Source organism: Theropithecus gelada, chromosome 5, assembly GCF_003255815.1.
Source record: "Theropithecus gelada isolate Dixy chromosome 5, Tgel_1.0, whole genome shotgun sequence".
In the NCBI taxonomy this organism is placed as follows: Eukaryota; Metazoa; Chordata; class Mammalia; order Primates; family Cercopithecidae; genus Theropithecus; species Theropithecus gelada.
In genome coordinates, this window is record NC_037672.1 from 72,022,307 (window position 1) to 72,094,395 (window position 72,089).

A 72,089-nucleotide genomic window follows, 5' to 3' on the forward strand; every position below is an offset into this window, starting at 1 on the left:
TAGCTCAGGCCATAATGGGAAGCGGAGGGTTAAACATGCCTCATTATACCCTCCTCCCTTTTGGAATTACTGATAGAACAGACTCTTTAAGTCTGATATGAAACATTTACAATCTATTTTCTCCAAAGCCTGCTACATGGAAGCTTCACCTGCATGATAGAACCTTGGTCTCCACATCCCCTTATCTTAACCCAGTCTTTCCTAAGTCTTTAGACAATAACCTAACTCTTTGACTCAACTGGCAATCAGACAATTGTTGAATCTATCTATGACTTGGAAGCCCCTGCTTCCAGTTGTCCCAACTTTCTGGACAAAACAAATGTGTAACATATCTTCCATGTATTTGATTAATGTCTCATGTCTCTCTAGAAGGTATAAAACTAAGCTGTACCCTGACCCCCTTGGGTACACGTTCTCGGGGTCTCCTATGGTCTGTATCAAAGGCCATTGGTCACTCATTTTTGACTCAGAATAAATCTCTTCAAATATTTTACAGAGTTTGATTCTTTTTGTAAACAATAATTTATTGCCTGAACATGTGGGGCCTCAGAGAAGACTCAGGACCCTGAAGGAGTGGCCCAAACTTAGAGCCAGGGTACAAGTAGGGGTCCACTGAAAGCCTCCCTGACTCTGAGCTTCTCCTCTAGTGAAACTGGCAAGTCCTCCTGAGCCCTGAAAGTCCCTTTGGTTGAGGGTCCTTGATTTATTCTGAGCTTCATTTTTTTTTTCCTCCTAGGAAGTTGTTTCGGATCCTAATTCTATCTGAAAGGTGCATTTCTTTTTCTTTTCGTTTCTTTCCTTTTTTTTTTTTTTTTTTTTTTGAGGCAGAGTTTCACTCTTTTTGCCCAGGCTGGAATGCAATGGCGCCATCTTGGCTCACGGCAACCTCCGCCTCCTGGTTCAAGAGATTCTCTTAGAGAGGTGCATGCTAAAGGATCTTTTCCATTGCCTATTTTTAAAGACAAGGAGAATGACCCCCTTTTGGGCAGCCTGTTTGGTTTCTAGTTCAGAGAGGTACATTCTAAAGGGTCTTCTCCATTGCTTTTTCTCCCAAATGAGCACAGTTGTCTTGTCTGCAAATTCGTGTGGGGAACTGAACGGTTGTTTTCCTGGATGAGAGGCTGAGTTTTCTCAATTCCGAAGAGAAAGGGCATTTTGCTCCTCCCAGCCAAAAGGTGCACCTGGGTGACCAGAAGCCAAGTGAGAGTGTCTGGGGAGTTGACCTCCTGTGATGTGCAGCAGCCCTACAGGGAACCCCCAACAACTTTAGTTTAAAAAGACTAATTAAGGAAATGTATATGGGAGCTGGTCACTCCATGTTTTGAGCCTTCTTGTTGGTAGGAGACCTCTGAGGAGAGAAACCAAGGCATGTAAGAAGGCGGAAATGACTCAGTGGTGAAACACTATGGAGCCCCACCCACTATCAGGACAGGTCAATCCACTATACTAAACTTGTCATATAATTTAGAATCTAAGGTTATATTACATAATATATATTAGTTAAATGTCTGGGTAATTTCCAATTTTAAAAATACACAAAAACATTTTAAAAGCTGTTTTTTAGTTAAGAGGTAAACACTTTTTGTCTAATTCAAAGGTTATTTAGAGGTATATAAAATGAAGTAAAAGGAACCAGAAAATAAGAGAAATGTAAGGAAAGTTATAGATATAAAAAGGCACTTTTGGTAAGAAGGAAAAGGTTAATAGAAATTTAATTTTATATGAGAAATGATCTTATATTGTGAATTTTTTCTTCTAAAATAATATGACTGGTTGTTCAAGAAACGTTTCTTTTTGCCATTCTTGAGATGGATATCCCAGAAGTTTGGTGCTTTCTCTCTTTTGAAAAGGCCTGAGATGGTGGACAACTCTCTTTCACCTTTTGTTGGCTCCTGTAACGTTTCTTTATTAATAATCTAAAGTAAGAGAATTTTTTCAAAACAGCCACATGAAGAATCTTTTGGACTGGCCTTTATATGTCTATTACATTTATATATTTCTATGTGTCACATGGAAGTGATATTTCACTACCAAATTATTTGAAAAAGCTCTAATCTACTGGCTTAAAGAAAAGTCAGTGCTTATCAGGCTAATAGAGGCTAACTCAGATACCTTTTATTTCACATGACTTTGGTAATCTTTGGGAAGATTACTTTGGTAAATTTAATATCAAAATTCTCTCCAGAAATTTAAAATCTTAAAGTCATGGTTTGTTAAATTAAGCAACCTCAGTTTTTTCACTGGGAATTGGGTTACTAAGACCTAAAATAGTAGGAGAGTAAAAGGTGTTTCTGGTGAAGTTTATAAAAACACAAAGATGTATTTTTTTTTTTTTTAGCTAAAGAAAAGTGTTTTTTTTTTTTTTTCTTGTTTAAAGACTATTTAAGATTCATTTTTAAATGAAGAAAAAATTATACAGAAAAAAACTAAATGGATTAAGAGAAAAATGAAAAGATGGGGAAAGGGAAACCTTGACTCTTGGGTGGCCATGTGGTTGCCCATCTTCAGGAGCTGCAACTGGGCTGCATTCAGTTACTAAAGATAAAAGTTACCAGTGGAATTTAGAGATGGATCATACCCATACTCTCAGGGAATTAGTTCACCCAATGCATGAGGAAACTCAAACTAATAAGAAAAAAGCAAAGTATTCAATTAGTTGCTTATTGTTATCTATAAATAGCTAAAATGAAAGTAAAAGAGTGCTGGGTTGGGTCTTCAGGCTAGACTAAGCTCAGATGTGGGAATGTCTCAGCTCAGGCCACTAACCTCAACGCTATCCAAAAGAAAACTATTAACTCAGGGCAAGAAAAAGTTACCTCTGAGACCTGTGGTTACCAAAAGGATAGTCAATGTGGGGGAAAGGCAAAATCAAGTAAATACAAAAATCCAGAGGGCATAATATAAAATAATTGTTGCATTTTGTAAATTGGTAACATCTCCTTCATGAGAAATCTTTATGATAATGGATTGTAAAAATAAATACTTTAAGGGCAGTATCCTTAATTTTAAATGCTACAGAAAGAAAAAGTATGTTTGGGCTAATGCAGACTCCACAGCTCACTATTAAAGAATTGTTGATGAGTATATGTGATCCAAATGCATAGGAGTTAATTCCAGAAAGAATGACCAGTCTAGTGGACTGGATAAATGCCATCGTAAGATCTGTTTTTCCTGAGAAGGGGACTGTCCAACTCTCCCTATAAAATGCCAAGTGCAACACCCAGATGAAGGAGCTGATACACTTCATATGCAAGCCATGTGGGACTGGCTTTATGATAGCTGGCATATTCACCCACTGAATATCCAGTTATGGTAAATGCTGCGATTAAGAGGGTTTGTTTTACATGGGCACTCAAGGTGACATTACTCCTGTAGAATCATACAACCGTTTGAGAAGTCTTATCATGAAGGACTTTGCTGTCCCTTATTAAGAATCTGAGTCTAACAGATTCTTTTTTTTTTTTTTTTTTTTTTTGAGACGGAGTCTCGCTCTGTCACCCAGGCTGGACTGCAGTGGCCGGATCTCAGCTCACTGCAAGCTCCGCCTCCCGGGTTCACGCCATTCTCCGGCCTCAGCCTCCCGAGTAGCTGGGACTACAGGCGCCCACCACCTCGCCCGGCTAATTTTCTTGTATTTTTAGTAGAGACGGGGTTTCACCGTGTTAGCCAGGATGGTCTCGATCTCCTGACCTCGTGATCCGCCCGTCTCTAACAGATTCTTAATAAAACATCAGAATATGGCTGGGCACAGTGGCTCATGCCTGTAATCCCAACACTTTGGGAGGCCAAGATAGGCAGATCACCTGAGGTCAGGAATTTGAGACCAACCTGGCCAACATGGTGAAACCCTCTCTCCCTGTCAAAAAAAAAAAAAAAAAAAAATTAGCCAGCCATGGTGGTGGGCACCTGTAATCCCAGCCACGCAGGAGGCTGAGGCAGGAGAATCCCCTGAACTCGGGAGGTGGAGGTTGCAGTGAGTCGAGGTCGCGGCATTGCACTCCAGCCTGAGTGACAAGAGCGAAACTCTGTCTCAAACAACAACAAACAACAACAACAACAACAAGCAAGCAAGCAAGCAAATAAAAAGCATTAGGATAAGAAGTAAATGCAGTAAATGGAACTTGGAACCAAAAGCCATACAAGAAATCAATGAAAACAAAAGTTAGTTTTTTCAAACGATAAATGAGATCAATAAACTGCCAGCTAGATTAGTAAGAAAAAATAAAAGACAAGATTCAAGTAAGAACCAACAGAAATGACAAAGGTGACTTTACAACTGAGCCCACAGACTTGCAAATATCCTCAGAGACAATTGTGAACACCTCCATGCACACAACTAGTAAACCAAGCAGAAATGAATAAGTTCTTAGAAACAGACAATCTCTCAAGATTGAACCAGGAAGAAATGGATACCTGGAACAGACAAATAATTGAGTTTAATTTTTGAGTCAGTAATTAAAAACCTACTTAAAAAAAAAAAAAAAAGCCCCGGATCACGTGGATTCACAGCTTAATTCTACCAGATATACTGAGAGCTGGTACCAATTATACTAAAGCTTTTCCAAAAAATTGAGAAGAGATTCCTCCCTAACTCATCTGTTAAGCCAGAATCACTGGAATACCAAAACCTGGCAAAGACACACACATACACACACACACACACACACGCACACACACGAAAACTGCAGGCCAATAGACTTGATGCACATAGATGCAAAATCCTCACCAAAATACTAGCAAACCAACACCAACAGCACATCGAAAAGTTAATTCACCATGGTCAAGCAGGCTTCATTCCAGAGATGCAAGATTGGTTCACCATACACAAATCAATAAATGTGATTTGTCACATCAGCAGAATTAAAAGCAAAAACCATGTAATCTTAACAGATGCAGAAAGAGCTTTTGATAAAACTCAATGTTCCTTCATGATAAAAACCTTTAAAGAACTAGACATCGAAGGAACATATCTTGAAATAAGAAGAACTAGCTGTGACAAACCCACAGCCACCATCATACTGAATGGGCAAAAACTAGAAGCATTCACCTTGAGTACTGGAGCAAGACAAGGATGTCCAATCACACCACTCCTATTCAACATAATGTTGAAAGAAATAGAAAGAGCTATCAACAAGTTACAGTAATAAAAAACAGAAAAAGTGGAAGTCAAATTCTCTCTCTTCATGAAAATTTGATTCAATACCTATAAAACCCTAAAGGCTCCACCAAAAGACTCCTGGAACTGATAAACCACTTCAGTACAGTTTCATGATACAAAATTAACGGATACAGATCAGTAGCATCTCTATTCATGAATCATATGCAAGGGGCCAAATCAAGAACACAATCTCATTTACAATAGCCACACGCACAAAAAAATAAAAACCTATCAATACATCTAACCAAGGAGATGAATGCTTTCTACAGGGAGAACTACAAAACATTGTTGAAAGAAATCACAGAAGACACAAACAAATGGAAAACATTCCATGCTCATGGACTAGAAGAATCAATATCACTAAAATGGCTACACTGTCCAAAACAATGTTCAGATTCAATGCCACTCCTATGACTTTATCATCCTTTTACACAAGAGTGGAAAAGCTATTCTACAACTCATATGTAACCAAAAATTCACAATGGATTTGTACTTGTTATTTCTTCTGCTTGAAAATGTCTTTCTTCATGCTCACTCCCATTTTTAAATTATATCTTTTCTGAAAGGTCACCTATACCAGAGAGGTTATTTTTGACTATCCTACTTGAGACTGCCTCTGTATCCTAGTCCTGCTTTATACTTCTTTAGCACACTTATTATTACCTAAGTCATGTGTTATTTGTTTACTTTTTGTCTGCATCTCCCAACTGCAATGTAAAAGCTCTGACAAAAGGGCTCTGTCTCTTTTTCTGTGACTGCAGCATCTAGAACAGTATCTGACAGCTGGTATCATTCAATAAATGTTTGTTCAATGGCTATACTGACAAACTGATAGAGATGGTTTGTGTTCTGAGTGCCTGCCTACTGCTGTGGAGTCACATAGGGGTTATCTTCTGGACTGTAGGGCCTGAGATAAGAAATGTGGGAATGTGCAAGGCTAAGAAATGTGCTGTGACAAAGGACACCAGAGACAAATCAAATGTTCGCATCAGTAGGTCTAGTAATCTGGATGTGATTGAGGACCATATGGTTGTAAGATAAAATGAATATAACATGCTAAATTAAAAATAATCATTTCAAAGGAGCTATGGTATAAAGTACCACAGTCAGTGCTACTCAAACTGGGAAAATGAAGTGAAGAAATAAATCTTTATATATATAAATATAAACAAGAGAAATAAAGAGCATACACCTAATAACGTGCTTGAAATTTGTTGCTTTTGGAGAGGAATGAATTTCTATTACTCAGAAACAGCAGTGAAAGTGGCTTAACAGTTTAAATTGCAAGTATCTAATCAAATGATAATTAGGAAGGTAAGTATCATGAAACACAGAATTCAGTAAATCATGATCTTTCTTTTATTCTGCGTTGCCTTATGATAATTCTTCAAAAAGCAACAGTAGTGTGATGCAGTATGAGGAATGAGAATAAACCAGTAAAAAGCGAATTTGCCAGTCAAACCTGTGAAGAAAAAGAAAATAACACTTTATCTTCCAAACCGATACTCCTGTAAATACATTTATACTCTTCCTGGCAGAAAGTATGTATTTATAGACAGTTTTATTTACTATAATGCAGGGACCAAAATAATATTTGAGATAGAGTAGACAATTAAATGCTCATAAAGTGGGTATTGGAATAAGTAAAAATTATCATTGAGCATCTGCAACTTAAATTTAAATTTTTCTTAAGGTTTTCCATAATCATCTTATTTTATTCTCCTGCTTAAATATAGCCTACACATTTCATCTATCTCCCCCAAATGATAGTTTAACTATATCCTCCCCTGATTAAATGTCATCAGCAATTATCTAACGTCTGGAGGATCAAGATCAGGCTTTTTCTAATATCACACAGAGCAGGAATTAAATAAGAATAAAATGTCCCAATACATTGAACAATATTTGAAATCTTTTGAACTATTTCAACTTTGAATTGTATAATAGTATTCTTTTATCCCCAAAATATTGCTTTATTTTGAAGTGTAATCTTTAGTATCTTATAGATTTTGGAACATTTTATGCTGTGAATATAGATAAAGAAAACTAACTTTATAAAAAGGAAATCATTACCATTTCCTATTTCCTTGAAAATTCCCATCTCCTTGTTGATGTTAGATTAGTAATTCCTATAGCAATTGCTCATCAGAGTTACTTAGGCATACAATGCAATTTTTTAATGAGTTCCCAGATGGTGGTTGTCCAGCTTCTCCAAAGATTACAGTTTAGGACAGAAAACTTCAAATAACATCCACATACAGAGTTAGTGGCAGAGAAGCCCATGGTCGCAACCATACACCTTCCAGATCAAGGGTTTCTATGTAATATCTCTCAGTAGTCTTTCCAATTCTATAAAAACTTAAGTATTATTATAATATGTATTTGTCGGTTAGAAAACTGAGGTTTGGAGAAGACTAGGAATATCTCAAGGTCATGAAACTAGTTGTCAGGGTCAGGATACAAATGTTAGAGGTTCCCCTACCCAGAACTCAGCGTGTTAACACTAGTAAACAGAAGCTTTCCCTCAGAGGCATTTTTATTTTATCTCATTTTATTTTTTATTTTACTTTAAGTTCTAGAATACATGTGCAGAACATGCAGGTTTGTTACATACGTATATGTGTTCCATGGTGGTTTGCTGCACCTATTGATTAGTCCTTTAAGTTACCTTCCCTTACTCACTACCCTCCATCCCTGGTTTGTGTTGTCCCCTCCCCGTCTCCATGTGTTCTCACTGTTCAGCTCGCACTTATGAGTGAGACCATGTGCCGTTTCATTTCTGTTCCTGTGTGAGCTTGCTGAGAATAATGGCTTCCAGTTTCATCCATGTCCCTGCAAAGGACAGGATCTCATTCCTTTGTATGGCTGCATAGTATTCCATGGTGTATATGTACCACATTTTCTTTATCCAGTCTATCATTAATGGTCATTTGGGTTGGTTCCATGTATTTGCTATTGTAAATAGTGCTGCAATAAACATATGTAGGCATATGTCTTTATAGTAGAATGATTTATGTACCTTTAGGTATATACTCACTCATGGGATTGCTACATCAAATGGTATTTCTGGTTCTAGATCCTTGAGGAATCACCGTACTGTCTTCCACAATGGTTGAACTAATTTACATTCTCACACACAGTGTAAAAATGTTCTTGTCTCTCCACAGCCTCATCTGCATCTATTGCTTCTTGAGACTTTTTAATAATTACTATTCTGACTGGTGTGAGATGGTATCTCATTGTGGTTTTGATTTGCATTTCTCTAGTCATCAGTGATGATAAGCTTTTTTTCATGTTTGTTGACCACATGAATGTCTTCTTCTGAGAACTGTCTGTTCAGGTCCTTCGCCCACTGTTAGATGGGTTGTTTGTTTTTGTCTTGTAAATTTGTTTAAGTTCCTTGTAGATTCTGAATATTAGAGCTTGACAGATGAGTGGATTGCAAAAATTTTCTCCCATTCTCTAGGTTGCCTTTTTACTCTGATAATAGTTTCTTTTGTTGTGCAGAAGCTCCTTAGCTTAATTAGATCCCATTTGTCAATTTTGGCTTTTGTTGCAATTGCTTTTGGCATTTTTTACGTGAAGTCTTTGCCAATGCCTATGTCCCGAATGGTATCACCTAAGTTTTCTTCTCAGGTTTTTATGGTTTGGAGTATTACATTTAAGTCTTTAATCCATCTTGAGTTAATTTTTGTATAAGGTGTAAGAAAGGGGTCCAGTTTCGGTTTTCTGCATATATCTACCCAGTTTTCTCAGCATCACTTATTGAACAGGAGATCCTTTCCTGATTACTTGTTTTTGTCAGGTTTGTTGAATATCAGATGGCAAGCAGAGACCCAAATCATGAATGAACTCCCATTCACAATTGCTACCAAGAGAATAAAATACCTAGAAATACAGGTAATAAAGGATGTGAAGGACCTCTTCAAGGAGAGCTACAAACCGCTGCTCAAGGAAATAAGAAAGAACACAAACAAATGGAAAAACATTCCATTCTCATGGATAAGAAGAATCATTATCATGAAAACAGCCATACTGACCAAAGTAATTTATAGATTCAATGCTATTCCCATCAAATGACCATTGACATTTTTCACAGAATTTGAAATAACTACTTTAAATTTCATATGGATCCAAAGAAGAGCTCATATACCCAAGACAATGGTAAGCAAAAGAACAAAGCTCAAGCCATCACGCTACCTGACTTCAAACTATACTACAAGGCTACAGTTACCAAAACAGCATGGTACTTGTACCAAAGCAGACATATAGACCAATGGAACAGAACAGAGACCTCAGAAATAACACCACACATCTACAGCTTCAGAAGCATTTATATCAATCAATACACTTGAAGGAGCTAACCCATGCTACATTTCTTAAACTGGAATGGTTGTTGGCTTAATGGCTTTTTTTTGTTTTGTTTTTTTCTTGTTTTAACTGTCAGTGTTGATACTTCTAGAAAGAAAAGTAACTAGAGTCAGCTTACCTTTATAATCATGCCCCAAGATTACTGAGGATATCAATTGTAATACAGATAATTTGATCTGTAGACTCCATATGATGGAAATTCTCAATGTGAATGATGCTTTTCCTGTATACACACAAAAGGAGATAGAGACAATGACAGTACAAGTGTTTCTCAAAAACTGTCATTAAAAGCTTAGATTGTTAAAGTTGTTAAGACCTTTTATTTTATCTACATAAATATTTTCAAACTTTTACATTTTTCTTTTTTGTCAGAAAAATGTTTAAAAGTAGGTAAAAATGATGAAGTATTTACTGTTTGTTGATATTTTTGTGACAGTAGTACAGGTGGAAACCCTGATTATAGGTAACCTCTCTAACCAGGGTTTAAATCTTCTTTAAAATATCACCTCCGAGCTACTATTTTGCTAACTATTGAGTATTATGGAAAGGATTAAGTTACTGTTTCCAACTTAAGTGGTGCTTCTTAATCTCATTCTTTTAGTGATCTTACTTTGTTTTACAATGCCTACATTCTTTCATACCCAGTGCTGTTAACATAAACAGTCTTCATCCCTTTTTATGCATCTTTTTACTTGGTGCATTTTTAACGTGCATACTTGCTATGTCAGTAAGGAGAACTTTTGAACCCAGATTCATATTGATATTATAGGTCAAAATAATATGAGACTTTATATACATACAGTGAGAAAAATGTTAGAGAAATACAACTTTCTGTCTAATTTAGCATGGTTTAATTTAAAGACTGTATCATCCTCAAAAATTAAGAAGGTAGAAACTTACCATATTACATGAGTAGCCTCTATGCTTCATTAAGCATATATTATACTTAATAGAATTAGGATTTCAACTATTCTTTAGGTCAGTGTGATTATTTACAGGACAAAGATAAGTTCTCAGAGAATAATTGACTTATTTCAGGTGGAACTGAGTTTCCATTGAAATACTGTTAGGACACAAGATATTTGTGACTTTTTGCCTTTGCATCATAAATAAATGAAATCAATGTGCACTTTAGCAATTAATGATTTACATATATTTGAGAGACAACTATTGATTCTTCTAGAAGAATATATAGAGAAGAAAACTTATTCAGAGTGCACATTATCGGAAGAACACTTACATGGAATTTTCTTCTGTGCCCATGATGTTTCTGTGAAATGAAAAGAAAAGATTAAAAATTGAATATAGGATCAGTTATCAAGTTTTCCAGTAAATGAAAAGTCTTACCCCTTTATGTGAATCAGCTCTCTTGGAAAAAAAAGAAAACGAGAAAATAATTAATATTTTAATTTTATAATTCAAGAGTAAGTATAAATATTGACTTAGCCACAATTATGATTAAATAGAATGGAGGCATTCTTTGGTTGATGACACACTAAATTAGTTATTTTAGCTTTATGACATCTTTAAAATGAGTGAAGGGTAAACTCTATAATTATTGTGCTATATTCAAATATTAACTCATTTTGGTTGATATGTCTTTTTTATGTAAGGCAGGAAAAGTCTATCACTGATGAATAAGAGAGTGGAAACTGACAAATGAAACACTGGATTGTTTTTTATATGAATATGTTCTATGTAGCTCAAAAGCTACCAACATACGAATATTTTATTTGCTAATAGAGATAAGCATTATACTTTTCTCTGTTCTTCTTATATGTTTATTTTTCCACTTCTATCCTTTTATAATAAAATAATGTGATATACTGTGATATCATAACCAATTCAGTTTTCAAAATATTCATTAGAATTTAGTGGATAGTTTGGAGTATTATTATTCTTTTGCGACCAATTTTCTATTAACTTCATAGAAAGAGGAGGAGGAGGAGGAGGAAGAGAACGTGGAAGTAGAGAAGCAGAAAGAGTTCCAGAGAGGTCAAGTGCTTTTCCTACTAATACACAGTAGTAAATGGCAGTACGATCTGGGAACCCATGACACTTAATAAATAACAGAGATTTGTTTTATGGTTGAAAATAGCAGCTTTATTTTAAGAAGAATTAAACAATTCTATGCTAACTTTAACAATTAGGTTGTGCAAAAAATGACTTGAAAATTCATATTTTGACACCCTGTAATACTTGGGTTCCATTTAAGTGCACCTTGTTCTTTCCTCAGATCTCTAACTTCAGATGGCCTAGAGCTTTTCATATTTAAAGATACTTTCACAGTTCTCAATCCCACATATTTAAAAAGCTTGCTAAATTTTCTTTTACTTTTACATTAAAGTAATTGTGCTTGAGTGTTTGCAGGTATGTAATGAATATCTATTCCAAGTCCTTAAAGAACTTATATAAGTTAATTCAAAGAAACTCTTTATATGGAGATATTAAAGCTTATAGAGCTGTTTTTTGTTGTTGTTGTTGTTGTTGTTGTTTTGTTTGTTTGTTTGTTTGTTTTTTGAGACAGAGTCTCGCTCTGTCGCCCAGGTTGGAGTGCAGTGACCCGATCTCAGCTCACTGCAAGCTCCGCCTCCCGGGTTTACACCATTCTCCTGCCTCAGCCTCCCGAGGAGCTGGGACTACAGGCACCCGCCACCTCACCCGGTTAGTTTTTTGTATTTTTTAGTAGAGACGGGGTTTCACTGTGTAGGCCAGAATGGTCTCGATCTCCTGACCTCGTGATCCGCCTGTCTCGGCCTCCTAGAGTGCTGGGATTACAGGCTTGAGCCACCGTGCCCGGCCTATAGAGCTGTTTTGAGGTCAACATGAGTATATGCACAACACAAGGAATAAGAGACACTTGGGATTAGTACTGAGAATGAATGTATTCTTTAAAATTTCCAGATATACTTACAGTCATGGAAACCATGAGAGCCAAGATTAAAGCAAAGACAAGAAACTTCATAGTTGGCTGAGTCCTATAAAATCATACATGAAAAATCAGTAATCATATTCTTTCTTGCATTCATTCATCAAACTTCTATTGATGACACTATGCTTCAAAGCACTGGGAGACATGCTCTGTTTTCCAGGCTGAAGTGCAGGGGCAGGAACACAGATCACTGAAGCCTGGACAACCTGGGCTCAAACCATCCTCCCATCTTAGCCTCCCTAGTTCCACTTGTAGCTGGAACTAAAAATGTGTGCCAACATGCCCAGTGAATTTTTTCTTTTTTAGGTAGAGAATGTTTTTAGTCTCACTATATTGCCCAGGCTGTTCTGAAACTCCTGGGCTCTAGGAATCTTCCTGCCTTGTCCTTTCAAAATGCTTGGATTACAGGTGTGAGCCCCAGGCATGGTCTCCTGAATTGATAAGTAAATGTGAGTGCTCTGATTTGGAAATATTAATATGCTAATGAATCACACAAATGAACATCTTAAACAAACCAAGAGGATGGGAGTAAGAAGGTAACGAAGAAAGGCAAACTTTAGTTGGATAATATGGAATGACTAAAGGGAGGTGTTGGGAGCCCATAAAGAAGTAAAATGGAGAGGAAAGCATGTTAAAAAAAGAAAACAGTTCAGCATGTAGGGAGGACAAAACTGGAGGAAAGATGATCACTTAGGTTCTTGTGTCATTACAGGGGACTTATATAATGACATTAAGAATGGTAATTAAGGTACAGTGTAAAGAGATATTTGGAAAGTAGAATGACAAGCAGCGGGGACTTGCTTTATAATAAAGTCAGTGAATATGAGCCAGATTTCTATTAGAGAATAGCACAGATGGTATAACCCTGAAATTAGAACATTAATGATATTGATTAGAGAAAAATGAAATGAAGAGAATTGACAGGGAATATGTTTGTAGCAACTTTGAGAAGTTGAACTGGTGAAGATTATTTAACATTTCAAATAATATTATTCAACAAAGTTAGCCTCATCTGGGACTCTGATATTCTTTCCATATACGTAATTTTATAATTATGTATATGGAAGTGAATCTAGTTACTTTGCAGATGTAAAAAAGTATAGCAGATTACTTATTTCTAAATTATAAATAGGTAAACAAAAGCATTTCCATTGGAAAATACAATTACCACAAGACTTAGAATTACATGGCATTTTTACCTGTTAATTGCAGCTGTAAAGTAATTCATTAATAGGTAATTTAAATATTTTTTTCTAATCTCTCTTACCTGTCACTCACGATAGAACATTACAGTAACATTTTTCATCTAACTATAATAAAATGTCCTACTCTTAAAGAGCCCTACATCTCTATTATGGAAAGCAGAACCCATGATTTATGGCATTTACCATATTATTTATTCATTAATTTTGCTTCACTCATTTAAATGGAAACTTCTGCTATAGGACTAACTATAAAAATTATGTATTTCTTGAAGTTTTTCTATTACCTAATATATAAATCCTACTACAACTCTTTTTATGAAACAAAAGGCATGAGAATTTTACTATTGTTATGATTGTCAATTCTGTTGCAAGTACAAAATAAAAAGAAAAGTTCTAAGAAATTGGTCTTCTTTTACTAACACATAAATTAATAGATGAATGAACATAGATAATCAATATATAATTAATGGTTTTGAAAAATATATTTCCCAAGTAACACAACAATACAATAATAAAAATCTGAAACGGTAAACTCTTTCTTTTCTGCCATAACACAAATGAATGAAAATGAGTTAAATAAATTAGTAAGATTGAGATGACTAACTCTTACACAGTATATGCTTTGCATTATAACAGAACTGTTTGAAATGATGGAAAGGTCAATAAAAAAGTAATAACATAGTTTCCTATTAAGAAGAAAGTAAATTTTTAAAAATAAATTTTTATGATAATACATTTGCCAAGAGAGAATTTATCAGTATCTTCTTGTAAAATTTGAAATTCTACTTTAAGTTAAATGTAGAATTAATAATTAAGAAAGTAGATACCAGGTATCTAGGCAAGGAAATAAAAAGAGTCCATTGAGGTCCCACCATCAGAGAGGATGTCATACATTGCCATATTCCATATTAGTTATTTTGCATGATGATTGCTGGTATTAATTCATAGGAATTGAGACCTGGAAGTCATCTTCAGATCCCAATAAATTGTCATTATTTCTTTATAATAAGTTATCAATAGATAATATACATTTTTCATAAGTGAGTTACAATTGATTTTAGCAAACAAAAGCTTATGCTAAGACATTCTATTGGATTGTACTTGAACATATTACCTTTTACTCAAGAGGAGAGACAAGAAGTCAGTGAAGCCTCAATAGATGTCCTTTCCTAGATGGCTGATGTATTTAAACACGTTGAAATTTCCCTTTTGTTTTTCTAAATAACATGAATTATGAGATCATATGATCGAGATGGAAAGTAATGCCCAAAATCTGTCTCTACAAATTCTAAAAATAAACTTAACCAGGGGATTTTTACAATAGACCATTGTGAAGACAAAGCAACCAGAAAGCAAATGGACCCATCACATGCTAATCCCAGTGTTAGTCTAGCCCTGAGTGAGTCAGACAATGGAAAAGCATGCTGAGGAATCCAGGCATGGAAATGATTGCAGTGATAAAGATGCTTCTGTAGAATGCCATCTACTACTTTTCAACAAATATATGTCCAAGATGGAACAACGCTATGTCAAAAATAATACTTACCATGTTATCAAAATTTTACACATTATCTAGTAAATAGTGATAATTAGCATAATAAAATTGGAGTCATTCTATACTTCAGAAGTTTTTCTACTAATCATTATTTATCTTGTATTTCTACCTTTATATTGACTTTGAATATTTTAAGTAATAAAGTGACTGTAAACATTTGCCAAAATTCAATCATCTTTTGGATACCATATGATAAAAAGATTCTCATATTTAATGTCGATAGATTCTAGGTGCTTGGTCATATATCTCTCACATAAAACTGATTTCTTATGTTTAGAAATTTGAATGTACTTTCCTGGAGTTTTCAGGAGTTCATATGTCTTTATAGAGGCCATTTGTTGAAATAACTACATTAGATAGAAAGAGAAAAACAGAATTTTAATTTAATTAATAGGCAAACATATACAAACATCCACCTACTCGCTACTGGTTGGATAATTTGATATGTTAAGAACTGAGTATTAAAAACTTATTTCTAATGTTCAGTTAAGTTATACAGCCCAGTCCATTGTTCCTCAGCGGGTGCCACATGTGACCATCATTGTGTACTTTAAAGAGAGAAAAGCTACATAACAGATTTATAAATACATTGTCTTTAGCTTGATCCCACTAATAGAAATTATATTTTTAATTTGTGTCTGATTCAGAGAAGGAAACAACACCCACCAGGTCCTGGTGGTGGGGGAGGGAGGGACAGCATCAGGGCAAATAGCTAATACATGTGGGGCTTAAAACCTAGATGATGGGTTAATAGGTGCAGCAAACCACCATGGCACATGTTTACCAATGCAACAAATCTGCGTGTTCTGCATGTGTATCCCAGAACTTAAAGTAAAATAATAAAATAAAATAAAATAAAATGAATTTATGTGTGAGTTTTGAAAGGAAATATTTATTAGATAAATCTATGCTAATTTGAACAGTCCTATTGGAAATTATGGTGTTTGATAGGCAATATACAAAAATGTAAATTATTTATTTAGGCAAATATGTAATTCAAGTAAATTAGATTTAAATTATTATTGTTCTTTTGGCATGGAATTTCTAAGCATCATAGATACAAGGTCTCTTCTAGGCACAAAACAAATCCATTCTCTGTACATTCTCAATGAAAAAGAGTTACATAGGATTCAGTGAGTATTTTTTTTTTAATAGGTTCGTGGGCTGCATTCATCACCCAGGCTGGAGTGCAGTGGTGCAATCATAGTAACTGCGGTCTGGAACTACAAGGCTCAAGCAAACCTCCCCTCATACTCCTAAGTAGCTAGAGATACAGGTATGCATGAATGCACCTGCCTAATTTTTTACTTTTAGTTTTTATAGAGATGGGGTTTCACAATTTTGTCAACACACTTCTTGAACTTTTCATCTCAAGTGATCCTAATGCCTAGGCCTTCCAGAGTGCTGGGATTACAGGCATGAGCCACTGCACCATCTCATGGTTCAGTAACTACTGAACTATGTCTGATTTAAAACACATACCCTGGTTTAATTAATTGCAAATTGTCAAGTGATTTCCTCCTTTCTTCTTTTCTCTTCTGCCTCCTCTCATTTCTTCCCTGTGGTTTTCTTCCCTAGTTTGTTTTTCTAACAATGTTAGGTACAGTTCCAGTGGATCTAAGATATTCATGTTCTTGTGCACAAAAAGCAAACTAATAGTCCAAAAGCACTACCAAACAGCAAACTAACAGGTCAGATATAATGGCAGATGTCAGTATGCTCATTTAAAAACTACAATTAAACCTAAGGCATATGCATTTTATGTTGGAACACCAAAATGCAGGCATTATTTCACCCACGATTTTCTGCTTCTCCAAGTTAGGAAGTGTGGGGATTATGTATGACAGGTGAAACAAGCATGGTAGACTACAAATACAGTAATGACCTTCTCATGCTAGTTATGGTCTCATCCTCCAGGAACAGTAGGCCATTTTAGAAGACTGATGGACCAGAACATGGCTTCATATTTTATAATTAAGTAAAACAGATATCTTGTCTTCTATAAGCAAACACCATGTTCTTTGAAAAGGCCATGCCTTTCAATTACAAGTGAAGTATCAACAACAAGCTACTGACTTGTCACAGTTGTGTCAATACACTTATTGCTTATGGATGCAACCCATGAATGGGTATTTACAGTGATATTTATGCTGGGTTTTTATCCTCCTTCTACACCTTCTTCTGCTTCTCCTCCTCCTCCTCTTTCTCTTCTTCTTCTCTGTTCTCCTCTTCCTCCATTTTCTGCTTCTCCTCCTCCTCCTCCTCTTCCTTATTCTCCAAATCTCCTGTGATGAAAATATGGAACAGTTTGCTACCCAAATCTATGGTGCTTATTTAACAACAGCAACAAAAAACACTTATGTTGTATTCCTGTTTGAATTACTAAAATGAAAAATACTGCTGTTGACCTATATGGAACAACATGTGATTGTCTAGTAAATAAGACAGAATCTCCTTTATTCTGGAGATACCATGTGACTAGCTTTTCTCCTATTCTTAAGGAGTTTTTCATGTAATTTGAGAGTCAGACAAGAATAAAGACTCAGAGAAATTCAAGAGAGAACTAATTATATGAGACTAAAAGTGGGAGATGAAGAGAAAGTCACACTGGAGCTGCAGACCGGGGACTTAGAAGCCTATTGATTGTAATCAAGACTGTGAAATTAGAAGAGATTATACAGAAAGGGCGCATAGAATCAGAAGAAAATAGGCTGAAGAGAGATATCCTGGTTAGCACTGATGTAACACGTGGAAGAAAATAGAAAGCTCATGAAAATATTCATGATAGAAAAGACAGAGAAGAGACGTATTTCTAAGCAGTTTGTATAGTGCAGAAGCCAAGAAGTTGAAACATTATGAAGGAAATATTCATTTCCATAAACAAATGTTGCTCTGAACTTGGCAATTGCTTAATCTCTCTAACTAAATTTTTCTTATATTTAAGGTATTATAATAAGAGTTAAAATTTAACTAAATGAGAATATATAAAAATACATTGTAAATAAAAATGCCCCAAATGCAAACATTAGGTTATATCATTATACTTCTAACCATAGAAACCTTCATTGGAAAGAATATATTAATTTTAAAAATTCTTTAAGAATAGAGAGGAAATGTAAAACAGATAATGGTAAGAAAATATTTTTGAAAAACCTGATAATCAATGATCGATCTGGGAAATTGTGAGAAATTTACATTCTATGGCCTAAGTAAATCCAAGAGCAATTACTGAAAGAATCACTAGTATACTACCAACAAGGAGATATAAAAATGTCATCAATTTCTTTTTTAGAATATCAGTTTTATGTAACTATACACAACATTAAATGTTCTGAAATCTGTGTAATATTAAATATTTATCTACAAAATAAAGCAAATTTTGGGAGATTAAAGATAACTTCTACATTCATCAAAGTTGAAATATTTCATGGAATTTTAAATATTTCTCAGGGCATTGTGAGATTTTATTCTAATTGAATATCCTGTTGACATTAATGATATGGGAAACAGCCTGAACTTGATCCTCTAGGCATTCGATAGGCTTGTACATCTTCTCCAAAGATTATATTTTAGGAGGTGTAGTTTTGAACAACATTCTGAAACAGAGTTAGTGGCAGGGAAATCTGCAGTCATAACTGTGCACCTTTCTAATCAAGGGATTTTACGTAAAATATTTGTTAATAGTTTTCCCAATTCTAAAATGAGGTTAAGTATTATTATAATACTTATTTTGTTGATAAGAAAACTGATGTTTAGAGAAGATTAAGAAACTACTAGTTTCAAGGTTGATATGATTTGGCTGTGTGTGTCCCCACTGGAATCTCACCTTGAATTGTAACAAACCCCATGTGTCAAAGGCGGGCCAGGCGGAGATAATTGAATGGTGGGAGCATTTTCCTCCATACTCTTCTTGTGGTAGTAAGTCTCAGGAGATCTGATGGTTCTATAAATGGGAGTTCTCCTGCACATGCCCTTTAGTCCGCAGCCATGTAAGAAGTTCCTCTGCCCTTCCTTCATCTCCTGTCATGATTGCGAGGCCTCCCCAGCCATGTGAAACTGTGAGTCCATTAACCTCTTTCCTTTACAAATTACCCAGTTTCGGGTATGTCTTATCAGCAGCATGAGAACAGACTAATATAGTAAAGAAACTAGTAATTGTCAGGAACATGATACAAACTCAGGTTTCCTCCCCTCCAGAGTCCAGCCTCTTAACCACAACAGGACAGAAACTTTCTCTCAGAGGTGTTTGTATAAATAAATACATTTCAAGAAGCTAAACCATCCCACATCTCTTCCTGGGCCTATTGTTTGTTTGATATCTTGTGTTTGATTTCCTCTTTTAACTACGAGCATGGATATTTTTGGAAAGTAAAAAACATCACTAGACCTAGTCTACTTTTATACTTACGTCCTGTGGTTACTGAGGAACACTGTAAGGCTATGGATAGGGATATAGGTAATACGGTGGATATGTTGGATATGGCCAATAGTCTGGATATGGTTGATATTGGTTAGACCTTTCCTGCATACAGACAAAAGAACTAGAGAAAGCTGTGGACCATTGGGACAGTGACAGTGCAAGAGTTTCACAATAATGTGTTTAAAAGTGTAGTTTGTTATATCAACTGCAACTCGTATATCAACTGCAATATCATTTTTAAACTACTAGTTAGATTTACCATTTTTATAAAAAATATATGTAAAAATAGGTAAAAATCATAAAGCATTTACCTTTTTACTCTTTATTGACAGTTTTTGTTTTGTAGTACACATGTGAACACTGATTATAGGCAACCACTCCAAATCAGGATTGAACCTTTTTTTTTTTTTTTTTTAACACTACCTTTAAGCTACTACTTTGCCCATCGTTGAGTATTACGGGGAAGAAAAATTTAATACTTCCAACTTAAGTGGAGTTTTTCCATGTTACTACTACACTCTTTAACTCTGCCTTCTCTTAACCCAAATAACTATCCTCCCCTGATGTTTATGTTTTTATTTGGTGCCATTTTATCAATGTATTTATTATATTACTAAGAATAATTTTTTAAACTCCATTACTTTAAGATGAGAGATCAAACAATAATGACATATCAAAGATACACATTAAGAAATATATTAAAGAAATACTATATTCTGTTTTATTTAGAATAGCCAGTTTAATTGAAAGACTTTATCACCATCAACAAATCAAAAGATGGGAACTTCCCATATTACCTGTGTGATTGCCAGCACATGTAATATGGCAGTATAAGCATATATTATAATTGGTAGAACTGGCTTTTAACTATTATTTATGTCAACATAATTATTTACCAAGTTTATTTTAGTTCTCAGAGAATAATTGACTTCTTTAAATTGGCATTATGCATTTCCACCTAAATTCTCTAAGACATTTGGGATTTTTGCCAGTGTATCAAGAATAAGTGAAATTAGTATACACTTTAGCTGTTCATGATATACATATATTTCAAAAATTATCACAGATTATACCAGGAGATTAAATAATCAGAAAAGAACACTTGTTTGTGCTGAACAACATTATCAAGAGACTCCTTGAAAGGCATTTTCTTTTACACCCATGATATTTCTGTGAAAATAAAGACAAGATTAAGAATTCAATACGTGTTTGATTATTAAGTTTTCCTGTGAATGAAGGTGACCTATTTCTTCAGATACATCAGCTCTCTTGGAAAAATGAAAAACGAGAGAATAGTGAGTATCTTAATTTTATAATTAAAGATTGAATATAAGAGTTTTCTCACTTCTATCCTTTTATACAAAAACAATATTATAAATTCTGATCTGATCTCATATGTAGGTTGTTTTTTGAAACATCCCTTAGAACTTAGTGGACAAATAGAAGTGTCCACCTGTCTGTACAAATCCAATGTATAATATATCTTACATGTATTTGATTGATGCCTCATGTCTCCCTAAAAGGTATAAAACTAAGCTGTACCCTAGACATTTTGGGGACATGTTCTCAGGATCTCCTATGGTCTGTGCCAAAGGCCATTGGTCACTCACTTTTGACTCAGAATAAATCTCTTCAAATATTTTACAGAGTTTGATTCTTTTTGTGAACAATAATTTGTTGCCTGAACATGTGGGGCCTCAGAGAAGAGTCAGGACCCCGAATGAGCTTCCCAAACTTAGAGCTAGGGTACAAGTAGGGGCCCATGGAAAGCCTCCCTGACTTTGAGCTTCTCCTCTAGTGAAACTGGCAAGTCCTCCTGAGCCCTGAACATCCCTTTGGTTGCGGGTTCTTGATTTATTCTGAGCTGCCTTTTTTTTTTTTTTTTCCTCCTAGGAAGTTGTTTAGGATTCTAATTCTATTCAAGAGGTGCATTAAAACTGATCTTTTCCATTGCCTTTTTCTAAAGATAAGGAGAATGACCCCTTTTTGGGCAACCTGTTTGGTTTCTAGTTCTGAGAGGTATATTCTAAAGGGCCTTCTCCATTGCTTTTTCTCCCCAAATTAAGCACAATTGGCTCGTCTGCACATTTGTGTGAAGAACTGAATTGTTGTTTCCATAGATAAATGAGAGACTAAGTTTTCTCACTCTGAAGAGAAAGGACATTTTGCCTCTCCCAGGCAAATGGTGCCTCTGGGTGACCAGAAGCCAGGTGAAAATGTCTGGGGGCTTGACCCCCTACGATGTACAGCAGCCCTATAGGGAACCCCCAACAAAAGTAGTTATTAAGTAAGTGCATGTGGGAGCTGGTTACTCCATCTTTTGAGCCTTTTTGGCGGTGCCAGACCTCTGAAGGGAGAAACCAAGGCATGTAAGAGGGCGGAAATGACTCAGGGATGAAACACTGTGGAGATGCACCCACTACCAGGATACTTCAATCCGCTATACTAAACTTGTCATATAATTTATAATCTGAGGTTATATTAAATAATAGATATTAATTAAATGTCTGAGTAGTTTCCAATTTAAAAAATACAGAGAAACATGTTAAAAAGTGTTTTTTTAATTAAAAGGTCAATGTTTTCCGTCTAATTCAAAGATTATTTAGAGGTATATAAAATGAAGTAAAAGGAAACAGAAAATAAGAAAAATGTAAGGAAAGTTATAGATATAGAAAGGTACCTGTGGTAAACAAAAAGGATAATAGAAATTTAATTTTATATGAGAAAGAATCTTATATTGTGATTTTTTCATCTAAAATAATATGACTGCTTGTTCAAGAAACGTTTCTTTTTCTAATTCTTCAGATTGATATCTCTGAAGTTCAGTGCGTTCCTCTTTTGAAAAGGCCAGAGATTGTAATTCTCTCCTTCACCTTTTGTTGGCTCCTGTAATGCTTATTAAGGATCTAAAGTAAGGGAGCAAATTTTTTCAAAACAGCCAAATGAAAAATCTTCTGGGCCTGCCTTTTTATATCTGTTATATATATAATTGTATGTGTCACATGGAAGTGGTATTTCACTACCAAATTATTTGAAAGATGTCTAATCTATTGGCTTAAAGAAAAGTCAGTGCTTATCAGACTAATAGAGGCTAACTCAGATGCCTTTATGTCACATGACTTTGGTAATCTTTGGGAAGATTACTTTGGTGGTGGGCTGGCTTCCAAGATGGCCAAATAAGAACAGCTCCAGTCTGCAGTTCCCAGTGAGATGGATGCAGAAGACTGGTAATTTCTGCATTTCCAGCTGAGGTATCTGGTTCATCTCACTGGGACTGGTTGGACAGTGGTTGGAGCCCATGGAGGGTGAACCGAAGCAGCATGTGGCATTGCCTCACCCAGGAAGCATAAGGGGTCAAGGAATTTCCCCTTCCTAGACAAGCGAAGCTGTGACATACTGCACCTGGAGAAATGATACACTCCTGACCAAATACTGTGCTTTCCCATAGTCTTAGCAAACAGCAGACCAGGAGATACCCTCATGTGCCTGGCTTGGTGGGTCCCACACCCATGGAGCCTTGCTCACTGCTAGTGCAGCAGTCTGAGTTCTACCTGCGAGGCTGCAGCCTGGCTGGAGGAGGGGTGTCTGCCAGTGCTGAGCCTTGAGTAACTCAGGCTTGAGTAGCTCACAGTATAAACAAAGAGGCCAAGAAGCATGAACTGGGCGGAGCCCACCACAGCTCAGCAAGGCCTACTGCCTCTATAGATTCCACCTCAGGGGACAGGGCATATTAGAACGAAAGGCACCAGACAGCTTCTGCAGACTTAAACTTCCCTGCCTGACAGATCTGAAGAGAGCAGCGGTTCTTTGAGCACGGTCTTCGAGCTCTGAGAATGGACAGACTGCCTCCTCAAGCAGGTCCCTGACTCCTGTGTAGCCTGACTGGGTAACACCTCCCAATAGGGGCAGACAGACACCTCAAACAGGTGGGCGCCCCTCTTGGACGATGCTTCCAGTGGAAGGATCAGGTAGCAATATTTGCTGTTCTGCAGCCTCCGCTGGTGATAGCCAGGGAAACAGGGTCTGGAGTGAACCTCCAGCAAACTCCAACAGACCTGCAGCTGAGAGGTCTGTTAGAAGGAAAACTAACAAACAGAAAGGAATACCATCAACATCAACAAAAAGGACATCCACACCAAAACCCCATCTGTAGGTCATTAACATCAAAGACTAAAGGTAGATAAAACCACAAAGATGGAGAGAAACCAGAGCAGAAAAACTGAAAATTCCAAAAAACAGAGTGCCTCTTCTCCTCCAAATGCATCATAGCTCCTTGCCAGCAAGGGAAGAAAACTGGATGGAGAATGAGCTTGACAAGTTGACAAGTAGTCTTCAGAAGGTCAGTAATAACAAACTTCTCGAAGCAAAAGTTTCATGTTCTAACTCATCGCAAGGAAGCTAAAAACCTTGAAAAAAAGGTTAGACAAATGGGTAACTAGAATAAACAGTGTAGAGGAGACTTTAAATTACCTGATGGAGCTGAAAACCATGGCAGAAGAACTTCGTGACACATGCACAAGCTTCAATAGCCGATTTGATCAAGTGGAAGAAAGGATATTAGTGACTGAAGATTGAATTAATGAAATAAAGTGAGAAGACAAGATTAGAGAAAAAAGAGTGAAAAGAAATGAACAAAGCCTCCAAGAAATTTGAGACTATGTGAAAAGACCAAATATACCTTTGATTGGTGTGCCAGAAAGTGACAGGGAGAATGGAACCAAGTTAGAAAATACTCTTCAGAATATATTATCCAGGAGAACTTCCCTAACCTAGCAAGGCAGGCCAACATTCAAATTCAGGAAATACAGAGAACACCACAAAGATAAATTAGTAATTAATAAGTTAGTTTGACCATTGTGGAAAACAGTGTGGCAATTCCTTAAGGATCTAGAACCAGCAGTCCCGTCTGACCCAGCAATCCCATTACTGGGCATATACCCAAAGGATTATCAATCATTCTACTATATAGACATGTGCACATGTATGTTTACTGCAGCACCATTCACAATAGCAAAGACTTGGAACCAACCCATATGCCCATCAATGACAGACTGGATAAAGAAAATGTGACAGATATACACCATGGAATACTATGCAGCCATGAAAAAGGATGAGTTCATGTCCATTGCAGGGACATGGATGAAGCTGGAAACCATCATTCTCAGCAAACTAACAGAGGAACAGAAAACCAAGCACTGCATGTTCTCACTCATAAGTGGGAGTTGAACATTGAGAACACACGGACACAGCGGGGGGAACATCACACATCGGGGCCCGTCGTGGGGTGGGGGCTAAGGGGAGGAATAGCATTAGGATAAATGCCTAATGTAGATGATGGGTTTATGGGTGCAGCAAACCACCATGGTACTTATGTAACAAACCTGCATGTTCTGTAAATGTATCCCAGAACTTAAATAATAACAAACAAAACAAACAAACACAAAATAAAAAGAGAAAATAAAGCAAGTTGTGTTTTTTTCTTTTTCTTTTTATTTCAGGATGCATAGTAGAGACTTTTGACATGCTTCTGACACTTGAAGATAGTAAGATAGTTCATAAAGATCATGTCTCTGAGTTTTAATTCAAGAAGGAAAGTGAGATTGTACTGGACTCACAAAGGACACCTCAGGTCCTACAGAGGAGAACAAGTGCAAACATACCCCATGATAACATTCAGCTGACCAAAGTGGGTGAAGCCCCAGTATGTGAGAGACGCAGAGGGCCTCCCTCTGTGACTCATCTTTCTACTGAGGATCTGAGCAACCTAGCCCAAAGGAGAGGATTTTGTTTCTTCCAAGCCTTGAAACTAACTTTGGGAGAGGTTATGAGACACTATGAAGGGAAAATCTGCAGACATTTTCACAGACCCAGGACTGACGGCAGGATGCCACTTTTAATACAGGTGCTTTACATAGAGGATTTTAATACAAAGTCAGCCATTCTTTGGTGACTTGAGAACATGCCTGTGCAGGCTTTTGAGTCTCAGGCCAGAGTTTAAAGTGCCTGCTCTGGAATGGGTTAAGAACCTTCATAGCCAGAATTACGGAAAGCACTGGAAAACTAGGCACCAGAATTGTGCTTTTGCCACCTCACAATCATGGTGCAGAGGAGAGCTGCTAGAGCTGTTATTTCTCTTTTGTGATGAGACATGCTGCAAGTGCAAGACTGCTGACCTAGAACCAGTCTGCATACGTCATTACTAGGTGCCTTCTCCTGCTACCCCAAGATTGTGGTGTGTAGGGCCCTCTCTGCTCTACCTCCAGGCAGAAATTCAGGCATTTAGAGCCACTCCTTGCCTGGAACATTAGTCTGAGCCACCACACCCTTTATGGACATAGACTGGGGCGTAGTGGGTTCATTTCCTCTCCACACTCAAGCAGATCTCCAGGTATTGAGAACATAGTCTTGCCTGGATCAACAGCCTAAGCCACCCCACCATTCCTGTGCATAGGTCGTGGTGCAGTGAGGCCCTCTCTACTCCACATGTAGGTAGATCTCCAGGAAGAAGTAAATGAAACTTGGAAGCAAAAACCATACAAGAAATCAATGAAATCAAAAGTTAGTTTTTTGAAGTACAAATGAGATCAGTAAACTGCCAGCTAGATTAATAAAGAAAAAACAAAGGACAAGATTCAACTAAGAACAAACGGAAATGACAAAGGTGACTTTACAGCTAAGCCCACAAAATTGCAAAGATCCTCAGAGACCATTATAAACACCTCTAAGAGCACAATTAGTAAATCGAGCAGAAATGAATAAGTTCCTGGAAAGAGAAAATCTCTCAAGATTGAGCCAGGGAGAAATTTATACCCAAAACAAATATTTAGTTTCACTGTTGATTCAGTAATTAAAAACCTCAAAAAACAAAACAAAACAAAACAAAACAAAACCAAAAAAACCCCCAGACCACATGGATTCACAGCTTAATTCTACCAGACATGTTAAGAAGAGTTTGCACCAATCATACTGAAGCTTTTACAAAAATTTGAGGAAGAGGGGCTCCTCTCTAACTCATTCTATGAAGCCAGAATCACCAAACCTGGCAAAGAAACACACACACACACGAAAACTACAGGACAATGTACTTGGTGAACATAGATGCAAAATCCTAAACAAACAAAACACTAGCAAAGCGATAGCAAAGCACTTCAAAAAGTTCATTCACCATGGTCAAGCAGGCTTCATTCCAGAGATGCAAGATTGGTTCGCCATACATAAACCAATAAATGTGATTTGCCACATAAACAGGATTAAAAGCAAAAACCATATAATCTTAACAGATGCAGAAAGAGCTTTTGATAAAACTCAACGTTCCTTCATGATAAAAACCTTTAACGAACTAGACATCGAAGGATCGTATCTCGAAATAAGAAGAACGAGCTGTGTCAAACCCACAGCCATCACCATACTGAATGGGCAAAAACTGGGAGCAATCACCTTGAGAACTGGAGCAAGACAAGGATGTCCAATCACACCACTCCTATTCAACATAATACTGAAAGAGACAGTAAGAGCAATCTACAAGTTACAGTAATAAAAAAAAAATCCATAGAGGAAAAGAAGTCAAATTCTCTCTCTTCATGGACAATACAATTCAATACCTACAAAACCCTAAAGTTTTGGAAAGACTCCTGGAACTGATAGACTACTTCTGTACGGCTTCAGGATACAAAATCAATGCACAAAAATCAGTAGCATTTCTGTTCATGAGTAATGTGCAAGATGAGCACCAAATCAAGAACACAATCTCATTTACAATAGCCACAAAAAATAAAAACCTATAAATATATCTAACTAAGGAGGTGAAATGTTTCTACAGGGAGAAGTACGAAACGCTGCTGAAAGAAATCACAGAAGACACAAAGAAATGGAAAACATTCCATGCTCATGGATTAGAAGAATTAATATCATTAAAATGGCTATATTATCCAAAACAATGTACAGATTCAATGCCACCCCTATGAACTTACCAACGTTAATTTACACAGAAGTGGAAAAACCTATTCTACAACTCATAAAATTCACAATGGATTTGTACTTGTTATTTCTTCTGCTTGAAAATGTCTTTCTTCATGCTTGCTCCCATACTTAATTGGCAGCTTTTCTAAAAGGTTGCCATACCAGAGAGGCTATCCTTGACTATCCTACTTGAGGCTGCCTCTATATCCTAGTCCTGCCTTACACTTCTGTAACACATTTATTACCTGAGTCATGTGCTATTTGTTTACTTGTTGTCTGCATCCCCCAAATGCAATGTAAAAGCTCTGACAACAGGGCTCTGACTGTCTTTCTATAACTACAGCATCTGCAAGAGTGACCGTTGGTATCACTCAATGAACTTGTGTTTGATGGATATATTGACAAACCGATAGAGAGCATTAGATGGTTTGTGTTCTGAGTGCCTGCCTACTGCTGTGGAGTGACATAGGGGTTATCTGCTGGCATATAGGGCCTGAGATAAGTTAATGTGAGAATGTTCAATGCTAAGAAATGTGCTGTGGCAAAGGACACCAGGGACAAATCAAGGTTTCGCATCAATAGGTCTAGTAATCTGGATGTGATTGAGGACCATATGTTTGTAAGATAAAATGAATATAACACGCTAAATTAAAAATATCATTTCAAAAGAGCTATGGTATAAAGTACTACAGTCAGTGCTACTCGAACTGGGAAAATAAAGTGAAGAAGTAAATCTTTATATATGTAAATATAAAAAAGAGAAATAAAGAGCATACACATAATAATGTGCTTGAAATTTATTGCTTTTGGAGAAGAAAGAATTTCTATTACTCAGAAAGAGCAGTGAAAACAGCTTAACAGTTTAAATTACAAGTATCTAATCAAATGATAATTAGGAAGGTAAGTATCATGAAACATGGAATTCAGTGAATCATGGTCAATTCTGCATTGCCTTGTGATAATTCTTCAAAAAGCAGCGGTAGTGTGATGCAGTATGACGAATGACAATAAACCAGTAAAAAGTGAATTTGCCAGTCAAACCTGTGAAGAAAAAGAAAATAACACTTTATCTCCCAAACTGATACTCCTGTAAATACATTTTTACTTTTCCTGGTACAAATTATTTATTTTTAGATAGTTTTACTTATTATAATGCAGGGACCAAAATAATATTTGAGACAGAATAGACAAATACTCATGAAGTGGGTATCAGAATAAATAAAAATTATCATTCAGCATCTGCAATTTAAATTTTTCTTGATGTTTTCCATTACTTTATTTTATTCCAGCACTTAAATATAGCCTCCACATTTCATCTATCTCCCACAAATAGTATTTTAACTATATTCTCCCCTGATTAAATGTCGTTAGCAATTATCTAACATCTGGAGGATCAAGATCAGGCCTTTGTAATATCACACAGAGCAGGAATTCAATAAGAGTAAATTTTCCCAATACATTTAAAAATATTTGAAAAATATTTGAAATCTTTTGAACTATTTCAATTTTGAATTGTAGAACAGTACTGTTTTATCTCCAAAATATTGCTTTATTTTGAAGTATAATATTAATATCTCATAGATTTTGGAACATTTTATGCTGTAAATATAGTTAAATAAAAATGACTTTCTAAAAAGGACATTGTTACCATTTCCTATTTCTCTGAAAATTCCCATCTCCTTGTTGATATTTTATTAGTAATTCCTATAGCCATTGCTCATTAGAGTTACTTAGGCATAAAATGTTAATTTCTCATGAGTTCCCCGATGGTGGTTGTGCATCTTCTCCAAAGATTACACTTTAGGACAGAAAACTTCAAATAACAACGAGGTACAGATTTAGTGGCAGAGAAGCCCATGGCCATAACCATATGCCTTCCAGATCAAGGGCTTCTCTAAAATGTCTCTTAATAGCCTTACAAATTCTATAAAGAGTGTAAGTATTATTATAATATGTGTTTGTTGCTTATGAAACTGAGGTTTGGAAAAGATTAGGAATACTTCAAGGTCATGAAACTAGTTGTCAGAGTCAGGATACCAACGTAGGGGTTCCCCTACTCAGAACTCTGTCTCCTAACAGTAGTGAACAGAAACTTTCCCTCAGAGGCATATTTATTTAATTTTATTTTTTATTTTACTTTAAGTTCAGGGATCCATGTGCAGAATGTGTAGGACTGTTTCATAGGTATACATGTGCCATGGTGGTTTGCAGCACTATTGATCAGTTCTCTATGTTACCTTCTGTCACCTCCTACCCTCCATCCCTAGTGTGTGCTGTTCCCCTCCCTGTGCCCATGTGTTCTCATTGTTCAGCTCCCACTTATGAGTGAGACCATGTGCTGTTTGATTTTCTGTTCCTGTGTTAGTTTGCTGAGGATGATAGCTTCCAGCTTCATCCATGTCCCTGCAAAGGACAGGATCTCATTCCTTTTTATGACCACATAGTGTTCCATGGTGTATACATACCATATTTTCTTTATTCAGTCTATCATTGATGGACATTTGGGTTGTTTCATGTCTTTGCTATTGTAAATAGTGCTGCAATAAACATATGTAGACATATGTCTTTATAGTAGAATGCTTTATATTCTTTTGGGTATATACCCAGTAATGGGATTGCTAGGTCAAACGGTATTTCTGGTTCTAGATCCTTGAGGAATCACCATACAGTTTTCCACAATGGTTAAACTAATTTACATTCTCACCACCTATCTCTTCACAACATAACCATCATCTATCGTTTCTTGACATTTTAATAATCACCATTCTGACTGGTGTGAGATGGTATCTTACTGTGATTTTGATTTTGATTTGCATTAGTGATGTTGAGCTATTTTCACATTTTGGCCATATAAATGTCTTCTTCTGAAAAGTGTCTGTTCATATCTTTTGCTCACTTTTAGATGGGATTGTTTTTGTCTTATAAATTTGTGTAAGTTCCTTGTAGACTCTGGATACTAGACCTTTGTCAGATGCGTAGATTGCAAAAATTTCCTCCCATTCTCTAGGCTACCTGTTCACTCTGATGATGGTTTCTTTTGTTGTGCAGAAGCTGTTTAGTTTAATTAGATCCCATTTATAAATTTTGGCTTTTGTTGCCATTGCTTTTGGCATTTCCTTCATGAAGTGTTTGTCCATGCCTATGTCCTGAATGGTATCACCTAGGTTTTCTTCTAGGGTCTTTTTTTGGTTTTGGGTTTTTCATTTAATTTTCAATCCATCTTAAGTTAATTTTTGTATAAGGTGTAAGGAAGGGGTCCAGTTTCATTTTTCTGCATATGGCTAGTCACTTTTCCTAGTACCCATTTATTGACTAGGAGATCCTTTTCCCATTGCTTGTTTTTGTCAGGATTGTTGAAGATCAGATAGCAAGCAGAGACCCGAATCATGAATGAAATCCCATTCACAATTGCTACAAAGATAATAAAATACCTAGAAATAGAGCTAACAAAGCATGTGAAGGACCTCTTCAAGGAGAACCACAAATCACTGCTCAAGGAAATGAGAGAGGACAGAAACAAATGGAAAAACGTTCCACTCTCATGGATAAGAAGAATGAATTTCATGAAAATGGCCATACTGACCAAAGTAATTTATAGATTCAATGTTATTCTCATCAAACTACCATTGACATTTTTCACAGAATTAGAAATAACTACTTTAAATTTCATACGTATCTACAGAAGAGCTCATATACACAAGACAATTGTAAGAAAAAGGAACAAAGCTGAAGACATCACACTATTTGACTTCAAACTATACTACAAGGCTACAGTTACCAAAACAGCATGGTACTTGTACCAAAGCAGACATATAGACCAATGGAACAGAACAGAGACCTCAGAAATAACACCACACATCTACAGCTTCAGAAGCATTTATACAAATCAGCACACTTCAAGGAGCTAACCCATGCTACATTTCTTAAACTAGAATGGTTGTTGGCTTAATGGCTTTTTTCCTGTTTTTTTCTTGTTTTAACTGTCAGTGTTGATACTTCTGGAAAGAAAAGTAACTAGAGTCAGCTTACCTTTATAATCATGCCCCAAGATTACTGAGGATATCAGTTGCCATACAGATAATTTGATCTATAGCCTCAGTGTGAATGATGCTTTTCCTGCATACACACAAAAGGAGAGAGCAAATTGCAGAGAATAGAGACAATGACAGTAAAAATGTTTCACAAAAACTGTCACTGAAAGCTTAGATTGTTTAAGTTTTTATGACTTTGTGTGTTATCTACATAAATGTTTTCAAATTTTTACATTTTTCTTTTTTATCAGAAAAGTGTTTAAAAGCAAGTAAAAATGATAAAGTATTTACTGTGTGTTGACGTTTTTGTGGCAATAATAATGCCCAACATTGAGTATAATGGGTAGGAGAAAGTTACCGTTTCCAACTTAGGTGGTGTTTCTTCATCTCATTCTTTTAATGAGCTTACTTTCTCTTACAACTCCTACATTCCTTCATACCCACTGCTGTTAACACAAACAGTCCTCATCCCTTTCTATGCATCTTTTTACTTGGTGCTTTTTAAATATGTATACTTGTTATATTAGTAAAGAGAACTTTTGAACCCCTATTCATACTGATATTAGAGGTAAAAATAGTAGGAGATTTTTATACACACATTTAGGAAAACATTAAAGAAATAAAATTTTCTGTTTAATTTAGCACAGTAAGTTTAATTTAAAAACTTTATCATCCTTAAATATTTAGAAGATAGAAACTTACCACATTACATGGGTAGCCTCTATGCTTCATTAGGCATTGTTATACTTCATAGAATTAGGAATTATTCATAGAATTAGGAACTATTCTTTAGGTCAATGTAATTATTTATAAGAGAAAGATACTTAAGCTCTCAGGGAATAATTGAAAATTGACTTATTCAGAGTGGAATTGAGTTTCCGTTGAGAGACTGTTAGAACACAAGGTATTTGTGACTTTAACCTCTGTAATATAAATAAATAAAATCAATGTACACTTTAGCAATTAACAATATACATATATTTGAGAGATAAGTATCAATTATTCTAGGAGAATAGATAGAGAAGAAAACTTATTCAGAGTGCACATTATCAGAAGAACACTTACATGGAATTTTCTTCCATACCCATGGTGCCCATGACGTCCATGATGTCTCTACGAAACAAAAAGAAAAGAAAAGATTAAAGATTCAATATATGATTAATTATCAAGTTTTCCAGTAAATGAAAATGTCTTACCTCTTCATGTGGATCAGCTCTCTTGAAAAAGAAGAAAATGAGAAAGTAATTAATATCTTAATTTTATAATTCAAGAGTATGTATAAAAATTGACTTAGCCACATTTATGATTAAACAGAATGGAGGCATTCTTTGGTTGATGACACACTAAATTAGTTATTTTAGCTTTATTACATCTTCAAAATGAGTGAAGGTAAACTTCTCTATAATTAATGTGCTATATTCAAGTATCAACTCATTTTGGTTTATATATCTTTTTTTATGAAAGGCAAGAAAAGTCTATCATTTGTGAATAAGAGAGTAGAAACTGAAAAATGAAACATTGGATTGTTTTATATATGAATATGTTCTATGTAGCTCAAAAGTTTATTTGCTGATAGAGACAGGCATTACGCTTTTCTCTGTTCTTCTTATATATTTATTTTTCTACTTCTATCCTTTTATAATAAAATCATGTGATAAACTGTGATATCATAACCAATTTGTTTTTTGAAACATTCATTAGAATTTAGTGGATAAGTTGAAGTATTAGTATTCTTTTGTGACCAATTTTCTATTAACTTCATAGAAAGAAGAGGAGGAGTGGGAAGAGGATGAGGAAGTAGAGAATGAGAAAGAGCTCCAGAGAGGTCATGTGCTTTTCCTAATACACAGTAGTAAATGACAGCACAAGCTGGGAACTCATGATATTTAATGAATACAGGCATTGGTTTTATGGCTTAAAATAGGCAGCTTTATTTTAGAAAGAGTAAAATAAATTATATGCTAACTTTAACAGTTGGGTTGTGCAAGAAATGAATTGAAAATTCCTATTTTGACACCATCTAATACTTGGGCTCCATTTAAGTGCACCTTTTCTTTCCTCAGATTTCTAACTTCAGATGGTCTGGAGCTTTTCATATTTAAAGATACTTTCAAAGTTCTCAGTCCCACATATTTATGAAGTTTGTTTAATTTACTTTTATTTTTACATTAAAGTTATTGTACTTGAGTGTTTGCAGGTATGTAATAAATAAGTCCTTAAAGAAATTATGTAGGTTAATTCAAAGAAAATATATAGAAATACTAAAGCTATATTGAAGTGAACATGAATATATGGCAGAACATAAGGAATAAGAAAGACCCTTGGGATAAGTACCGAGAATGTATCCTTTAAAATTTCCGGATATACTTACAGTCATGGAAACCATGAGAGCCAAGATTAAAGCAAAGACAAGAAACTTCATAGTTGGCTGAGTCCTATAAAATCATACATGAAAAATCAGTAATCATATTCTTTCTTGCATTCATTCATCAAACTTCTATTGATGACACTATGCTTCAAAGCACTGGGAGACATGCTCTGTTTTCCAGGCTGGAGTGCAGGGGCATGAGCACAGACCACTGAAGCCTGGACAACCTGGGCTCAAGCCACTCTCCCACCTTAGCCTCTCTAGTTCCACTTGTAGCTGAAACTACAAGGATCTGCCAACCTGCCCAGTGAATTTTTCTTTTTTAGGTAGAGAATGTTATTAGTCTCACAATATTGCCCAGGCTGTTCTGAAACTCGTGGGCTCTAGGAATCTTCCTGCCTCGTCCTTTCAAAATGCTTGGATTACAGGTGTGAGCCCCAGGTATGGTCTCCTGAATTGATAAGTTAATGTGAGTTCTTTAATTTGGAAATATTAATATGCTAATGAAACACACAAATGGACATCTTAAACAAACCAAGAGGATGGGAGTAAGAAGGTAATGAAGAAAGGCAAGCTTGAGTTGGACAATATGGAATGACTAAAGGGAGGTGTTGGGAGCCTATAAAGAAATAAAATGGAGAAGAAAGCATGTTAAAAAAAGAAAACAGTCCAGCATGTAGGGAGGACAAAACTGGAGAAAAGATGACCACTTCGGTTGTTGTGACATTACAAGAGACTTAGATAATGACATTAAGAATGCTAATTAAAGTACAGTGTAAAAACATATTTAGAAAGTAGAATGACAAGCAATGGGCACTTGCTCTCTAATAAAGTTAGTGAATATGATCCAGATTTCTATTAAAGAATGGCACGGATGGTGTAACCTTGAGATTAGAACATTAATGATATTGATTAGAGAAAAATAAAATGAAGAGAAGTCGTAGGGAAAATGTTTGTAGCTACTTTGAGAAGTTGAATTGGTGAAGATTATTTAATATTTCAAATAATATTATTCAACAAAGTTAGCCTCCTCTGGGACTCTGATATGTTTTTATAATTATGCATATGCAAGTGAATCCAGTTCTTTGGCTGATATAAAAAAGTAAAGCAGATTGCTTATTTCTAAATTACAAACATGTAAATAAAAGCATTTCCACTGAAAAATACAATTACCACAAGACTTACAATTACATGGCATTTTTATTTGTTAATTGCAAGCTATAAAGTAATTCGTTAATAGATAATATTTTAAAATTTTTTCTAATCTCTCTTACCTGTCACTTGTGATAGAACATCACAGTAACATTTTTCATCTAATTATAATAAAAAGGTCCTACTCTTAAACAGCCCTACATCTCTATCACAGAAAGAAGAACTCATTTGCATTATTATTTCTTCATTCATTTTGCTTTACTCATTTAAATGGAAACTTCTTGTATAAGAATAAGTATAAAAATTATGTATTTCTTGAAGTTTTTCTATTACATAATAGATAAATCTAATTTTGACTCTTTTTATGATATAGAAAGACAATTTCACTGTTGTTTGTGACTGTGAATTGTGTTGCAAATAGAATATCAAAGAAAGGTTGTAAGAAAGTGCTCTTCTTTTACTAACAGATAAAATGATAAATAAACATAGATAATCAAGATATAATTAAGAGTTTTGAAAAACATATTTCCCAAGTAAAAGAATAATAAAAAATTGGAATAATAAACTTTCTTTTCTGCCATAACACAAATGAATGAAAATGAGTTAAATAAATTAGTAAGATTGAGATGACTAACTCTTATACAGTATATGCTTTACATTATAACAGAAATGGTTTTAATGATGGAAAGGCCAATGAAAAAGTGATAAAATAGTTTACTACTAAGAGGAAAGTAAATTTAAAAAAATAAACTTTTATAAAAATGAATTTGCAAGAGAGAATTTATCAGTATCTTCTTGTAAAATTTGAAATTATACTTTAAGTTTAATATAAAAGTAATAAGAAAGTAGATATCAGGTATCTAGACAAGGAAATAAAAATAGTCCATTGAGGTCCCACCATCAGAGAGGATGTCATACATTGCCATATTCCACATTAGTTACTTTGCAAGATGATTGCTGGTGTTAATTCATAGGAATTGACATCTGGAAGTCATCTTCAGATCCTAATAAATGGTCATTATTTCTTTATAATAAGTTATCAATAGATAATGTACATTTTCATAAGTGAGTTACAATTGATTTTAGCAAAGAAAAGCTTATGCTAAGATACTCTATTGGATTGTACTTGAACATATTACCTTTTACTCGAGAGGAGAGTCAAGAAGTCAGTGAAGCCAAAGTGAAGCCTCAATAGATGTCCTTTCCTAGATGTCTGATGTATTTAAACACGTTGAAATCTCCCTTTTGTTTTTCAAAATAACATCAATTATGAGATCATATGATCGAGATGGAAAGTAATGCCCAAAATCTGTCTCTACAAATTCTAAAAATAAACTTAACCAGGGGATTTTGCAATAGCTCATCGTGAAGACAAGGCAACCAGAAAGCAAATGGACCCATCACATGCTAATCCCAGTGTTAGTCTAGCCCTGAGTGAGTCAGACAATGGAAAAGCATGCTGGAGGAAACCAGGCATCGCAAAGATTGCAGTGATAAAGATGTTTCTGTAGAATGCCATCTACTACTTTTCAACAAATAGATGTCCAAGATGGAGCAATGCTATGTCAAAAATAATACTTACCGTGTTATGAAAAATTTTACACGTTCTCTAGTAGTGATAATTGGCATAATAAAATTGGAGTCATTCTACACTTCCAAAGTTTTTCTACAAATCATTATTTGTCTTGTATTTTTACCTGCTTACATTGACTTAGAATATTTTAAGTAATAAAGTGAATGTAAACATTGGCCAAAATTCAGCCACTTTTGGATGCCATATGATAAAAGGATTCTCATATTTAGTGTCAAAAGTTTCTAGGTGCTTGATCACATGTCTCTCACATAAAACTGATTTCTTATGTTTAGAAATTTGAATTTACCTCCTTGGAGTTTTCAGGGGACCATATATCTTCATAGACATCATTTATTGAAATAACTACACTAGACAGAAAGAGACAAACAGAATTTTAATTAAATTAATAGACAAACATATATAAAAGATCACCTACTTGCTACTAGTTGTATAATTCGATGCGCTAAGAACCGAGTATTAAAAACTCATTTCTAAGTTCAGGTAAGTTGTACAGCTCAGTCTATTGTTCCTCAGGATGTTCCACATACTACCGTCACAATCAGCATCAGCTGGTACCTGCTGAAATGCAAAATCTTAGTCTACTTTTCCAAACTTACTGAGTCAGAATCTTGGGGCGTACACCTGGAACCTGAATTTTAAGAACATATCCAGGAGATTATTTGTGTACTTTAAAGTTTGAAAAACTGTATAACAGATTTGTAAACGCATTGTCTTTAGATTGATCCCACTAATAGAGATTATGTTTTTAATTCGTGTCTGATACTGGAAAGGGAACAACACGCATCAGGGCTGGTGGTTGGGGCGGGAGGGAGAGGCTCAGGGCAAATAGCTAATGCATGTGGGGCTTAAAACCCAGATGATGGGTTAATAGGTATAGCAAACCACCATAGCACACATTTACCTGTGCAAAAAATCTGCACATTCTGCACATGTATCCTAGAACTTATAAAATAAGAAAATAAAATAAAATAAATTTGTGTGTGATTTTTAAAGGAAATATTTATTAGGTAAATCTTCTATGCTTATTTGAACAGTCCCATTAGAAATTATGGTTATTCTCTAGGTAATATACAAAAATATATATTATTGTGCCTAATATTATTAGGCACATGTAATTTATATATAATATATCATTCATATACCAGTGTATTGCCACAACTGTGATAAGGCAGTAGCTCTTTGTTGATATTTCCCTTGTAATTGAAAGGCATGGCCTTTTCAAAGAACATGACGTTTGCTTATAGAGGACAAGATACCTGTTTTACTTAATTATAAAATATGAAGCCATGTTCTGGTCCATCAGTCTTCTAAAATGGCTTACTGTTCCTGGAGGGTGAGACCATAACTCACAAATATATAATTCAAGTAAATTAGATTTAAATTATTCTTGTTCTTTTGACATGAAATTTCTGAAGAACAGAGATACAAGATCTCTTCTCTGGAGCAAAACAAACCCATTCTCTTCACATTTTCAATGAAAAAGTGTTACACAGGATTCAGCGAGTTTTTTTTTTTTTTTTTTAATAGATACAAGGTCTGCATTCATCATCCAGGCTGGAGTGCAGTAACGCAATCATAGCTAACTGCAGTCTAGAACTATGGGGCTCAATCGAACCGCCCCTCAGACTCCTAAATAGCTAGCACTACAGATATGCACCACTGCTCCTGCCTAATTTTTATTATTACTATTATTTTTTGTAGAGATGGGGTCTCACAATGTTGTCAACACAGTTCTTGAACTTTTGATCTCAAGTGATCCTCATGCCTAAGCCTTCCAGAGTGTTGGATTCCAGGCATGAGCCATTGCACCATCTCATGTTTCAGTAACTATTGAACTATGTCTGATTTAAGAAAAATACCCTGCTTTAATTAATTGCTAAATGTCAAATGGTTTCCTTTCTTTGTTTTCTTTTCCATCTCCTCTCATTTCTTTCCTGTGGTTTTCTTCCCTAGTTTATTTTTCTAATAATATTAGGTGCAGTTCCAGTGGATCTAAGATATTCATGTTCTTGTGCACAAAAAGCAAACTAGTAGTCCAAACTAATAGTCCAAAAGCAAACTAACAGGTAAGATATGGCAGATGTCAATATACTCATTTAAAAATTACAATTAAACCTAAGGCATATACATTTTATGTTGGAACACCAAAATGTAGGCATTATTTCACCCATGATTTTCTACTTCTCCAAGTTAGGAAGTGTGGGGATTATGTATGACAGGTGGAATCAGTGTGGTGGACTACAAATACAGTAGTGACCTTCTCATGCTAGTTATGGTCTCACCCTCCAGGAACAGTAGGCCATTTTAGAAGACTGATGGACCAGAACATGGCTTCATATTTTATAATTAAGTAAAACAGATATCTTGTCTTCTATAAGCAAACATCATATTCTTTGAAAAGGCCATGCCTTTCAATTGCAAGGGAAATATCAACAAAGAGCTACTGCCTTATCCCAGATTTAGCAATACACTGGTTGCTTAGGGATACAACCCATGAATGGGTATTTACAGTGATATTTATGCTAGGTTTTTATCTTCCTTCTTCACCTTCTTCTGCCTCTCCCCCTCCTCCTCTTTCTCTTCTTCTTCTTTGTGCTTCTCTTCCTCCATTTTCTGCTTCTCCTCCCCGTCCTGCTCCTCCATGTTCTCCAAATTACCTGTGATGAAAGTATGGACCAGATCTATGTGACCAAAATCTATGATGTTTATTTATTTAACTAAAAAAATCTTATGTTATAATCTGTTTGAACAACTAAAATGAAAAATACTGCTATTGACCTATATGGAACAACATGTAACTCTCTACTAGATGAGATAGAACCTCCTTTATTCTGGAGATACCATGTGACTAGCTTTACTCCTACTCTTAAGGAGATTTTCATATAATTTGAGAGTCAGACAATATTAATAGACAAAGAGATAGAGAAATTCAGGAGAAGACTAATGACATGAGACTAAAATTGGAAAATGAAGAGCCTCACTGGAGCTGCAGATTGGGGACTTATAAGCCAATTGATTATAATCAAGACTGAAATTGGAATAGATCATACAGGAAGGATGCATAGAATCAGAAGAAAATAGGCTGAGGAGAGATAACCTGGTCCGCACTGATGTAACATGTGGAAGATAATAGAAAGCTCATTAAAATATTTGTGATAAAAAAGATGAACAGAGAAGAGATGTATTTCTAAGCAGTTTGTATATTGCAGAAGCCAAGAGGATGAAACAACAAGAAGGAAAGCATTTCCATAAACAAATGTTGTTGTGAACTTAGTGGTTGCTGAGTTTCTCTAACTAATTTTTTCTTATATTTAAGGTATTATAATAATAGTTAGAATTTAACTAAATGAGAATATATCAAAATACATTTTATATAAAAATGCTTTAAATGCAAACAGGAAGTTATATCATTATAGTTTTACCATAAAAATCTTCACTGGAAAGAATATCTTGATTTTAAAACTTCTTTAAGAATAGAGGAGGAAATGTAAAACAGATAACGGTAAGAAAATATTTTTGAAAAACCTAAGAATCACCTCAAAGATCGAGATGTTGGAGAAAGTCAGAAATCTGATTAAATGTGTAGTAATTTATAGGAGAGTGAAAGTGGGAAGTTTAAAGAAGTAATGCAAAATGGGCTTAATTTCTTCTTTTCAAAATAGCTAGATTTTTTTTTTCTGGAATTTACTAGTAGGTGAGATGAATTGGATTCTTCAGAATACTAATAATATATTTGGACATTTTGTTGGAAAGAAAGAATGAGAGTATAAAACTAAATAAAAGAAAAATAGTTGCTAAGCAATTTTGTACTCCATATTTAGAAAGCAAAAAAGAAACATTTTTTTCTTGTACATTAGAGTTTTCTTGGTAAAGGTGCAGTGTAGGACAATTTATCAATTACTAGGATTGAGATTTTAGTGAATGGAGATTCTAAAACCCAGAATTCATTAGAATTGTCTCGGTTATATTATTATGTATTAGATGATGAAGATCAAGTCCTGGGTTGAAAGAATGAAATACAATAAGAATGAACAGACAGAATAAATCAACATACGAATATTAAGGCTCTACAGTTTTCTGTAAGGTCAAAGTACAGGTATCTACGCTTCAAACTTTTTCTCACTTCCAAAATATAAATCAGATCATGTACTCGTCCAATGACATCCATCCCAATTCAAAGGCTATGCTTGATCTACAGAACTTGAATCATCTGCATGCCCTTTTTCTGTGACCTAATTTATTTTGATTCATTTTTTGCTCTCTCTGTTCATATTAATCTCCTCGAAGTTTTCCCAAATACAACAAACATACTTGTACCACAATAGATTGGCATTTGCTATTTCTTCTGCTGGAGAATCTCTTTCCTCATGTTCATGCACATAATTAGTTCGTATCTCTTCTAAAATGTCACTATACCAAAGAGGCTGTTCTTGACTATTCCATTTAAAATATCATCTATGCCCTTGACTTACCTTATATTTCTTCAGTATACTTATCTCCTGAGATACTACCTATTTATGTTTTACTGGTTTATATTTCCAAACAACCATGTAAACTCCCCATAGGCAGACTTTCCTCTGTCTTATACCTTGCTGTGTCTCCAGCATCTAGAAGAGGCCTGACAGCTAGCGTCACTCAGTAAGTATTTGTTCAATGAAAGTCACTGCTGACAAACTTATGGAGGGCATTTGATTATTTGTGCTCTGTGTTCCCATTACTGTGCAGTGACAATGCGTGGGGGAGGGGGTTACCTTCTGTCTTGTGGAAACTGAGATAAAAAATGTGAGGACCTTCGAGGCTGAGAAAATTTGCTGTAACAGAGGAAACCAGGAGCCAATCAAATGTTAGATAAATAGGCCCAATAATCTAGCTGAGCTTAAGGATTACATGCTTAGAAAATATAAAATACTGCAGACTAAATTAGGAATAACTGACTCTAAAGGACCTCTGACATGAAAAACAGAAATAAAGAAATTTCACATAAGAGTATATTTAAAATATATTGCATTTATCAAAACAATGGATTTCTGTTACTCAGAAACAGCACTGCAAACAGCTTAATAGTTTGAAATTGCAACCATCCAATCAAACATCCATTAGGAAGGCAGGTATCTTGAAACAGAGAAAATACACTAAATCATACTCTTTCTTGTATTTTATTTTGTCTTTTTGATAATTCAGCCAACTCCTGTAAAAACATTTATACTCTTCTTGGTACAGAATAGCTATTTATAGATCATTTAAGTTAATATAATGCAGGGCTCAAAATAATATTTGACATAGAATAGATAATTAAATACTTGTTAAATGGGTATCAGAATAAATGCAAATTATCTTCAAGCATCTGCAAGTTAAATTTAAATTTCTCTTAAATGTTTCAATTATTATTTTATTTTTTTCCCACGTAAATATAGTCTACACACTTTATTCACATTTATTTTCCCAAATAACATTTTAAATATATCCTTTCTTGATTAAATTTCACCAGTTATTATCGAATGCCTAGAGGATCAAGTTCAGGCTGTTTCCCATATCATTAATGTCAACAGGATATTCAATTGGAATTTTTTAGCTGCTTTGCTCTCTCCTTTAAGGAGCTATTATATGGAAATTGGATTTTTTTACAGCTTAGGTAGAATTTCTGAAAGTAATGGATTTGACTCCAACTTAAAAGTTTACAAAATCATTTTTAGATTCCATAATATTTGGAAACTGAAATTTTCTTTCTTTCATTTTCATATTCTAATGCTGTATATAATAGATGGAATAATTGGTCACTGATAAAGTGAATTACTGCTCAGTCAAATGTGTCTTCAGTTAAGGTACTCAATTTTAATGATAATGATTAGGATTATGTAACACAGTCGAGAAGAGGCAACTTTGATGATCATTCATTGTGGAAATGTATAATTTATCTTTATATACAACTATCTTTCTTATGAATATAATTTCATGTTTAATTATATTTTAGAAAATTAGATACCAAATTGAAGTATGGCAAAAGTACCATGAATATTGAACAGTTTTTTGACCTCAGCTTGTATTTACTTTCTTTAAATGTCTTTTGTTCTCATTCAAAGTTATAGTTAACGAATCATAAAATATTAAAACCAAAAGTGACTTTAATGCATAGATAAATTTTCTGTGCACGACATGTACCAATTCTTTATCAGTTCTTGAAAACAATCATTTTATATCTACTTGAATTATCAATTTATTGTTTTTTTCAGGCATTACCTTTGAGTGCAGGGTATTTCTAACGTCTAATAGCCGGAAGCTGATTACATCCTAAGGGTGTGTTGTAGGCAAACCAATACCTTCCCATCCCTCAAAGATGTCCACATTCTTATTCCAGGAATCTTGGAATACATTAGGTTACATGGCAAAGGGAAATTAAGATTGCAGATAGAATTAAATTTGCTAATCACCAGATGTTGAGATTATTCAGGTGGATCCAATGTAATCACAAGAGTCCTAATACGTGGAAGAGAAAGACAGAGGGTTCAGAGTGATGTAATGTGAGAAGACTCAAGTGGCAATTGCTGGCTTTGAACATGGAGGAAGGGGCCATAAGTCAAATAATACAAGCAGCCTCTAGAAGCTAGAAAAGGTGAGAAAATCTGGACATTCCTTGGCAGCCTCCAGAAAAGAATGCAGTCCTGCTAATACTTTGATCTTATTCTAACAGGACCCATTTTGGACATCTGACCTCCAGAATTGTGAGATAAAAAATTTTGTTGTTTCTGGTAATTTGTTACAGCAGCAATAGGAAACTAATGGAGGCAGTGAGTAGTGTGCCTACATATAGGGAGTATGATACTCAGCTTGGCTTTGGAGATCTTATAGACCTAAATATTTTTCTTCAACTAATTTACTAAATGTATGACATTGGGTAACTAACTTAATCCTATCCAATGTTGATTTCTTTGGCTATAACAATGCATGCTTCAACAGAATTGTATAATGATTAAATAAATACCTTGTGGTAAAGCACTCAGCCCTTGAGAACAGTAAGTGACAAACATTATTGCTGCCATTTAAAGTAATTGTTCTATGCCAGGAATTGAATAGGTGTCTTACATTTGTTATGACATTAATTCTTCCAACAACTCCTTTAGGATGTCCTTACCCAAGATAAAACTTGGGTTCAGACAGGGTAAGTGACAGAGCCAAAATAATGTCACCAGAAAGTGAAAGAGTCATAATGAAAACTTTTTAAAAAAAATTAAAAGCATATATATATATGCATATTGAGGGCCAGGCCATTGCTCTGACATCTAAAAGCTAATACTTCAATCTAGCCTCTTCCAAAAGAAAACCTCAAAGCAAAGTTGTCTCTCAATGCCTGATTTATTAACAATGACTGATTAATAGAATGTCTATACAACCTCTTGCCATCTTAAAAATGTATATATTTTGGAGCACCCTGTACTTGAACTCCTTTATGAATGAAACTTTCATGCATAATAACTAGTCATAAGAGCTAGCTTAGATTTTATTAAACAGTGTACATACATCTCTCTCTCTATATATATATGTGTGTGTGTGTGCATGTATACATACATACACATATATGATGTAGAACCCATCAGATCGATATGCATTCATTATGTATACAGAGTGAATGGCAGATATCCAGGAGAAAGAAGAAATAGGTTTGGCAGCTAGCCAATCTCTTCCACAAGACTTGAATAAGCCAACTGAGGAAAGTAGAGTGAAGTAAGAACCTGTCAGCACATTGTTAAGGAGATGAAAAAAAAAAAATGGTGAATAGGAGGCAGGACTAAATTGCAGCTCTCACTCTGACAGACACCTCACATTGTGAACTTTTGCTCCAAAAACTACTGCAGGAATATATCAGTAAAGCTGAGAGAATCCATATACACTTTGAAGGAAGTGAATTGCTCCTGCTGGACCTAGAAAACAGCTAATATACTATGCTGGTATCCACAGCTGAGAGACCTGAGGACAGGTCACAGTTTTGGAGTCTGTGGAGACATTCCCAGGTTCTGTCCCAGAGCCTAGTAACCTTGCTGGGTTGCTAGATCCAGAAGAGAAATAACAATCACTACAGTTTGGCTCTCAGGAAGCCACATCCCTAGGGAAAAGGGAAGCGTACTATGTCAAGGGAGCACCCATGAGATAAAAGAATTGGAACAGCAGCCTTGAGCCCCAGTTCTTCCTTCTGATATAACCTACTCAAATGAGAAGGAACCAGATAAACAATTCTAGTAATATGACAAAACAAAATTATTTAACACTCCCCACCCCCCCAAATCACACTAGCTCATCAGCAATGGTTCCGAACCAAGAAAAAAGCCCTGAATTGCCAGAAAAAATAATTCAGAAGGTCAATTATTAAGCTAATCAAGGAAGCACCAGAGAAAGGTGAAATCCAACTTAAGGAAATAAAAAATAATGATACAATATATGATGGGAGAAATCTTCAGTGAAATAAATAGCATAAATAGAAAACAATCACAACTTTAGGAAATAAAGGACATGCTTAGAGAAATGTAGAATGTATTGCAAAGTGTCAGCAATAGAATCAAACAAGCAGAAGAAAAAACTTCAGAGCTCGAAGACAAGGTTTTTAAAATAACCCCATCCAAGAAAGACAAAGAAAAATAATCTAAAAAAATGAGTAAAGCCTCCAAGAATCTTGGGATTATGTTAAATGACCAAACCTAAGAATAATTGGCATTCATGAGGAAGAAGGGATATCTAAAAGTTTGCAAAACATTTTTGGGGAAATAGTCAAGGAAAACTCCTCTGGTCTTGCTAGAGATCTAGACATCCAAATACAAGAAGCTCAAAGAGCACTTGGGAAATTCATCACAAAAAGATTATCGCCTAGACACACAGTCATCAGGTTATCTAAAGTCAAGATGAAAGAAAGAATATTAAAAGCTGTGTAGTAAAAGCACCAGATAACCTACAAAGAAAAACATATCATATGAACAGCTGATTTCTCAGCAGAAATCCAACATGCTAGAAGGGATTGGGGCTCTATCTTCAGCTTCCTTAAACAAAACAATTATCAGCCAAGAATTTTGTATTCAGTGAAACTAAGCTTCAAAAATGAAGGACAAATACAGTCTTTTTCAAACAAACAAAGGCTGAGAGATTTCACCACTACCAAGCCAATACTACAAGAACTCCTAAAAGGAGCTATAAATCTTGAAACAAATAATGGAAACACATAAAAAGAGAAACACTTTAAAGGATGACTCTCACAGGACATATAAAACAAAACAAAAATAGAAAAACAGCAGAAAAGAATCATGATTTTCAGGCCACAAATAGCACAATGAATAGAATAGTACCTCACATCTCAATACTAATGTTGAATGTAAATGGTCTAAATGTTCCACTTGAAAGATAGAGAATTGGCCAAACACGGTGGCTCACGCCTGTAATCCCAGAACTTTGGGAGGCCGAGGTGGGTGGATCATGAGGTCAAGAGATCAAGATTGTCCTGGCCAAAATGGTGAAACCCTGTCTCTACTAAAATACAATAAATTAGCCTGGCATGGTGGCATGTGCCTGTAGTCTCAGCTACTCAGGGGGCTGAGGCAGGGGAATCACTTGACCCGGGAGAGCTGAGATCATGCCACTGCACTACAGCCTGGTGACAGAGCAAGACTCTGTCTCAAACAAAACAAAACAAAACAAAAACCCCAGCATTGCCAAATGAATAAGAATTTGCCACCCAAGTGTCTGCTGCCTTCAAGAGACTCACCTAACACATAAGGACTCACAAAAACTTAAGCTAAAGGGGTGGCAAAAGATATTCCATGCAAATGGACACCAGAAGCAACCAAGAGCTGCTATTCTTATATCAGACAAAACAAACTTTAAAGCAACAGCAGTTAAAACAGACAAAGTGGTACATTTTATAATGATAAAAGGCATTGTCACTGGAAAGTATCACAATCCTAAATATATATGCACCTAAAACTGGAGCTCCCAAATTTATAAAACCATTACTATTAGATCTAATAAATGGCATAGACAGCAGTACTATAATAGTGGGGGACTTCAATACTCCACTCACAGCACTAGACAGGTTGTCATCAAGACAGAAAGTTAACAAAGAAACAATAGATTTAAACTATACCCTAGAACAAATGGACTTAACAGATATTTACAGAACATTCTATCCAACAACTGCAGAATATACATTCTATTCATCAGTGCATGGAATATTCTCTAAGATAGATCATATGATCAGCCACAAAACAAGTCCCAATAAATTTAAGAAAATCGAAATAATACCAAGTACTCTCTCTGACCAAAGCAAAGTAAAATTGGAAATCAACTCCAAAAGGAAACTTCAAGACCACGCAAATACATTGAAAGTAAATAACTTGCTCCTGAGTGATCACTGCGTAAACAATGAATTCAAGATGAAAATGTAAAATGTTTTGAACCGAATAACCATAAAGACACAACCTATCAAAACCTCTGGGATGCAGCAAACGTGATGCTAAGAGGAAAGTTCATAGCCCTAAATGCCTAGATCAAAAAGTTTTGAAAGAGCACAAATAGACAATCTAAAGTCACACCTCAAGGAACTAGAGAAGAGAAAGCAAACCAAATCCAACCCCAGCAGAAGAAAAGAAATAACCAAGATGGGAGAATAACTAAATGAAATTGAGACAAGGAAAAAAAAAGATAAATGAAAGAAAAATCTGGTTCTTTTAAAAGATAAATAAAATTGATAGACCATTGGCAAGTTTAACCTTGAAAAGAAGACAGAAAATCCAAATAAGCTCAATTAGAAATTAAACAGGAGATTTTACAATCGACACCACAGAAATACAAAAGAACATTCAAGATTACTCTGAACACCTTCATGCACATAAACTAGAAAACCTAGAGGAGGTGGATAAATTCCTGGAAATACACAACCCCACTAGCTTAAATCAGGAAGAATTAGAAACCCTAAACAGACCAATAACAAACAGTGAGATGGTAATAAAAAATTTCAACAATAAAAGTTCAGGACATGATGGATTCACAGCTGAATCTATCAGACATTCAAAGAAGAATTGGTACTAATTCCACTGACACAATTATATAAGATAGAAAAGAGGGAATCCTCCCTAAATCATTCTATGAAGCCAGTATCATCCTAATACCAAAACCAGGAAGGAAAGGATATAGCAAAACAACAAAAAACTACAGACCAATATTCCTGGAAAACGTAGATGCAAAAATCCTTAACAAAATACTAGCTAACTGAATCCAATAGCATATCAGAAAGATTATCCACTATGATCAAGAGGGTTTTATACAAGGGATGCAGGGGTGGTTTAAAATATGGAAGTCAATGAATGTGATACACCACATAAACAGAATTAAAAACAAAAATCACATGATATCTCAATAGACACAACAAAAGCCTTTGACAAAATCAAGCATCATTTTATGATTAAAACTCTCAGCAAAATCAGCACACAAGGGCCATATCTCAATGTAATAAAACCCATCTATGACAAACCCACAGCCAACATAATACTGAACAGGGATATGTTGAAAGCATTTCCTTTGAGAAGTGGAATAAGACAAGGACGCCTACTCTCACCACTTCTATTCAACATAGTACTGGAAGCCCTAGCCAGGGCAGTCAGACAAAAGAAATGACATCCAAATCATTAAAGAGGAAGTCAAACTGTTGCTATTTGCAAATAGTATAATTGTATAACTAGAAAACCCCAAGACTCCTCCAAAAAGCTCCTAGAACTGATAAATGAATTCAGCAAAGTTACCAGATAAAAAATTAACGTACACAAATCAGTAGCTCTGCTATACACCAACAGTGACCAAGCTGAAAATCACATTAAGAACTCAACCACTTTAACAATAGCTGCAAGAAAAATAAAATACTTAGGAATATACCTAACCAAGGAGGTAAAAGATCTCTACAATGAAAAACTACAAAACCCTGGTGAAAGAAATCATAGATGACACAAACAAATGGAAACACACCCCACGCTCATGGATGGGTAGAATCAATATTGTGGAAATGACCACACTGCCAAAAGCAATCTACAAATTCAATGCAATTCCCCTCAAAATACCACCATCATACTTCACAGAACTAGAACAAACCATTCTAAAATTCGTTTGAAACCAAAAAAGAGCCTGCATAACCAAAGCAATACTAAGCAAAAACAAAACAAACAAAAAAACAAAAAAAAATTTGGAGGCATCACATCATCACATTACCTGACTTTAAACTATTCTGTAAGGCCATAGTTACCAAAACAACATGATCGTGGTATGGCAGTTAGACCAATGGAAAAGAATAGAGAATCCATAAATAAAGTCAAACACTTAATATCTAACTGAATTTTGACAGAGCAAACAAAAACATAAAGTGGGGAAAGGACACCTTATTCAACAAATAGTGCTGGGATAATTGACAAGCCACATGAAGGAGAATGAAACTAGATCCTCATCTCTCACCTCATACAAAAGTCAACTGAAGATAGATCAAGAACTTAAAATCTAAGATCTGAATTCTAGCAGATAGGATCAGAAAAACCCTTCTAGACATTGACTTAGGCAAAGAGTTCATGACTAGGAACTCCAAAGCAAATGCAACAAAAGCACGTTAATAGGTGCAACTTAATTAAACTCAGCAAAAGGAATAGTCAGCAGAGTAAACAGACAACCCAGAGAGTGGGAGAATATCTTCATAATCTATACATCCAGCAAAGGACTAATATCCATAATCTACAATGAACTCAAACAAATTAGCAAGAAAAATACAAACGATGTCATCAAAAGTAGGCTAAGGACATGAATAGACAATTCTCAAAAGAAGATAGACAAATGGCCACCAAACATATGAAAAAATGCTGAACATCATTAATTATCAGGGAAATGCTAATCAAAATCACAATGCAATACCACCTTACTCCTGTAAGAATGGCCATAATAAAAAATCAAAAAATAGTTGATGTTGGCATGGATGTGGTGAACAGAGAACCCTTTTATACTGCTGGTGGGAATGTAAACTAGTACAACCACTAAGGGAAACAGTGTTGAGTTTCCTTAAAGAACTAAAAGTGGAACTACCATTTGATCTAGCAATCTCACTACTAGATATCTAGCCAGAGGAAAAGAAACTATTAGATTAAAAAGATGCTTGCACATGCATGTTTACAGCAGCAGAATTTGCAATTGCAAAAATATGGAAACAGTCCAAATGCCCATCAATCAACGAGTGGATATATATGATGGAATACTACTCAGCCATAAAAAGGAGCGAATCAATGGCATTTGCAGCAACTTGGATGGAACTGGAGAATATTATTCTAAGCAAAGTAATGCAGAAATAGAAAACCAAACGTTATATTTTCTCACTCATAAGTGGAAGCTAAGCCATGAGGTTGAAAAGGCATTAAGAATGACACAATTGACTTTGAGGACTTCGGGGAAAGGGTGTGAGGGGTGTGAGGGATAAAGGAGTATACACTGGGTTCAGTGAATGTTGCTTGGGTGATGGGTGCACCAAAATCTCTCAAATCACCACTAAATATTTTACTTATGTAAGCAAATACCACCTGTTCCCTGAAAACCTATGGAAATAAAAAAAAAAAAGTGTTTTTTAAAAAGTGAGCGACTCTCTGCCAGAGATGTAAAAGCAATCAATTATATCCTTAAGCTTTTAATCTGAGCAAGAGGATGGTGCAGTTAACAGACAATGAGACAAGGATACAACAAGACATCTAATTTAATTTGTCAAACTTCCACAGTCTTTCACATGCTAAGTGTGTAACGTGGACTGTCAAAGGCAATTCAGGAGAAAGTACACACTACATCCATCTCACAGCATTCAGTGACTTCCTCTCTCACTGACTCTGGTTTCAAAATCTGAATCCTAGCACTCTCCTTCTCCCTTAAAAATGGTTTTGGTCCCAACAACGACTCTCTGTGCTACATGTAACTCTTTGTAGATTGAAGATTGGAATTGATTTTTGACAATTTTTGTCAAGTTACTTTTAAGATAAATATAATAAAAAAGACAATGCAAATAATTCACTACTTTTCGAATTATTCTATAAAACATGCTTTTTAGACACTGGAAATATTGTATGTGGCTTAACGTGTTGTTAGATAGGTAAAGGGATTTTTTGAATAGGAAGAATCATATGAGTACAGAGCAAATAAGACTTACTTCCACCCCTGTAGGTAAAGGAAAACATTTAATAAAAATTCTTTTTATTAAATTTGAACTACTGATTAATCATTCCTAATTCTCTTATGTTTTGCAGACATATTCCTGAGTGACTGATTAAGTATTCACAAGTACCCATTTCTTACTCTTTGCTTTGTCTTGACCAAATATTATTCTGGCTTCTCTCCATTCTACAGGCCTCGAAATTCTGCTGCTCTTCAAGCCTGAGCAAGCACTAAACATTGGAATGTGTCCCTTAATTAGCTTATCCTGAGAATCAGCAGACCACAGTGGAATACTTTTCTTATCAGATTCTCCTGGTTGTTTTCCCTTGCTTGCCCAAATTCCCCCAAAGGCTCTGCTAATCTTTGCTTACCACCTCTGTCTCAGTGGTAAGCAAAATTCTTACCAGTTGAGAAACTTCTTGTTATGTTTGATGTTGACATGCTTGAACATTTTTGAGATCAGATCTTTCTACCTATTTTAATGATCTTTCAACTGAATAAAGTCTCTCAATGTATGTTTGTATTTGAGGTGATAAAAAAATCCTTGCCTAAAACTTGTGCCTTGGTTAAAGTTATGCATATAAAAACACTTTGCCAAAAATGTTCTAAAATATATGATCAGAATTTCCAATAAATTGCTGATATCTCTACCACTTCTTTCTTAGTTCTAGCTCCGATCTCTCATCCTAAATTATTTTGCTAGATTTCCAGTGGCCTTCCTTATTATCTCTCTGCATGCTCTCTTATCTTAACTGCCATATTCCTGCTGTTATAATATGCCTAAATACTCATCCAATCACTTGACATTTTAATTACGTGATATTCTAACTGTCTGAAGATTGCCTGTATTTTATCCACCTATCTCCAAAAATAGACAAAAAGTTCTTGAGGAGTTCAGTAGTTCAGTTCTAACATTTAACTTGCTTCGATTTTTAGTTTAAATGCTTTTTCAATTGTTGTTCTAAGTTAGCATAGCCAAATTAATTTCTTCAACGTCTTCCACCTAAACCAAACAAACCATATACATGGCAAAATTCCTTGGGAAAAAAAGAAACAAATACATAAATAACCGCCAACCATTATCTCTTTTTTGAAAGGCATAAAAGTGCTTTGCGCTTTTATTTGCTAATCCAATCCTGACACGTTGCACCCATTTGTTTTTTCTCCTTTGCTGAATTGGTCTCTCATTCAATCCATCATTAAACCTGTTAATATCCTTTACAAATACTCCTTTTCCACATTTCTTTTAAGTCTTTCTATAACCTATTTCAGTCCCCTCCTTAAATATAGCCGACGTATTTCATTCACATTTATTGTTCCAAAATAATATTTTAAATATATCCTTTCTTGATCAAATATGATCAACTCTTACCTAATGCCTAGAGTATCAAGTTCAGATTCTTTCCCATATCATTATTGGCAACAGAGATTTCGACTGGAATAAAATCTACAACTGCACTGAAAAATAATTGAAATCCTATGGATGATTTCAACAGTAAATCACAGGACAGTGTTCATATTTTTAAAAGTTTACTTTGATTTGTAGTGAAAAACTATTTTTTCCTAGAAATACTATTTTTTTCCTAGCAACTTGAAAGTTTGTGTTGCATATAAATAGGTAAAATTGAATTGACTTTCTAAAAAGGAAATTAATAACATTTTCCTCTCTCATTTTTGATATGATATTAGTGGTTTTTATCCTAACTACTTATTAGAATTACTTAAGACAAAAATTCTCAAAGTTATTGTGTTATACATCACATAGGGATGTTATTAAAATGCAGATTCTGATTCGTTCGACTTAGATGTGGTTTAGACTCTACATTTCTCACAAGATCCCAGATAGTGCTTGTGTAGCTTGTCCAAAGATTAAATTTTAGGAGGAAAAGTTTTAAACAATATCCAGATATAGCTTCAGCGGCAGTGAAGCCTGCCGTCACAATTATGCACCTTTCTGATCAAGGGCTTTTATGTAATATGTCCTTCAACAGCCTTACTAGTTCTACAAAGAGTACAAGTATTATCATAATACCCACTGTGTTGATGAGGAAATTGAAGTTTGGAAAGGATTAGTAATACTTCAAGATCGTGAAAATAGTAGTTGTCAGGAGCAGAATACAAATACAGGCGTTCCCCTCCCCAGAGCTCACCCTTTTAATCATAACAGGGCAGAAGATTTCCCTCAGAATCATTTATATAAATGAATGCATTTCAAGGAGCTATCCCAGGCTACATTTCTAAAGCTAGAACTGTTTTATGACTTCCTTATGTGTTTCTTCTTTCTAACTGTCAGTACTGATATGTTTGAAAAGTAAAAAAAAAAAATCACTAGACTCGTCTTACCTCTGTAGACATGCCCTGCGATTGCTGAGCAACAAATGACCGAAAGAAATTCCTACAAAATACTGAGATTGAACTCGACTGGATTATTTTACGATAAAGATTGTGATGACAAAGAAATCAGGAAACAAATGGATCCATCATATGTTAATTAGTTTAGACATGTGAGAATAAGATGAGGGAAAAAATCGTGCTACAGTAACCAAGCATAGAAATGATTACATCTATAATATGTTTGCGTGGACAACATTCTATTTTATTTCAACAACTATATGTCCAAGATGAAACAACTCTGACAAAAATGATACTAAAATCCTTCCAAAATTTAATCTATTTTCTAGGAAATAGTGATAACTGACATAATATAATTGGAGTCATTATATATTTTTATAAATTTTTCTAAAAATTATGATTAATACTGTGCTTTTAATTTCTTCCATGGACTTTAAAATATTTTAATTCATAAAGTGGATGTAAACATTTGCCAAAATTCTGTAATCTCTTGATTACTACTATGTAATAAAATAATTCTTATAATTACAGCCAAATAGTTCTAGGTGTTTAGTATAATAATATACATCATACCTAATAACTGGATACTTATGTTTGGAAATTCAATGTACTTCTCTGGAGTTTTTAAAGGCTCATATTTTTACATGGAAGCCATGTGTTGCCATGATTGCACTAGACAGAAAGGAGGAAAAAAAAAGAACATTCACTAAGTTCCTAGATAAATTTGTTCAAAACTTAACCAACTGGTGACTGATTGGTTAATTCAAACACTTAGAACTCAATGTTAAAAACTCATCTGTAAATTGAAGATAAATTATAAAGCCTAATCCATTGTTTCTGTGTGTGCTACATGGAACCATGAGAATCACCATCAGCTGGAGCCTATTATAATGAAAATTCTTAGTCTCACTTTCCAAACTTGCTGAATCAGAATCTTGGGGGTACACCAGAAACTTGCATTTTAACAGTATCTCTAGGTGGTACTTTCTGTACTGTAAAGTTTGGAAAAACACATGGTCAACTCACAAATGTATTATTTGTCCTTAGACTTCATCCCACAAATAGAACTTATGGCTTAATGTGTCAGATTTATTAGGAAAATATTTATAAGGTAAAGCTTCTATGTTATAATTGAACAGTCCTATTGGAAATAATGGTTATTCTCTAGGTAAATACAAAAAGATAAATTATTTCTTAAGGCGAATAAATAATTCAATTCAAAATAGATCTATTCTAAGCACTGGAGATACAAGGTTTCTTCTAGTGCTCAAAATAATACAATCTGTCATCACTTCTTAATGGAAAAGAGATATATAGTTCAGTAACTTGAAGTATGTCTGACTTTGAAGAGTAAACACTGCTTTGGATATGTTTGAACTGTGAAATGATTTCTCCCCTTTCTTCTTTCTTTCCTGTCTTTCTCCTCTACTTTTTTCCCACTATTTATTTCTTCACTAACCATTTAAACAACAATGTAAGGCACTGTTGTATTACTTCTATAATATTCATGTTCTAGTGAACACAAAGCAACGTAATTGTCCAAAGGTATTGACAGACAATAAGATACCCGGTAAAAATGTTGATATATTTTAATATAACATTTTACAACTACAAGTAAACTTACGTCATCTATATTTTGTGTTGGAACACCAAAATATAGGCATTATTTCACACATCGTTTCCTGTTTCCCCAGGTTAGGGAGTGTGAGAATTGTGTATGACAGTTTGAACAAACATAGTGGACTAGATACACAGGAGTGACCTTCCCTCCAGGAACAGTAGGCCATTTTGGAAGACTGATGGATCAGACATGTCTCATCTTCACATTTTATAATTAAATAAAACAGTTATCTAATTATTTATAAACAAACACTATGCTCTTTGAAAAGGCAATGTCTTTCATTTATAAGGGAAACATGAAAAAATAGTGAAGGCTTTATCACAAGCATATCATTAAATTGATGTCTTAAGGATGTAACCCATGAATAGGTATTTGCTGTCATATTTATGCTGGGCTTTCCTCCTACTCTTCTTCTTTCTTCTTTTCTATTTCTACTATGATGAAAGTATGCAACAGTTTATGAAAAAATCTGTGATGTTTATTTACCTAAAAATATATTATATTCCAGTTTCCATATTAAGAGGAAAAATACTTCAAATGACAAATGTGAAACAACACTGGACTGTATTCTGTATAAGATGAAACATTCTAGACACTGGTGATACAAAGTAAATGTTCTTTTCTGCTCCTAAGGAGGTTACAGTTTAATTTATAAAACATACAATGTTAAAGGCAACTGCGCATCAATCTAGAGGAGTGTTTATTATATAAGTCTAAATTGAGAGAAGAAGGAACTCTTCTTCCCACACATGAACTGTAGACTTTGGACTTATCAGCTCATTGATTTTAATCAATTATGAAAATGACCTATGAAAAGAAATGAAATCATACAAGAAACACGTGTACAGCCAGAAAAAAAAGAAGGTTGAGAAAAGATCCCCTAGACAACACCGAGGTAGTATGTTGGAGAAAATAGAAAGCCCATGAAAATCTCTGAGAAGGAAAAGAATAGTATAGTATTTTCAAGCAATATACATACATAATGGAAGCAAAAGGGATGAAATTTCAAAGGGAAAATGTTAATCACAATGAACAAAAGTTGTAGTGAAATAGGGGATTCTGTAATTTCTTTAAACGACAATTTAGTTACCCAGACCATGTTATAATAATAGTTGAAAGTGAATTAAATAAAGATATATATTCCATATATTAATATATAATATGAAATGTGATTTATATATTATATGAAATGTTTATTTCATATATATGAGAAATTAAAAATATAAATTATTTAAAGGTAAACATTAGGTAGTTTTATTATTTTTAGCATCATAGTATTCATTTGAAAGAACATCTTAGTTTCAAAAATTTCTCTGAAAATAAAGGAGAAAATGCAAAACAAAGAATAATGAAAAAATATCTTTGGAAAACATGACGGTCATCTTCACTTTTAAGACTTTGAGAATTAGAAATCTGGTCAGATATAGATTAATTTATTAAAAGTGAGAGTAAGAAGTTTAAGACACTTATGCCTAATGAATTCATTTCTCCCTTCAAATACATAGACTATTGTTATTATTATTATTATTATTTTGAAATTGACTACAGACTGAGATGAGTTGGATCCTTCAGAAAATGAATATTGGGGCAATTTATTTTAGGTTAATAAGAGAGGTATTGCATCAAATACAAGGGTAAAACTTGGTGAGCAATGTCGTACTCCAAATTTAGAAAAAAAATACATTTTTTTCTATATATCTAGGTTTTGATAAAGAAACATATAAAATTTGGGGATTTGTAGGATTGAGATATTAGCAAGTAGGCTGACCCAAACCCAGAGCTCATTGGAGTTGTTCGAATTATTGCAAGTATATAGTGAATGAAAAATATGAAGTACTGGGTTAGAGGAAAATAAAATAAATTGTAAAAGGAACACATCGAATAAAAGGACATAAAAATAGGAAGGACTCACAGATTTCTGTAAGGCCCAAGTGTGGATATCTATGATTCAACCCTTGATTCCCTTCCAAAATATAAGTAAGATTGTATCTTTCTCCGATGTTATCCATCTCAAATCAAAGACTTAACATGGGCTACAAAGCTTTAATTACCTGCGTATCCCTTACACTGTGAAGTAATTTATTTTGATCCATTTGCCTTCTCTGTCTATATTGGTCTCCTTGAATTTGTCCCTAATGAAACAAACATGTTTCTATGAAAATAAATTTGCATTTGCTATGTTTCTGCTAGAAAATTTATTTCTCTATATTGGCTCTCATGCTTAGTTCATAACTTTCATAAAATGTCACTATATCAGAGAGTCTTTTGTTGACTATCCTGTTTAAATTTGTTTCTATGCCCTAGATATGCTTATACTTCTTTAGCACACTTATCATTGCCTAAGATATGTACTATTTATTTACTTTGTATCTGCATCTGCCAGTTACAATGTAAACTCTCTAAAGGCAGGACTTTTGTATCTCTTTGTCTGCAGCATCTAGAAGACGGCCTGACAGCTGGGGTCATTCAATAAATATTTCTTGAATAAAAGTCGTTGCTGAAAAACTAATGGAGGGCATTAGATGGTTTACATGCAGAATGCCTACATACTGCTGTAGAGTGACATGGTGGTTATCTTCTGACCTACAGGGGCTGAGATAAAAAATGTGAGTGCTTTGGAGGCTTAGCAACTGTGGTGTCTCAAAGGAAACCATGGGCAAATCAAATCTTGGCATAAATAGCTCTAATAATAAGGGAGTTTGAGTACCATGTTTGTAACATATAAAATATGACAGACTCAATTACAAATAAGGACCTCTGACATTATGTGCTTCAGTCTGTGCTAGTCAAACTGGGAAAGAAGATGATGAAAGAAATCGTTATTCCCATAAATAGGAAAAAGAAAAATAAGGAGCATACACATAAGAATGTGCTTGAAATTTATTGCTTTTAGAGAAGAAGTGATTTCTATTATTCAGAAACAGCACTGAAAACAGCTTAACAGTTTAAATTGCAATTACATCACCAAATGAAAATTAAAAAGGCAAGTATCTTGAAACAAAGAGTACACAGTAAATTATAGTCTGTTTTTCATTTGTATTGTTTTTTGATGATTCTTCAAAAAGTGGTGGTAGTGTGATATGGTATGAAGGATGAGAATATGCATGTAGAAGTTGTATTTGCCAATCAAACCTGCACAGAGAAAGAAACATTATCTGTAAAATTTTTACCCCTGTAAATACATTTATATTCTGGCCTGGTACAGAGTAGATACTATATAAAATTTTAGTTTATAAAATGCAGGGCACAAAATAATATTTGACACAGAGTAGACAATTAAACACTTATTAAATTGTATCTGAACAAATAAAAATGATCATTCAGCATATATAATTTAAATTCAAATTTAAATTGTTTTTCAATCATCATACTATTTTATTCTTCTACTTAAATATAGTCTACACATTTCATTTATATACATTTTCCCTAAATAATATTTTAGTACATCTTTCCTTGATTAAATGTCATCAGTTATTACCTAAAACCTAAGGGATCAAGTTCAGGCTCTTCCTCATATCATTAATGGCAATAGAGAATTGAATGGGAATATAATCTCCCAAATGCACTGAAAAATGATTGAAATCCTTTGGACTGTGTTAACTTTGAATTGTAGAACAATCCTCCCTTATCTCCAACAGTTTGCTCTATTTTGTAGTGAAATATTTAGTCTTTCATAGAATTTAGAACATTTAATGTTGTGTAGACACAGATAAAACTGACTTTCTAAAAAGAAATTGATGACATTTTCGTATTTTCTTGTTAGCATTATGTTAATAATTTCTATAGTAATTGCTCAGTCGAGTTACTTAGGGTATAAAGTGCAAATTTCTCACAAGTTCCCAGATGGTTCCCAGATGGAAGCTTCTCCAAAGACTGCATTTTAGGAGTGAAAACTTTAAGCAACATCTAGGTACAGATTTAGTGGCAGGGAAGCCCTGCAGTTATAACTATAAACCTTTCTGATCAAGAGATTTTATGTGATATGTCTTTCAAAAGTGTCAACAATTCTAAAAAGTATATTTCAGTGTTACAATACACAATTTTTTGATGAGAAAACTGAGGTTTGGGAGCATTAAGAGTAGTTCAAAGTCATGAAACTGGTAGTTGTCAGGGCCAGGATACAAACCCTGGTGTTCCCCATCCTATAACCCAGCCTTCTAACCATAGCAGGACAGAGACTTTATCTCAGAAGCATTTATATAAACTAATACACTTCAAGGAGCTATATCAGGCTGCTTTCTTATACTGGAACTGCTGTTGGTTTAATGGTTTGTTTTTGTTTTTCTTCTTTTAACTGTCAGCACTGATACAGAAAGTAAAAATGTCACTAAACCCATCTTACCTCAATAATCACGTCCTGCAGTCACTGATGATATTAACAGGGATATTGTTAGTATTGTGGTTGGTATGGTTGGTATGGTAGTGGGTATAGTGGTGGTGGTACAAATGGCCGATAAGGGCCATACAACCCTTCCTGTATACACACAAGGAGAAAGAAAATTGCAGAAAATTGAGATATTGACAGTGCAAATGTTTTTATTAGAAGCTCAGATTGTTAAAGTTTTAGGAACTTACATATTACTTATAAGATTTTTTCCAAACTTTTAATTAGATTTTTCTTTTTGGTTATAAACACATTTTAAAAGCAGGTAAAAATGATTGAGTATTTACCTTTGTACTGTATGTTCACAGTTTTGTGGTTTTATTTTACGTGCAGGAACACTGATTATAGGCTATCACTCCAAAGAGGTTTTAAATTTTCCTCAAAATACTACCTCCCAGCAACCAGTTTGCCCACTTTTGAGTATTATGGGAAGGAGATATTTACTAAATTCAGCTTATGTGGTGACAGCTTATGTGGTCACTCTTTTAATGAGCTTACTGTCTCTTATGATTCCTACATTCTTCAATACTTCTGCCTTCTGTTGACACAAATAACCATCATCCCTTTTAGAGCACCTTTTTATTTGGTGTTACTTTAATCCATGTATTTACTATATTAGTTAGGAGATCTTTTGCAACCCTATCAGGTTGACATTATATGCCAACATACGGGGACATCAAGATACATACATTAAGAAAAAATGTTAAAGAAATGAAATTTTCTATCTCATTTATCATGGTCTGTTTAATTTAATGAGTTTATTGCCCTCAAAAAAAATCAGAAGATGCAAACTTACCATATTTTATGTGTAATTATCAGCCTTTATGCTCTATGAGGCATGTTTTATAATTAATAGAATTAGAATTTTAACTATTTTTTAGGTCAATGTGATTACTCAGGAGATGATACTTGAGGGCTCAGAGAGTAACTGGTTTCTCTGGTTGGCATTATAAGTTTCAATTGAAATGTTGTTAGGACACAATACATTTGTGACTGTTACCTGTGTATCATAAATAGATGAAAACAAGTACACTTTTGCAACTACTACATATATTTGAAAAATAAATATTGACTCTTCTAGAAGAATAAGTAATCAGAGAATAAAATTTATTTGGACTACACAGCATTATCAGAGAATACTTACATCGAATCTTCTCAATCTACGAAGATATTTCTGTGAAAAATGAAGACAAGCTTAATAATTTAATACAAATGTAGGGAGGACAAAACTGAAAACAAGTTTTCCAGTGAATGAAAATGACTCACCTCTTCAGATGAATCAGCTCCCTTAGAAAACAGAAAATGAGACAATAGTTATTATCTTAATGTTATAATTCCAGATTGAGTACAAAAATGAACTCAGCAGCTACAATTGTGAGTAAACAGGATGTAAGCAAATCATCAATAGACACTAAATTAGTTATTTTTGCTTTATGACATCTTTAAAATGTGTCAAGAGTATGCTTTTCTGTAATTAGTGTGCTATATTCAAATATAAATTTATTTTGATTTATACTTCTTTGGTGTGTGAAAGGGAGTAAATGGTTATCATTGATGAATGAAAAGTGAAACTGTAGTTTTTCATATGTTCTCAGTAGCTCAAAGGCTACTTACATATAACTTTTATTTACTGACAGAGACAAGCATTATGTTTTTCTCTGTTTTCCTTACATTTTTATGTTTTATTTTTCAGACACCTACCTTTTTATAACAAATAATGTGGTATACTATGATTTTATAATCAAATTAGTTTTTGAAATATCTGTTAGAATTTACCAGATAAGCTGGAGTATTTTTATTCTTTCATGGCCAGTTTCCTACTAATGTCATAGACAGAAAAGGAACAGGAGAAAGAGAAGGAAGTAGAGTAGAAGAAAGAGCTCCAGAGAAGTCAAGTGCTTTACCTGGTGATACAGAGTAGTAAATGACAATACAGATTGGGAACTCATAGCATGTAATAGATCTGAAGTTTTGTTTTCAAGTTAAAAATAAGCAGCTTTATTTTGGAAAATGTGTGCTAAATAATTGTGAACTAATTTTAAGTTAGGCTTTGCAAAGAATGACTTGAAAATTTCTACTTTGACATCTTTTAATACTTGAATTCCACTCAAGTGCACCTACTTCATTCCTGAGATTTCTAGCTTCAGATGGTCTAGAGTATTACATGTTTAAAGATACTTTTACAAGCTCTCAGTTCCACATATTTAAGAAGTTCAGTAAAACTTTATTTCACATTAAACTAAATATACTTTAGTGTCTGTAGGTGAATAATGAATATTCATTCTAAATGCTTAAAGAGCTTATGTAGGTTAATACAAAAAAAGTTCATATAGAAACCTTAAAACATATAAAACTGTATTCAAGTAAACACCAACATATGCAGAATACAAAGAATAGAGAGACTCTTGGGATAGGTACTGAGAATATATTCTTCAAATGTCCTGATATACTTACAATCATGGAAACCATGACAGCCAAGATGAAGGCAAACACAAGGAACTTCATAGTTGGCTGGGTTCTCTGAAAACACACGTGGAAATTCAGTATCACATTTTTTCTTGTATTTGCCCATCAAAATTTTATTGATTATGCTATGCTCCAAAGCACTGGGAGACACATGCCAGATAGAAAGACAATTAAAACCCATTGTCTGACATAATGAAATTTGGAGACTTGTTGGAGACATTGATAAGTAAAAGTGAGAGCTTCCGATATGGAAATGCTAAGGCGTTAGAGAAACACACAAACCAACACCTTACACAGACCAAGTGAATAGGGGTGTGAAAGTAAAGAATAAAGTAAAGCTTGAGTTGGATTCTGTGGGATGAGTAAAGAGGTGTTGGGCAACTATAAGAAAATGAAAAAGAGAGAGGATACCATATTGAAAGTGCAAGCAGTTCAAAATGTAGGGAGGATAAAACTGGAGACAACATGATTACTTGATTACTTAGGTTTTGTAACATTATGGGGCACCTTAAATAATGGCATTAGGGATGATATTTAAGGTACAGTGTAAAGAGATCTTAGGATGTTAGAATGACAAGCAATGGGCAATCGCTTTATAATAACGTCACTGAAAATGAGCCAGATTTCTGTCTTGAGAGTTGCAAAAATGGTGTAACATTCAGTTTAGAACATTAATGATATTGGGTAGAAAAAAATCAAACTGATAAGAAGTCACAGAGAGAATATTCATACCTCCTCTGAGAAGTGGAATTGGTGAAGACGACTTAATATTTTAAATAATCTCATTCAACAAAATTAACCTAATCTGGGACTATGATATGTTATCATAAACATGTATAAGCCAGTTAACCCAGTTCCTTGGTTATTAAACAAAAAAAAAAGTTAAACAGATTATTTGTAAATTATAAACATCTAAATAGAGATATTTTCAGTGAAACACATAATTGCCACAAGACTTACAAATAAATGACATTTTTACCTGTTTATTGAAAACTATAGAGTAATCCATATAAAGGTAATGGTCTTCATTATTCTAATCTCTTTTACCAGTAACTTGTGATAAAATATTACAAGAATATGTTTTACTTAATTATAAAAAAATTGCTGTTATTAATAACCCAAAATCTCCAAAATATAAAGCAGAACTCATTATTTATGGCATTTGCTTTTTTACTTATTCACTGATTTGCCTCAGTTATTTAAATTGAAATTTCTGGCCTGGCATGGTGGCTCATGCCTGTAATCCCAGCACTTTGGAAGGCCAAGGCAGACAGATCACCTGCGGTCAGGAGTTCAAGACCAGTCTGACCGACATAGAGAAACCCCGTCTCTACTAAAAATAATAATAATAATAATTTAGCTGGGCATGATGGTGAGCGCCTTTGTAATCCCAGCTACTCAGGAAGCTGAGGCGGGAGAATCGCTTGAGCCCGGGAGGCGGAGGTTAAGGTAAGCTGAGATTGCACCATTGCACTCCAGCCTGGGCAACAAGAGTGAAACTCTGTCTCAAATTTAAAAAAAAAAAAAAAAAAAAAAGGAAATCTTTGGTATTAAGAGCAACTGTAAAAATAGTATGTACCTTGGGGTTTTTCTATCACCTGATAGATAAACCTACCCATCAGTCATTTTATGATACAAAAAGAACAAAAACTTTAGTGTTTTTTATATCTGTAAACTGTATTGAAAGTATGGAATCAAAAAATACTTATAGAAGAGTAGTTTTCTTTTACTAACCTTGATAAATTGAAAGATGGATATACAGACATAGATGTATAAATATATACGCAATGGTTTAAAAAATATTTCCCCAATGACAAAATAATAAAAATATGAAATAATAAAATCTTTCTTTTCTGCCATATCACAACTGAATGAAAACAACTTCAGTAATATAAAACAGTAAGGTAGAAAAGCATAACTGTTATATAATATTTTTTATTATACAGAATAACAGAACTGTTTAAAATGATGGGAAGGTCAATGCAAAGGTAGTGAGAAATGTTTACTTATGGGAATAAAGTAAATTTTTAAAAGTGAAACTTGTGAAACAATATATACATTTGTAAAAAAGAGAACATATGCTATTTTATTAAAATATGAACTTTGAATTTAAGTTAAGGGTAAAAGTAGTAAGTAGGAGAGTAGATGCCAGTATGTAGACAAGGAAATAAAAAGGTTTTTAGAAAGTTCCACCAGGAGAGAAGCTGGAATATGTCTCCATATTCCACATTATTTACTTTGCATGATGATTGCTGATTTCAACGTATAGAAATTGAGATTCTCAACTTACCTTCAGATCCTAAGAGGGTCACCATATCTCTCAATTGTTTCTTTATGAGAAATTATCATTACACAAATACACATTTTTATAATTAGTTTTCAAAAGATTTTAGGAAGCAACACTCTAGATTAAGATATCATATTCGATTACACATGAACATAGTACCTTTTACCCAAGATGAGACTACAGAAGTAGTGAAGTTGAAGTGAAGCTTCAAGAGATGATGTGCTTCCCTAGAGGGCCAATGTATTTAAACACTCTGAAATTCCCCCCTCCCCCCCCCCCTTTTTTTTTTGGTTGTTAAATAATGGCAGTTGTGAGATCATATTATGGAAACCAAAAGTAGTGCCCAAAATCTGTCTCTACAAATGATAAAAATAACCCTAACAAAGTGATTTTGCAATAGATAATTGTGAAGACAAAGTAATCAGGAAACAACTATACCTATCGCATGTTAATCCCAGTGTTAGTCTAGCCATGAGTGAGTCAGATGACGGAAAAGCATGCTGGAGGAAACCAGGCATAGAAATGATTGCAGTGATAAAGATGTTTGCACAAGTATGTGTCCAACGTGGAACAACTCTATGACAAAAAGAATACTTACCATGTCATCAAGGTTTTACTTGATGTTCTCTGATAAATGGTGATAACTGGCATAATGAAATTATAGTCATCATATACTTCAAGAGTTTTTCTTCGAATCATTATTTATCTCATACTTTTACCATCTTCCATTGACTTTAGAATATTTTAAGTTACAAAGTGAATGCAAATATTTGCCAAATTCAGTAATCTTTTGGCTACAATATGATAAAAAATTCTTATATTTATGGTGAAATGACTCTAAGTGCTCAGTGATATATATCTCACATATGACTGAATATATACATATTTGGAAATTCAATTTAATTTCCTGGAGTTTTTAAGGCTGCATATTTCTCCATAGCAGGCATGTGTTGACATGATTACACTAGAGTGAAGGAAAAAAGGTTTTAATTACATTCCTAGGAAAATTTGTGTAAAAATTACCCTACTCACTGCTGGTTGGATAATTCAATGTACTAAGAACTGAATATTAAAAACTTATGAATAAAGTTGAGGTAAGTTATACAGCCTAGTGCATTGTTCCTCAGAGTGTGCCACATGGGACCATCACAGACAGCATCAGCTGGAGCCTGTGGAAATGCAAATTCTTAGTCCCACTTCCCAAGCTTGCTGAGTCAGAATCTTGGGGTTGCCCTAAGGAGCCTGCATTTTAACAGTATCTCCAGGTGATTCTTTGGGTACTGTGAAGTTTGAAACAAGGCTGGTCTCAGTGGCTTATGTCTGTAATCCCAGCACTTTGGGAGTCCAAGGCAGGAGGATTGCTTGAGTATACAAGTTGAAGACCAGTCTAGGCAACAAAGTGAGACCTCATCTCTACAAAAAATAAAAACAAAAAATAAAAAAATAAGCAACCACATATTTGTCTTGTGAATGCATTAGTTATCCTTAGGCTTTATCCAGTAAAGAATTAAACTTGTGGTTTAATTTCATATCATATTTTTTAAGGAAGTATTTATTAGGTAAATTTTTTATGCTGTATTAGAACAGTCTTACTGAAAATTATGATTATTCTCTGGGTCATATAAAAGAAAATAAAAGTCATTTCTTAAGGCAAATTAATTCAAATCAAACTAGATATATATTACTCTTGTTCTTTTGTCATGAGATTTATAAGCATTATAGATACAAACTCCCTTCTCATGTAAAACAAATACAATCTCTTTATATTTTGAGTGGAAAAAAGTTACATAGGGTTCAGTAACTGTTTTATTTTTCCAGAGATGGGGTCTTGCTGCATAGCACAGTCTTGAGTGCATTGGTGAGATCATAGTTCACAGATGCCAGGAACTCCTAGGCTCAAGTGGTCCTACGACCTCAGCCTCATGTTTAGCTAGGACTACAGACATGTGTTACCACTCTTGGTTAATTTAATTTAAATTTTTCTTTAGTAGAGACTTGGTCTTGCTGTTGCCCATGCTGGTCTTGAACTTTTGACCTCAAAAATCCTTCTGCCTTAGCCTACAAGTAGTACTGGGATTGCAGTCCTGAGCCATTGTGCCTGGCCCATGGTTCAGTAACTACTGAACTATATCTGATTTTAAAAATAAATTCTGCTTTGATTATTTGGGAAAAGGCAAATGATTTCCTTCTTTTCTGCTTTCTTTCTTCTCCCTCTGTTCTCCTTCCTTCCCTCTGGTTTTCTTCACTGCTTCATTTATCCAACAATATTAGGTACAGTTCTAGCAGATCTAAGGTATTCATGTTCTAATGAACATAAAGCAAACTAGTAGCCCAAAGGCACTAATAAACAGCAAACTACATGCTAAGAAATATTGATACATCTTAATATGCATACTTTAAAATTACAATTAAACTTAACTCATCTTCATTTTATGTTGGAATACCAACATGTAGGCATTATTCCACTCATCATTTTCTGCTTCCCCAAGTTAGGAAGTGTGGGGATTATGTATGATAGGTCAAACAAGGATAGTGGACTAGAAACACAGGAGTGACCTTCTCGTGTTAGTTATGGTCTCACCCTCCAGGAAGAGTAGGCCAATTTAGAAGACTGATAAATCAGAACATGACTTCATATTTTATAATTAAAGAAAACAGATATCTTATCCTCTATACCAAACACTATTCTCTTTGAAAATGTCATGACCTTTTGTTAAAAAGGAAACATCAACAAAGAAGTACTGCTTTATCACAGGTGAGGCAATACAATTTTTGCTTAAGGATGCAACTCGTGAACGGATATTTGTAGTGATGTTTATGCTGGGCTCTCCTCAATCCTGCTTCTCCACCTTCTTTACTACCATCTCCTTCTCCTCTTCCTCTTCTTCCTCTTTGTCTTCCTGTTGCTCCAGTTGCTGCTCCTCCTTCTCCTTATTCTGCAATTCTCCTATGATGGAAACATGAAACCATTTATGACCAATATCCATGATATTTATTTATTTAACTAAAAATGTTACATTATGCTCCTGCTTAAATTACTAAAATGAAATATATGATTGACAAATGCTGAACAACATGATAATCTACTAGATAAGACGGATGTTGTTTATTCTAGAGACATGGCATGACAAGCTTTACTGTTGTTCTTAAGGAGTTTACAGTATAATTTGTGAATCAGACAAGGATAAAGGCTAAGACAGAGAAACCCAGGAAAGGGCTAGTTACATGAGTCTAAAATTGGGAGAAAAAGGTCAACACTGGAGCTGCAGATTGGGTACTTACTATCTTATTGATTGTAATCAAACTATGAGATTATTACAGCTTATACAATCCAGATGTGTAGAGTCAGCAGAGAATAGGCTGAGGACAGATATCCTACTTAGCACTGATGTAATGTGCAAGAGAAAATAGAAAGTCTCTGAAAAAAAATCTGTGGTGGAAAAGAATAGTAGAAGAGGCATTTCTCGGCTGTTTATATGTTGTGGAAGCCAAGAGGATGAAACATCGGGAAGGAAATGTTAATTCCCATGTTGCAGTGACATTAGAGGTTGCTTAGTTTGCTTCATGTCTTTGAACTAAAATTTTCTTATTTATAGAATGTTACGATAATACTTGAAATTTCAAGGAGAGTATATAAAAATCACCTTGTCAATTAAAATGACTGAAATGCAAATATGAGTTTCTATCATTATACAATTTTCACCATTATAATCTTCATGAAAAAGAACATCTGAATTTTTAAAATTCTCCAAGTATAAAGGAGGAAACACAAAACAAGGAACAATAGGAATATATAACTCTGGAAAAACAGAATCATGTCAATGATCAAGATGTTGCAGAGAGTTACAAATTTGGTCAACTATAGATTAATTTACAAACAAGTGAAAGTAGAGAGCTTAAATGGGTTAGATCGAATAGGCTCAGTTTTTAATCCAGAGTAGATTTTTTTCTGGAACTGACCACAAGACAAGAAGAGTTGGATATTTCAGAAAACTTAATGATACATTTGGACATTCTATTGAAGGGAAAGGGTGAGAGCTATAAAACTAAATACAAGAATAATATTTGCTTAGCAACACTGTATGCCAAATTTATAAAACATAAAATTAATTCTTCTCTTTGTACATTTGAGTTTTCTTGGTAGAGCTGCAGTGTAAGAAGATTTAACAATTTGTAGGATTGAGATTTTAGCAAATATAATTACTCAAAACCAGGCTTCACTGGAGTTGAGTTATTGCAAGTATGTAAAATAATATGAATCATATTCAAATCATAAATATGAAGTTCTAGGTTAGGAGAATATGGAAAAAAAGAATGAACGGGTGGAACAAAAGGATGTAAAAATATTAAGGGCCAACAGGTTTCTGTAATGCCAAAATAAGGGATCTGTGCTTCAACCCTTGCCTCTCTTCCAAAATATAAATCAGATCAAGGCCTGATCCAATGACATTTATCTCAATCCAAAGGCTATCTTTGACCTATGGAGCTTCAATTATCTACTCACCTCTTTTCTGTAATACAATTTATTTTGATCCACGTCTTGCCTTCTCTATTCATGCTGTTTTCATTAAAGTTTTCCCAAATGCAACAAATGTATTTCTACCACAGTAGAATGCAGCCCTGCTATTTCTTCTGCTGGAAATTTATTTTTCATGCTAACTTATGAACATAAGTACTTCATATGTTTTCTAAAATGCCACTGTGCCAGAGAGGTTTTTCTTGACCATCCTATTTTAAATAGCCTCTTTGCCTTAGCCCTGCCTTATACATCTTTAGTACACTTATCATTACTTGAGATACTATGTGTTATTTTTTCACTTGTTGTTTCTACCTCACAACTACAATGTAAACTGCCTGAAGGCCAACTTTCATCTCTCTTAGACCTTGCTGCATGTGCAGTATCTAAAGAGGGCCTGACAGCTAGTGTCACTCAATGTATAAATGAAGGAAAGTCATTGCTGACAAACTCGTGGAGAACATTGTTGTGTTCTGAATTCCTGCCTAAAGCTATGGAGTGACATGGGGGTTATCTTCTGGTCTGTAGGGACTGAGATAAGAAACGTGAGGACTTTGGAGGCTTAGCATATGTGCTGTGACAAAGGCTTCCAGGAGCAAATCAAATGTTAGAATAAATACGTGCAATAATCTAGCTGCACTTGAAGTCCCTATGTTGGTTAGATATAAAAGATGACAGACCAAATTAGAAATATGTGACTTCACAGGACCTGTGAAGGTGCTTCAGTCAGTGCTACTCAAACTTGAAAAAGGAAGTGATGAAAGAAATGTTTTACGTCTGTAAATATAAAAAAATAGAACTAAAGAGCATATGCATAAAATGTGCTGATATCCACTACTTTTATGAAAAGAATAGTTTTTTATTACTCGGAACAGCAGTAAAACCAGTTTAGCAGTTTGATATTAGAACTATCTAATTAAACATCAACTACGAAGGCAAGTATTATGGCCTTTGTTTTATTTCACATTGCCTTTTTGTCAATTTTGCAAAAATTGGTGGTTGTGTGATGTGGCATGAGGGATGAAAATATGCATGTAGAAACTGGATTGGCCACTCAAATAGGTACAGGAAAAGAAAATAACAGATTGTCTATAAAATGTTTCTTCCTGTAAATACAGGTAGGTCCTGGCCTGATGCAGACTAGATATTTATAGATAATTTTAGTTAATATAATGCAGCACCCAAAACAGCATTTGACACACAGGAGACAATTAAATACTCATTAAATGAGTATCTGAATAAAGTTATTATCCACCATCTGCAATTCTAATGTAAATTTCTCTTGTTTTTCTGTCATCATCCTCTTTTATTCTCCAACTTACATACAGCTTAAGTATTGCATTCTATTTAACTTCCCAAAATAATATTTTTCATATATCCTTTCTTCATTCAACGTCATTAGCTATTATCTAGGGGATCAAGTTCAGTCTCCTTCCCATATCATTAATGGAAACAGGGAATCCTATTGGAATACAATCTTCCAATATCATTAATAGAAACAGGGAATCCTATTGGAATACAGTCTTCCAAATGCTCTGAAAAATAATTGCAATCTTACGAACCATTTAAATGTTGAATTGTAGAGCAGTCCTCTTTTATCTCCAAAAGTTTGCTTTATTTTGTAGTGAAATATTTCATCTCTCATAGAATTCAGAACAACTAATTTTGTACACAGAAAGATAAAACTCACTTTTTGAAGTGGAAATTGATAATATTTTTATATTCTCTTGTTAGTATTATGTTAGTTCCCATGGTAATTGCTTATTAGAGTTACTTAGGCCATAACATGTAAATTTCTCACATGTTACAGATGGTGCTTATGCAGCTTTTCCAAAGATTACATTTTGGGGCATAAAATTTAAACAACATCCAGCGACAGATTTAGTGGCAGAAAAGCCTGAAGTCATAACCATACATTCTTCTGAGATTTTATGTCATATATCTTTCCGAGATTTTATGTCATATATCTTTCAGAAGCGTCACCAATTCTCTAAATTTCTTAAATATTATATTAATGCATATTTTGTTGATACAACTGAGGTTTAAAAACAACAACAGTAAACAACAGTATTTATCAGGACCAAGGTAGAGGTTCTTCTCCACAAAGCCCAGACTTTTAACCATAGTGGGACAGAGGCTTTATCTCAGAAGCACTTAAATAAATGAATACATCTCAAGGGGTTTCAGAAGACTAGAGTTTTTAGACTGGAACTGTTGGTGTTATGGTTTGTGTTTGTTTTTCCTCTTTTAACTATCAGCATTGATATTTCTGGATAGTAAAAACATGTCACTAGACTTAGCTTACCTTTGTAATTATGTCCTGTGTTTACTGAGGTGCCCTGTAATCATATGGATAGGAATAAGGATAATACGTTGGATATGCTAGATACAGCTGATACTATAAATATGGATTATATTGGTGATACCTCCCCTGGATACACACAAAGGAATATAGAAAATTGCAGGGAATTCAGACAATGACCATGCAAGGGTTTCACAATTGTTCTTAAAAGCTTAGATTGTTAAAGTTGTTAGTATCTTATATACAATGTACATAATCACTTGAACTATTATTGATATTGTCCCTTTTCTAAAACACAAATGGTTAAAAGAGTGTTATAAAAAAAGATAAAGCATTTACATTTTCACTGTTTGTTAGAGTCTGTGGTTTTATTATGCATGTGGGAACACTGATTACAGGTAATCAGTCCAAACTAGCCTGAAATCTTCTTAAAAATAATACGTTTAGCTACTACTTTGTTCACCCTTGGGTATTATGGGGAGGAGACTCTTACTACATCCAACTTAGGTTGAGTTTCTCCACGCCACTACTCCTACATTCTTTAATACTCTCTTCTGTTAACACGAATAGCTATCCTCTCTCTTTGTTCATCTTCGTATTGGGTGCTTGTGATGGTTAATATGAAGTGTCAACTTGAATGAATTAAAGGATTCAAAGTATTGTTTCTGGGTGCGTCTGTGAGGATGTTGTCAGAGGAGATTAACATTTGGGTCAGTGGACTGGGAGAGGAAGACCCACCCTCAGTGTGGATGGGCACCATCTAATTGGTTGCCTCTTAGCTCCAAAAGCAGGGGGAAGAAGGTGGAATAATCTGGATGGCTGAGTCTTCTGGCTTTCATCTTTCTCCCATGCTGGATACTTCCTGTCTTTGAATGTCGGACTCCAGGTTCTTCGGCCTTTGGACTGTTGGACTTACACCAGTGGTTTGCCAGGGGCTCTTGGGCTTTTGGCCACAGACTGAAGGCTGCACTCTCAGCTTCCCTACTTTGTGACTTTGAGACTCAGACTGAGCCACTGCTGGCTTCCTTGCTCCTTAGCTTGCAGATGGCCTATCATAGGACTTCACCTTGTGACTATGTGAGTCATTTCTCCTTAATAAACTCCCTTTCATATATACACATATCCTATTAGTTCTGTGCCTATGAAGAATCCTGACTAAAACAGTCCCATATTTAACAATATATTTACTGTATTAGTAAGGATAATTTAAAAAAACATAT

The 72,089-nt window shown here is 34.6% G+C and overlaps 1 long non-coding RNA gene and 2 pseudogenes across 2 annotated transcripts; all 3 read right to left on the minus strand.

Annotated features, from left to right (window-relative positions):
- Window positions 1-6,350: 6,350 nt before the first annotated feature.
- LOC112624657 lies at window positions 6,351-13,011 on the minus strand (annotated as a pseudogene). The gene is made up of 5 exons (XR_003119453.1): window positions 12,444-13,011; window positions 10,877-10,897; window positions 10,770-10,799; window positions 9,648-9,752; window positions 6,351-6,620 (listed from the first exon to the last, which is right to left on the minus strand). The product of XR_003119453.1 is annotated as a histatin-1-like (transcript).
- An 18,651-nt stretch (window positions 13,012-31,662) lies between these two features.
- Window positions 31,663-36,394, minus strand: LOC112624317 (annotated as a pseudogene).
- A 21,382-nt stretch (window positions 36,395-57,776) lies between these two features.
- Window positions 57,777-64,303, minus strand: LOC112624658. The gene is made up of 6 exons (XR_003119454.1): window positions 64,211-64,303; window positions 61,753-61,818; window positions 60,565-60,585; window positions 60,443-60,472; window positions 59,257-59,388; window positions 57,777-58,046 (listed from the first exon to the last, which is right to left on the minus strand). It is a non-coding gene; the product is annotated as an uncharacterized LOC112624658 (long non-coding RNA).
- Window positions 64,304-72,089: the final 7,786 nt, after the last annotated feature.